Here is a 57,727-nt window from a genome sequence, read left to right as displayed (position 1 = left end):
GATTAGCGAGTGGGCGTGACCCCCCCGCGCCTCCTCCGAGGAGACGGGGACGTTTTCCCCGAAAGGACAAACGATCCCCCTGCGGTGGGGGATGTGGCGGAATTTCGGGCTCTTGTTTGGCCACATTGTTGCACTTGCTCCTGCAGAGAGCGGCAGTGGGTGTCCAGTCTGCAGCTGGATGGTCGTCTGCAGCTCGTCGTGAGCAGCTCGTCAAACGGGTGGTGCACGCCACCAGAGTAGTCTAGTAACACTGGTCTCCCCCTTTGTTTGCCTCGTCCGTGTGAGTGGGGGGCATTTGTGGAGACTTCTCCTCGCGAGCTGACGTCACTAGGCTCCGCCTTTACCCCCCGAGCATTTCTCCCCCGTCTGAATACCCCTTTAGGGACGAAAAGAGCCTTCGGGTATTTCAAAGGACGTTTGCGATATACGCCAAGGTAGCAGGAGCGGCCCTGAACAAGGGGAAGTGCAAAGCGCTTCTCTTCGGTTCTTTTCCGACGGACGCCATTGGGAGCATCGAGGCCGTTTCCGCAGTGAAGGTGCTGGGACTGTACTTCTCGGGCGTGGAGTAGCCCCGCAAACCTGGCAAAAAGCTATCGAGAGGGCAAACCAAGCCGTAGCGCGCCTCCAACAGTACGACCTCACATTGCACGAAAAGTCATTGACGGTTAAAACCATGGTATACGCGTACGCCAACTACGTGGGCACAGTGGCCGCCATCCGAAAGAGGACAGCTGCGAAGTTGAACAGCATCGTAAACACTTTTCTCTGGGACGGTAAACCCGGCCCGGTCAGAAGAACATTGTTACAACTTCCCGTGACCAGTGGAGGCCTCGGACTCCCCCACGCTGCGACAACCTGTAAAATTTTGGTTCTAAAAAACGGTACGACTCCTTAACCAAGCCACAGAGTACGTCGGGAGGAGCCTCATGAGGTACTGGTGCAGTACCTGCACAGACATCCTAGATACTGGCAGGCTTCCAGGACCAGTCGCGGAAACACCTTCCGCGCTCTACAAAGCTGCGTCAAATGCCATGAGGATGGTCGCTAAAGAGGCTCCCTCTTGTGACGTGGACAAGGACGCACCGGCACGCATCGTCGAGGCGATCGCAATCAGCCAGCTGTCCGACGAAGAAAAAACAAAAGCGGATGCCGCGAAGATTAGGAAGAAGAAGCTGGCCCGGCACCTCCCGAAAGAACTCCACGACTTCGAGTGGACAAGGGTGTAGAGAGTTTTGCCGACGAGGCAACGCCTACACCAACTAGGCATCGTGCCCAGCGCCCGCTGCCCGAACTGCCGCAGGGAAGAAACGCTACAGCACGCTCTCTTTGAGTGCGGCGCGGCGAAACCAGTGTGGCGCCATAATTCCTGGCCGCCCCTGTCAGAAGAACAATGTTACAACTTCCCGTGACCAGTGGAGGCCTCGGACGATGTCTAGCGGCCAGGCATTATGGAATAAGAGCCCCACTAGCACACGAACAAAACAGGGGCGCATTTGCCAAACTAGTGGTGGCAGTTACAATGTTCGTGATCTGGAAAAGAAGGAGCCTGGCTGAGGCGCGGAGTGCCCCAGTAAGGGCGACCTACCCCACTATGCGACAAATAAGACTGCTCCTGTGGCGGCACTTGTCGGAAGAGCTTGAAGCCGGCGGGGAAGAGAAATTCCTCCGCCGGTAGCACACACGTTTTTTTTTTTAATTCGGGACGGACAGTTGGCCCTTCCCATCACCCCACACTGATCTCCGATGGGTTCTGTTCTGGTTAAGGTGACTAGGTGTTAAGGTTTTTTTTTCTCTCACCTTTTGAGTTTTGATGTATACCGAACAAGTATATGTTGTATGTATGTATAACCAGCACGCACCGTGATGTATAACGTTATCTTTAAATTCTGTTTGTTTTAACCAGTTCTGTAACGCTATGCCATTGCGCGAGAGCTCATCGCGCCCGGCCGATAGGTCCCCGTGTGTCAGTCACATATACACCCATTGTCAAGCTTGTCATCTAGACCCATTGTATAATGGTGTACAACGAGTATACGCCATGCTGGCAAATCTGTAACTACACCTAACCGTATTTTATAGTTCCAGTTGCCGTCAATTGTTATTGGAAAAATAAACTATCCCTTTGTGTAGCCGAGAGAGCAGTTTCTCTTCAGTTGCCTGAGTCCTTCCTGGGGTCCCGTCACGTTGACGTGGACTCCCGGGATTCAAGTGAAAGAAAAGAGCCCCGCGCCTTGGCGTTGTCGCCCTCGCGCGCGACACTGAGGTCCCTGGTCTCGGGCCTTCCAGCCCGGAGACTCTTGCCCGTGCCAGGAGGTGCGATGACCCCGGATCACACCTGCCGTCCCGGAGCCCCCCGTCGCGACCCCCGCCGCCACCAGACACCCGGAGGTTCCAGCCCCTGCTGAGCCGCCCGTTCACGAGTGTGCAGCCTGTGCTGCACGTGACCAGTTTTCAACGAGTTACGCCCCCCGGCTCGGCGTCCCTACCGTCGACGAGCACGAGGCGACGCCCACCAGAATGGCCGCACAGAGTAATCTCCCGGTGAGGGAAAATTGTTTTCTGTTCAATGCCCCAGACGGGGATGTACACCCGTCGGCGGCTCGCGCGTCCCGAGTATAAGTCGGGACGCGCGAGCGACGACCGCAGTCAGATAAAACTGCATCGCCGCGCTATCTAACGTAAAAAGTGCTTGTGCGCGGCCTTTCAATCTCGCAGCCACATCTTTTTACTCGCTTGCAGCGTACCAGCGATTACTTGTAGCGTTTTGCGCTAGGCGTCGCTTTCTTTCTTCAATCCGTGACGCGCTCAGTTCGACGGGGGCACGGTGGCGGTGAAGTGTACGCGGCTCGCTATGCCCTGATTAAAGAGATAGCATATCTTGTCTCAGTGGCCAGCCGGTGCCACACACATCATTACTTCTCTTCTCTGCACGTTGAAGCGTACCATGTGATACTGAAACACAAACGAGGGCACCGAAAAAGGAAAGGCGTTGAGCCGAAAAAGTGCTGCTTCAGTTGATTAACATAACAAGAGGCAGGCAGATCACATCGCACATGCACAAAATAGGCAAATGGACTAGAAAAAAAAACGAAAAAAAACGCGCTCGCTGTAATCGGAGAGGTCATGGATTGGCCTTAAAGAACAAAAATGGGAAAGCAACTGGACGTGCGAAAAACAGCAACGACGAAACCTATGGCCTATGCCGTATTGAGTTGTCATTAAAAAAAGTGAAACCGTTGCATCACGTGGTCACACTCGACACTGATCGGCAATTTTTCGGACAGGATACCAAACGATGCATATCTTCGGAACTATTTGCTGTGATCACGCTTAAGAGCTTGCGATATCCTCTGTAGAAAGCATGTCAATCACAACGCGTTCCGCGTCGCTGCAGAAAGTTACAAAAACACGTGGCAACAGTGATGAGCTCAAAAAAGCTGCGACAGCTCAAAAGAACATAGCGTGTTCATCAATGAATAGAAGTTCACTGCTTCTCTGTACTCTAAGTGTGAGCTCTTCGAACTACGATAAAACGATAAGGACGCTTGAGCTTCGCGTCCAAGAGTAGAACACGATAACCTGATCGGGCCTAGTGGGCATCGCCTTCTCCATATTTAGCCTCAACGTGCCGTGAGGAAAAGAAAACCTGTGCGCGTAACTTTGAACACCCTTTCGCCCCGCAGAACGCGCTGATTTTTCGCGCACTACGAACGACGCTTACGTAGTCACCGACACCGGAATATCTGCGAAAGGAGCTTTTAACACCAGCGCGTTAAACGAAAAGTTCGGCTTCTCTGCGTTGTCTGTTAAGTGAGCCGCGTACACTTCACCGCCCCCGTGCCCCCGTCAAACTGAGCGCGTCACGGATTGAAGAAAGAAAGCGACGCCTAGCGCAAAACGCCACACGTAATCGCTGGTCCGCTGCAAGCGAGTAAAAATATATGGCTGCCAGATTGAAAGGCCGCGCACAAGCACTTTCCACGTTAGATGGCGCGGCGATGCAGTTTTATCTGATTGCGGTCGTCGGTCGCGCGTCCCGACTTATTTTGCAGACGGGTGTAGTACCTATCGATGACCTGATAGACGCTATCCAAGTTACCGCGGGTGAGGATATTGTGCTGGTTCTCCAACACATGGGGGGCTCAAAGTTCCCCATGTGTACGAGGAACGCGGCTCAGGCCAAGAAGCTCATGGTTGCCGAGGGTTTTGGAGACCTCGCGTCGTGGAACGCTGTACGGACGTGCCTCACATGGGCTCCGTACTTTTTCGCCCGTTTCACCGCAACTCTTCGCCCTTTCTTCGCGAAGCTTCTCCAGCGCATCCGTGAAGGTGAGCCGATCCGTTTGACACCTTCGGAGCCCAATTACGTCCATTTTCGACCACTTTGAACCGTTTTTGTGCTCTGCCACGCCGCCGATGCGCTGAGGCTATCGTGCGACGCTCGACTACGCGCCCCTGCGCAACGCGCAGCTGCGTTCCAAGCCACACCGGCGGCTGACGCCGCTCGCGTTTCGTCGCCTCCGCCGAAACTGCTCGCAATTCTCCAAGCCGCCGACATGGCGTACCAAGTCGAAGGCGAATTCATCACCCCTGCTGAGTTTGAAGATGACTCACGCTGGATCCGTGCCGTGAAAGCACACCGTGCAGCCGCGGCCCACCAGCCCATCACCTCGACGCCGCCTGCCTCGACCCTATCGAACACGCCTGCTCTACCGCCGAACACCACCCCCACTACTACCACGCTTCGTCGTCACGCTCCTCTCCCTCGACTCCCAGCGGAGGACTTCAAGATCGTCTTCAGACCGGGAGGGGGGCTTGACCTCCGCACTACAACTAACGGTGCCCTGCTCCAAACACTCTGCACTCTTGCCACCATCGACTACGCCACCGCCCGAGCCGCTGACCGTGTACGAATCAATCCGTACAACAACTCACTTACTGTCAGCACCCCATCTGAGTCACACGCACGCATCTACCTCCGTGTATCGGAACTCCGCCTGGGTTCCATCTCTTACCCCCTACGTGCCTACATGGCGGCACCAGACAACGCCCTCCGCGGCATCATCTACAACGCCGTGGACTCCCAAACCCAGGAAGAGATCATCCAAGATCTCCAGTCCATGAATGTCAACACCCCCTACGCTATCGCCGATGCGCGCCAGATGGGGCGCTCCAAATCCATCCTCATCACCTTCGTTGGCACTACCACCCTCCCCTCCTCGATCGTCTTCAATTGCGGAGTCTACCGCTGCCACCCGTTCCGCCCGAAAGCCGAGGCCTGCACGAACTGCTGGACTCCTGGCCACCGCGCGGACGTCTGCACCAAGCCCAAGTCCGCCCTCTGCTGCCGCTGCGGCCAAGCCCACAGTACAGTTGAGCCCCCGACCTGCGTCCCATGCTGCATCCTTTGCAAGGAAGCCCACCTCACAGGCTCGCGCCCGTGCAAGCTCCGGTTCGACCGGACCGGCCCGTCACCCTCGACCCACTCTAAGCCCCAGCCTCCCCCACCAGCGCCACCCACCGGGCCCATCCTCAAGAGCTCCCGGCCTTCCCGCCCCCGCCGCCGATCTACATCCCGTGGTGCCCGTTCTACCAGCCGCCACCGCTCCGTCTCTTTCCCGCCCCTGCCCAGGGAAGCGTCCACCACCCCCACCATCGCTACCAACACCACAGCCAAACCACCGGTAAGCTCGATAACGCAGCCTCACACGTCGGACTCCAAAATCGCGGCTCTCGAGGCCACTATTGCTGCCCAGCAGCTCCAAATTCAAGAGCTGTCGCTCCAGCTGCAGGCCGCGCTGGCACGTCTGTCCTCTCCCGCTCCTCCTCCTCCTTCCCCAGCCGCCGCAGCTACACGAACGCTATCTCCGCCGGCGCCAGCTGAGGAGTCCATGAACACGGCACCCTCGGCTGCGTCCTCGCGCGCGTCCTCCCCCACCCGTCGTCCACCGCACAAACGCCGATCACCCTCCTCCGACGCCATCGCGCCACACGAGCGTGACGTCGTTCGCGAAACAGCCTCCTTCTTGGAGGCATTCGAACAGCGCTTCATGGCCCGCTTCGCACGACTTGAGGAACGCGTCGTCGCTATCGACACGCGCGTGGCCGCCATCGAATCCCACCTTAGCGCCTTAGACACCAGAGTTGCTGCCTTAGAAGCCCGCCAGAGCGCGACTGAGGCCACCCTCGCGCACCTTTCGCTCCCCGCCCCACTCACCCCGGCACCTACTCCAACTCCGCCCGGTGTCCCTGCCATTCATCATGGCCAGGCACTACCCGAACCTTAATCTCTGGCAGTGGAACTGTCGGAGGTTCCGCGGCAAGCGGAGCACCCTGCAGCTCCACCTCCAGAATATCCCCCCCGACACTATTCCCTCTATCCTAGCACTCCAGGAACCCCTAGCTCCCGTAAAACTGCGCGATTACACCTCCTTTCATCCGTCTTCTGAGGCCCACCCAAACGTTGCGACGTTGGTGCACCGCAACCTTACTGCCGTGCTGCACCAGCTGAACGTTTCGGACTGTGCCCATCTGCTCCTCGAAATCCTTCCCCGCCGTCGCACTGAGGCAAGCCTCTTTGTTCTCAATGTGTACAGCCCTCCAAAAGCCGCTTCAGCCCCCCTACTCCTCGTCCTACGCAAAGCGCTTTCCTGCGCTGGCCGCAACGCCCTAGTCATTCTAGGCGACTTCAACGCACCCCATACCAGCTGGGGCTACCCCCAGAACACCCGCAAAGGCCACTCACTCTGGAATTTCATCCAAAACGAGTGTATTTCAGTCCTTAATGACTTCGCTCGCCCTACCAGAATCGGATCTAGTGTCCAGCGAGACACCAATCCGGACCTTGCCCTCGCCAAAAATGTAGCCGATCCATTCTGGACTAATACGGGTGTCTCCCTCGGTAGCGACCACTACGTTCTCTGCACCACTTTCCCACTCCCCTCCCTTGCTCGCACCTCTACTCGTCTTACCCAGATAGTGGACTGGGACCGCTTCCGCTCCATTCGTCTAATTCCTCTTCTTCTGCTATCACCGACCTCTCTGCCTGGACTGAGACCCTTTTGGCGGACGTCCGCACTGCCACATCCACAATCCCTGCAGCACCCCACTCCTCTACGGCAGACAGCCGTCTGCTGCACCTCTGGGAGGCCTATCACGCTGTCCACCGCCGGTGGCAGACCCAGAAGCACAATCGCCGTCTGCGCCTCCGTTTGGCTCGGCTCGCGTCGGAAATGGAGGAGCACTGCTCCTCTCTTCTACGACAACAGTGGGGTCAGACCTGTGACCGTATGGCCGGCAACCTGGGCCTCCGCGACACGTGGTCGCTTCTCAGGGTGCTGTTAGACCCCACACACACCAAAGCTTCCCAGCGCAAGGATATCTCCCATCTCCTTCACTCTTCCCCACTCACCGATACTGAGTTCCTGGCGGCTCTCCGGGACCGCTACCTCTGTACCGACCCCCCTATTCCTCTTCCCGCTTACACTGGCTCCCCCAACCCCGACCTTGATGCGGACATCTCCTTGGGAGAGGTTCGTGCTGCGCTATTCACGCTCCGCACGACCTCGGCCCCCGGAGCGGACCGCATCACCAACAAGGCACTCCGCAACCTGGATACCCCCTCCCTTGAAGCCCTTACTGACCTTCTCAACACACATTGGCAGGCTGGTACTCTTCCCTCGTCCTGGACCCATGCACGTGTCTCTTTCATCCCCAAACCTGGCAAACCTATTTCCCTCGAGCACCTCCGTCCCATCTCTCTCACCTCTTGCCTCGGCAAGCTGTTCGAGCACGTAATCCTGGCCCGCCTCCAAACCTATTTGGATGACCATGACCTATATCCGGACTCCATGTTCGGCTTTCGTCCGCAGTTGTCGACCCAGGACGTCATGCTCCAGCTCTCCGAGGACGTCCTACACCCCTCCCACCACAAACGCACTCGAGCTATCCTGGCGCTGGACCTCACCAAAGCATTCGACAATGTACACCACAGTGCCATTCTGGACGCTCTCTCTTCCCTTGACGTCGGACCCCGTGTACATGCTTACATCACCGCTTTCCTCGCCCACCGCACAGCCGAAATCTCATACGGCCCACTTTCTTCTCCTTCCTTCTCCCTTGGCAACAAGGGTACTCCCCAAGGCTCTGTCCTGTCACCTATTCTTTTCAACATTACCCTCTTCCCACTCGCACGTGCCCTAAGCACTTATAGCACTCTGAAACGCGGTTCCGAAAACACAGCGCGGTTTATTAATGTATCTCCGCCATTGTTCCAACTACTTCTTCTTTTTTCTCAGCCGACTACCCACTACTAGTTTATGTCCCAAGTGCGTCGTGCCAGAAGAAGAAGAAAAGTATGCCACAGATAGGCCCCCCCTGCAGACAAGTGGCCGTGGGCACTTGAAGAAAAAAAAATGATCAGACGGAACTTGTCAGAATGGGTGCCGGCTTGATCCTTTCAATGCTGACTGTGTCTTCATGCCCATTACGCAGGATTGTAAAATGATGTTCAGAACGCTTGATGACTGGGAAAGGACCGTCATAGCGAGGCTGAAGAGCACGGCGAGACGCATCGACACGAACAAAAACGTGTGAAGATGTCTGTAGGTTTGCCGGCAGAAAAACGTCGTTCTTAGTGTGAGCTGAAGTTGGTGATGGGCGCAAGTTTTGCATGAAGACCCGCAGACGCTGGACGAAAGAAGATGGATCCGAAACACTCTGCGTAGTAACGGGGCTGACGAGGTCACCAGGCAAACGGAGTGTGCAGCCATAAACCATCTCGGCTACAGAGCAGGCAAGTTCTGGCCGAAGTGTTGAACGCAGGCCGAGAAGCACGATGGGGAGGTGTGGGCAGCGTTTATGACTGCCGGAGCCACGTCCATCATGTCATCGGCCATTTCTGCCAGCTCCGACAGCGTCTTATCCTGAGCTGGGACAAGAGCCATTCGCACGGTAGGTGGAAGACGCTGTAGAACAACTCACGTAGTATGGATGTTTCCAAGCCGTCCGACTGGTCCCCAAGTAGATGCTGCAGGTGACGTAGAAACTGTGTAGGACGGCGGTCCCCGAGCTCTTCGTTGCACAGAAGTTGCTGAATGCGCCGATGCTTAGGCGGAACGAGTCGGTGAAGAAGAGCCTGTTTGACTGTCGTATATGGAGTGTCACCAGGCGGGCCCACGAGGATGTCGCGTATTTCGGCCATTGCCTGTGGCGGCAACGCTTCAACGAGCATCTCATGCTTGCGAACTTCTGACGTGATGCGATGAATGCGGAACTTGTTCTCGACTTGAATGAACCATAAGGAGGGATCGGCAAGCCACAGCTGTGGTAGCGTTATAGTAGTAGTACCTCCAACAACACCGGAAGAGGGTACATGGCCAGGTGCAGTGGCAGCGGTACCAGGGCTGAGGCCGTCGAGATGCTCACGCTGCTCCATGGAAGGTCGCGTTCGTAGTCCGGGTCACCAATAAATATAGCACTCTGAAACGCGGTTCCGAAAACACAGCGCGGTTTATTAATGTATCTCCGCCATTGTTCCAACTACTTCTTCTTTTTTCTCAGCCGACTACCCACTACTAGTTTATGTCCCAAGTGCGTCGTGCCAGAAGAAGAAGAAAAGTATGCCACACACTATTCCAGCTCTGTCACATGCTTTCTATGCCGATGACATCACCCTTTGGGTGACCACCGGCAATATTGGCGACATAGAGGCCACCCTCCAGGCGGGTGTGGACGCGGTGACGCCTCACGCCCGAGCTATCGGGTTGAGCTGCTCCCCGACCAAATCGGGGCTTTTGGTCCTTCTGCCTCGGGGGATGGCCCCCCTGTCGCCTTTTCCACTCACCGTCTCCGTTGACGGCACACCCCTTCCTCTCGTCTCTACCCTACGGATCCTCGGCCTCTTTCTTCAGTCCAATGGCAAGCACACTACCCTCATCACTCAACTCAGCAACACGGTACACCAGACCATGCGCCTCATACGCCGCATTGCCAACCGTCACCACGGCATGCGCGAGCACGACCTCCGCCGCTTAGTCCAGGCCTTTGTTCTCAGCCGCTTCGTCTATTCTCTTCCATATCTCTTTCTTTCTCGCACCGAGGAAGACAAAGTTAACAGCCTTATTCGCCAGGCGTATAAGTCGGCCCTGTCCCTTCCCACATCTACCTCAACGGCTCGGCTACTGTCGATGGGCGTCCACAACTCCCTCACGGAGCTGACGGAGGCCCATCGCACGGCCCAGCTCCTTCGTCTCTCCCGCACCCGGCCTGGTCGCGCACTTCTTTCCACCCTTAAACTCTCCCCTCTTATGCCTCTTCCCACCTCCCTGCCCATCCCTTCCCACATCTCCTCCCTCCTAACCGTTGATCCCCTCCCTAAGAATATGCATCCTGAGCACCACCCTTCCCGTAGAGCCGCGCGAGCCTCCGCGCTCTGGCGTAGGTTCGGACGGCAACCTGCCGTGGCTTATGTGGATGCCGCCCCGTACCGCCACTACACAGCCCACGCTCTTGCAGTCACCGACAACTCCCTCCGACCCACTATTACGGCCTCCGTCTGCACTTCCACCTCTGTCGAGGCCGAAGAGGCAGCTATCGCCCTTGCCATCACACAAACCTCCGCGGAATACATTTTCTGTGACTCTAAGCCTGCGGTATACAACTACGCAGTTGGACGGGTGGCACCCCCGGCCGCCGGTATCTTGCGTTCTGGCACCACTCCCTCTCGCCCCATTTATATCATCTGGGTACCTGCTCACGCGGGTCATCCTGGCAACGAGGCGGCCAATTCCATCGCTCGCGATTCGACTGACCGAGCAAGCCCGCCCCCGCCGGGAATGGACACGCGCGACGCGCTCCTCACGTACCACGACATAACGCTGCACTACCGCCTCTCTCGCCTCACTTTGCCCCCACCGCACAAATCCCTTTCCCAGCATCACCAACACCTGTGGCGCCAACTGCAGGCCCACACCTTCCTTACTCCCGCACGTCTTGCCCTCTTCCACCCCGGGACGTACTCGCCGGCCTGCCGCTTATGTGGCAGCTCCAACGCCAATTATGATCATATCTTTTTCTCATGTCCGGCACACTTGCCCCCTGCCTCTTGGCACTTAAGAAGTCCGCAGCAGTGGGAGGCTGCTTTGTCCAGCACCAGGCCGGATCTCCAACTTCGGCTGGTGACTTGGGCGGAGGACGTCGCGGCTAGGCACGGCCTGGACGCCACAACCGGCAGCCTGAAGGCCGCCCACAACGCTGCTTTTTAATTTTTTAAATGTATTTTTTGTACCTTTTGGCCTTCTCAAAAATAAAGTTTTTCACCACCACCACCGAGGGTTTTCGTGTGTATCACGAGCAAGTCGCTGTGGAAGCCGTAGGACCACCGGTCAGCTTCGTTAATAACGAAGGTGATAATAATAACCTTCGTTAATTAACGAAGTTCTGACCAACGCCCTGGCCGAATACGGCAGGGTGAAAAGTGTAACGTTCGCCACCGTGGCTAATCGCCAAAAAAAGCTAAACGCGGTCCGCGTGGCACGGACGGAAATGAGTAAGCCGGTACCCAACTTTGCCACAATCTCGGGCCACGGCGTTATGTTCGAATACCGCGGCATGCGCCGAGTGTGTGCGCGATGCGGAGGCACCGGACATATGGCCACCGCCTGTTCGGCCTTGTATTGCAAGAGGTGCGGCACTTTTGGCCACGACACGGAGGGTTGCGAAGCGCAATGCAAGCGGTGTGGCGGCCGTCACGGGACCCGCGAGTGTTTCCGCCGAAAATCGTACGTCGCGGTGGCACGGGGACTCACGACTACTAGCGAATCCACTTCGGTCCGCGACTAGCTTGCCGACCGTCCCGCAGCACCTCAGGCTACGCCATCAACGTCAGGCATGCAGGTTCTGAGGCCACGAAACGCACAGCACCCCAAGAAAACGCCCGACTACTTGGATGGAGACTTCACTAAAGGAAGTGACGCTACCAGCGCCGTGGCGCCAACCACTGTGTCACAGACGGACACGCAAGACAGCGGTGCCGAGTCACCAAGTGCGTCCACCGAAGATGAGAATTCCGGGAGCAGCGAATCTGCTCATAGCCCTGTCATATTGTCGCCGGACTCGTCGCCTGCATCCTACTCTAGCGTGGAGGAGCAGGAGGTCCCCGCAGGCGTTGGCCCACGAGAAGGCGAGACGACCCATCCCAGCGAGGGAGAAACTGGGGCGAACGACAACCTGACAGGCCGTACTTACGCGCCCGACCGCAACGACAACCGCCCGATAGTTAGCAGCGGCAGTTATATCGTATCGGAGGACAAGCACCACGACGAGGCTAGAGGCAGGGCTACCAGCACGGATGTCAGGCTACGCCGCTCCAAAGCTAATGAAACGAGCAGCGATAGCGATGCAGCGCTGCGCGCGCAAACAAAAAAGGCCCGCAAATGCTCATTAGGCGAAGGGGCCCCGTCGCCCGGCGAAAATAAACAAACGTAGCACTGACGTAGTGATTACCCTCAGCTTCGTGCTCTTACCCCCCCCCCTCTCCACTTGCTTATTTTAACATCCTCGCGCACCGCACATCTGCGATGCTCGCCACTATCGTCCCACCCTCTCCCTTTCTAAGAATAGCTGGGTCCGGCGCGACTGTCTAGCCGCTTCCCAAGGGATTCCCCTCGCCATGCCATAAACACCTCCCCCCCCTTCTTCTTTTTGTCACCGCCAACTAAACATATGGTATCGTCGGTTTTGAACTTCGTCACCTGGAATGTGCGCGGCTTCCGAGAAGGGTCAAAACAACAGGACATCTTATGGTTTGCCAAAGATCAAGGCATAGACCTGTTGTTTATCCAAGAAACGAATTTCAGGACCCCTCTGGACGTAGCCACTTTCAGGCGCCAATTCAGGACCGACGCTTTTCTTTTCTCTTACGCCCACGCGCGCGTGCGGCGTCGGAGTAATTTTTGTTACTGGCCGTTTCCGCGAAAAAGCTCATTGTACTTTTGGGGCGAACGGCCGTGTAATAATGGTGGACGTCCACATCGACACAAAGAAGTTACGGTTCGTTAACATATACGCCCCAGTGAGGCGCGCTGACACAAACGGCTTCTTCCAAGACATCCACGCCTTATTGCTCGAGCCGTTGCCCCACGTCATCCTCGGCGACTTCAACTGTGTCGTGAATTCACACAGAGACGTGAGGGGCCCGGGCCAAGGCGGATCCACGTACCACGCGAAACAGCTGGTGAAGCTCCTGCGCCAACTGCGACTCACCGACGCTATTCTGGCCCTACCACTTCACATACAATGAAAAACAGATCATTCACCGCTGATCGCGTCCGTCAGCGGGCGCCCCGAACCCCGCTCGTGCAACGGAAACTGGAGACTCGACCAGGCCCTCCTAAACGACGAGGCCAGCGTCGAGAGGCTAACAGAAAAGATCCGATTGTCGGCGGAAAAAGCATCTCCGAGCCCGCACGAGTGGGACAACCTAAAGGCAACCTGGAAAAAGCTCTTGCAGGAGGAAGGCAAAGCCAGGTAAAGGCGACTCACAGCGGAAATTACTGAGACACCCCGCAGGATGCAAATCATTCAAAGGGCGGGTACACTGACCTCCTGCACGAGCGACTATCTGGACACGCTACGAAAAAAGCACTACCTCCTGCTAAAAAAGAAGGCGCGTAGACCTGCCAAGTCGATTGACCCCGGAACGCAACTTACAGAAGAGAAGTTGAATGTCACAGGCGGGAATGGGTAACGGAAGATAATGGAAATAGCACGCCCGGACGGCACAATTGCCAAAGACCCAGACGAAATCGCTGTCATTCTGCGCGAATACATCCGGCACCAATTCCAACCAGCAGACACAGCCGATCCAGACACCGATGTAGAGGCCGTCAAGGCGTTGTGCCAAAGCCTCCGGAGAGCCGACGAGGAGGAAGTCGCGAACCTATGCGGCGACGTCACAGTTGAGGAGCTGCATCTGGCTATCAGTAACATGAGTCAAAATACGGCCCCGGGGTGCGACGGCTTAACAACGGCCTTTTATGCGACCTTTTTCGACGTTATAGGGGGACACTCCTCCAACTTATGAACCAAGTGCTACGAGAGCGCACGAAGCCACGCTCCTTCAAGGAAGGGCGGATAGTGCTCCTGCTCAAGGAGGGAGCACCGCAGAGCGACCCTGCGTCGTGGCGCCCAATTACTCTATTGAACACTGATTATAAAAGCATGGCCAAAATCATCAATTTACGAGTTAAACTGAGCCTACCGACGAGTATAGCCCCCTATCAGTCGTGCGTCGTCCCAGGCAGATCCATTTTCACAAATCTCACAGTAACCCGAGACGCCTTCGAGTACGCATCCAAAAAAGAGCTCAGCGGAGCGTTTCTCTCCTTCGACCAATTGAAGGCGTTCGACAGGGTAAATCATCCCTATTTACTCAGCGTCTTGACAGAATTTGGCTTCCCGGCGGAATTCGTGCATCTAATAGGCCTTCTTTATAACGACCTCACGTGTAGCGTAGTGGTCAACGGCACAGCGACAGCACCATTCAAGTACGGGCAAGGGATCCGCCAAGGATGCCCACTCGGGCCGACCCTTTTCATAATGTCTATTGAGCCGTTGATCACGAGCTTGGCAAACCACGAGAACATCAGGGGCCTTCCACCGGCAGGGCGTGAGGAAGTTAAAGTCCTGGCCTATGCAGACGACCTTTCTTTGTTCGTCCGGGATGCACGAAGCCTGCAGGCATTTGAGACCACCTTCTTGGAGTACGCAAGGGTCTCCGGGGCAGCGATCAACAAGATAAAGAGCAAGGCGTTACTCGTCGGCTCATGCCCCTGACACACGGGCGAAAGTAAAGTGCTTTGAAGTAAACCACTTTTGTCGCCCAAAGGGACCATATGCAGAAAGGAGTTGCGCCGATGACACACGGCACCGGACTAATGCTTTAGGTGGTTCCTCAGAAGAACGCTGAAAATAAATGGCGCTTCTTGTGCGAGCGATGTATTTAAAAAAAAAAACCTGCGCATGTATATCACTTTTAGCGTTCCCAGAACTCGAAAACGTTCGTTTTTAATGTTTGACGGCTTATATTGCTCACGTTCGTATATTTTCTTTTCTTTTTTTTTTGCATTTTAGCAGCGACCTCGATTGGTTTTACAACTATGAACAGTCGGTGTTCTGGTACCCACGTTCTTGCCGTCCTTTCTCGCGTTTGTGTCAGTGCCGGCGTACCGCGTTTTATTCATAGCGTTATTCACACAACTGTGATCACGTGATGGATTAGCGGAGTAATTAGCGGAAGCGATTAAGGAAGAGTTGCGGTAACCCTGACGCTTGTTGCTCTCGGATTTCTTGATGGTTAGATTACCGCAGCGCAGGCGAAAGTCAAACGACTACTCGCCAGAGTCTTTACAAAAGAGCGCAGAGACGCGCCTTCACATTACAAGAGCGAACAAATGCACACAACAGAGGCGACCGAAGCCAGCGCACACCCGACGCGCTTCTAAGCGTTCTTGTGGGACGCGGACCGCGTATGGCAAACACGCCGATGAGCGTCCCTTGCAGCGCACTCGCAGGTAGCGTGCGTGTTCCTCGATAAGCGAGTTGACCTTGCAGATCGGGTTTTGTAGGCACGGTGATAACAACACACACTGAAGACACCAACGTGGCGGCGCCAGTGACGTGATGCGGGCGTGCGAGAGTATAGCTACTGTAAACATTTACTGTTTAACAAATCGTTTCACTACTGAAAATGAAAACATTTTCTCTAGGGGAAGAAATCACGGGGTAACCTAGCGTTGTGACACGCTTTCTTCTATTGATCAGCTCTGCACACTGTGTGCGAGAGTACTCCCTTACTGCCCGAAAAGTAGATGCGGGATCTGCTTTTCGGAAAAGAACCTTTGCCGGAAAGGAGTTACTCCTTTGTCGTGTGTCACTGCGCCTGAACGCCTTTCCGGAAGACGTCCCCTTGTCTAAAGGACTTTAGAGTACCCGTGTGTCAGGGGTATCATTCCCGCCTGCTTCCGTGGGTGAAATTCAGAGAGTGGACACGGTGAAGGTGCTCGGCGTGTACTTCTCCACGGAAGGCGTAGCAGCAGCTACGTGGCAAAAGGCGGTTCTGAGGGCCACTCAGGCCGCCGAGCGCGCCCAGCAGTTAGACTTGACTTTGCGCGAGAAGGCCTTGGCATCCAAGGCCACGGTGTGCGCTTTCGCCAACTACGCCAGCAGAATCGGAGTCATACCGAGCAGAACGGTCTCCCAGATCAATAAACTCCTGAATGCACTCCTGTGGGACGGGAAACCGGCGCCGCTGAAGAGGAAACTGCTGCAGCTCCCCGAGACTAGCGGGGGCCTCGGCCTCCCGCACGTACTCACAACCAGCCGCATACTAGCCTTGAAGACGGCCAGATTGCTTTACCAATCTAAAGATTACATAGGAAGGAGCCTCCTGATGTACTGGGCGAGCACCAATACCAAGTTTTAGACGCCGAGCGATACACTGGGCCACACGCGGAAACCCCTTCCCCGTTTTACAAAGCGGCGGCCATAGGCGTATCTACCGGGGAGGCAAGGGGGGCGCTAGCCCCCCACTGAGAAATGCTGGGGGGGGGGCTAGCGACAATAACCACTTTCGATAGTGGTTATTGTCGGCTGCAGACTGGGAAACTAACAAGTCAGGCAAAGTTTTACTTGAACGCAGCAATAACGTCATTTTGTAGTGAAATTTGTCCCACGATTCTGCTGTGACGACTGTCCTCCGTGTGTCATGACCACGCACTGTAGGCTACCTGCGGTGCGGGCTGCATATTCCTCGCTTGTGCGTCTTGCAGTCGAGCATTGCAGAGGAGGCTATCGCTCAGCAGGAGCTCTCTAACATTACAGCAATCTGTCATGTTTTTATTTTGTCCTGCCTGGCCTGAAATTTAAAGGGGCCCTGCAACACCTTTCTTAGTTATATTGGAATAGTCTCATTATTGACGTATGACTCTTCACGAGTCATATGCCGCAAAAATTTTTCGAATCCGTCAAGTCTAAGTGGTGTTACCAAATTATAGAGATCACGTTCCGCAGCTTTCTCCCTCAACTCAACGCCGCGAGCGCGCGGAAAGCTAGGCAGCGAATCGAGGGAGGCAGCGCAGAGGAGCGAGGCTCCGCCCAAGAGCGCCGGCGGAGTTTTTTTCTTCATTTTTTTCTCTCTGACGTCTGGGCGCAACCACGTGGTCTGTGCCGCCACTTCCGGTCGGCTTTCGTCGTTCTCGTCGAGCGGAGCCGATATCGCGCGTGCTTGAAAACTGCGCGTCGGTTTGGTAATGTTGGGTGTGCACCTCGAACGCCGTAGTGTTTTCATCGCTCTGCCAACCATGGAAGCAAACCTGCGCGCTCGTTTGGAACGAATGACAGCTGAGATCGGTTTCGGCCCATACTCCGATACACCGCCTCTTAAGACGGCACTGGCAGACGACCCCGAAGCGCCGCCATTACCGGACGCCAGCATTGTCAGAGCCGTATATTCCTTCGGAGAGTTCGGCGGAGGGGCGGAGCCAACAACCGTCCAAATTTAGCGGCGGCGCTGTCCGCCATTTTGTGCCGCGGCACTGTAAGCTCGCGTTGGCGTGCGCCCGCAACGCTCCGTCTCTGGCGAACCCTTTCTTCAGCGAGTTAAGGGGCTGATATACTCCAGCGTAACGTCGACGCGCGCGCACGCTCGGCACAGTGACGCTACGCTAACAAACGTGCAGCACTCTATAGGCCAACGCGCGATGCGACTGACGCGCCCAGCGTCCGTCAACGCGCCCTGGCTGCAGCCGGCGCGAGATGCGACATGCTGCATTCCACGCCGGCGACGTTGTCCAAACTGAACTGCGTTCTGTCTCTACGTGAAGAAGGGACGCTGAGTGCGCTCAATTGCGCATGCGTCAAGGCGACGTAGTGCGTCGCGCAAGTGGGAGTATAGAGTGCTCTGTTTTCGCGTCAACTAACGTGACGAACCTAGCGTCGCCATCTCCCGCCGCCGCGGGCTGACGCGAACGCACGTCGGAGTATAACAGAGCCTTTAGAGCAGCCTCCTGCGCTGCAAGCCCCCATTGCGACGTCCGTGCAGGTCCACGATGTTCCACGCAGCCGACACGTGCACGAACAGCAGCAAAGACACACCAGGTCGGTCACAGAGGAAGCATAAATGCCGACAGCGACGTCACGGGTACAGCATCACGAGAAACCTCGGCACGAAATGGCGTCGGCGGCGCGGAAGCGCGCTGTTGCCAGACTGTAGTGCAGCAGTTGCCAGACTGGCGGCGAGATCAAAAGAGCGCCGAACTCTCCCAAAGGGAATATACGGCTCTGAGCATTGTTATCGGAGACACGCTGCGCCCGTGCCTCGGTCGGTCGTGAGAACGTGCCGACGATGCAGTTCTCAGCTGACGAGGCAACACTCGAACGGCTGCCACTCTCAACGGAACCGGCGATGGTCAAAAGCACAGAAATATTCACGTTTTCGGCACTGCGCATGGCGAAGAAAACGGAACCACGCAACTACGAGCAGACGAGCTGTCGGTGAGACCGGAACTGCTAATATTAAAGTTTGTTCGCTGTTTTTAACGCGATAACAGAATATAAACATACATATTATCTACTTATTGAACTCAAAATTAAGAACGAAAGTAATAATGAGGGTGTTATCGTGATTATAACATCAGCCAATGGTGGAACTGCCGACAATCGCGTCATATTTTGCGGACTAATACATCATTTGTCGAGAGAAGAGGGAGCGATTTTCAGCTGACTTTGAGAATTTATTGTAAATTCCAGGCCGTGCGCATCGCTGTAATATTTGGCTCGCGTGTTCTCGGGAGCCTCGACTACCGATCGGCAGCGCTTTTTGAGCATGCTCGAAAAGTGTTGCAGGGCCCCTTTAAGTAATACGCGTCGCAAATATGGGCGGGAACCAATAAACGCTTTATAGACCGATCAAACGCTCTCCTTTTTCAGAAAATTGAGTTCTTTGAAAACGAATAACATCGCCACTGCTCCATATTCAAGCTGTTGTGAGTTGTGCATGCAGAGGTGTCCATTATTTTAGTTGCGCCTAGCCAGGACAGATAAAACAGATCCCCCTTTAGTCTCCGATTAGCCGGCTTCACTTGGCTTATCATATGCTAGCCTGCAGCGATCGTAGCGGCTTGTAGCGAGGCAGTGGACTCGAGTAAATTGAGAAGCCCAGCTTTTTAGTTTGTCCCGTTAGTTGATATACCTGACCAGGGAGATGATCAGCGTCGACGGTTTTCTGGACTAAGAAGGCTGCCTACCTGCAAAGGATTGTGTCTGTTCCTAATAATGTTTATTTCTCTCTCTACCTCTTTGTCAGCAACGATGAGTTCACAAAGGGTTGTACACGCGCAGAAACAGCTCAGCATCGTTATACTACAACTAAGTATCTATCAAGTATCAAAGTATCTATCATACACATATGAATCCATCTCGCCCACTGCTATAAGCAGCCGCTGCAATGTGATTGGCGGGCAGCCTTCTTAAATTACGTTCAGAAAGAGACAATGTCGGGCTATTCCGAAAAAAAAACTGAGTTATTGTTCAGCAAAGTAATACGCTGCTTACTGTGCACACTTCATTTTAACGCCACGAGTTTTCGCAGACTTGTGACGTCGCGTAGGAATTGGAGGTGTTTTTATGGCATATTAAAAACTTTTGACGAATAGAGAAGAACCAATGACAAACAATACGCCGTTTTGAAAATAGTTCATTATTATTATTTTTTACGCACTCATGCGTACGTGGTAATTACTCGGTGGATCACTTACGCGTCATTTGTTGCGCCGTTTTACGAGCGGGCGTTGTGAGCATAACCCAGAAAATGTCGACCAATCATCAACATCTAACGACCTCTACAGAAGGAAACAATGCGGGGTAGTTTAACGTTTTAATCGCCCACATTTTTTAAAGGAACATTTCAGCTTACACAGTTTACGTAGGCTATTTAGTTGGAGGAACCGGAGGGGAGGAGTAAAAGGCCACTTCACCGCTTTTCCGTCCATCTCCCACCGAAGCTGGGAAAAGTAGGAGGGCAAGGAACGACACATAGTACGTAAATTCCTAATCATTTATAATCTTATAACTATGCACAACCAGCTCAATGTGGTTTGCTTAAGTATTATTCGACTGAACTTAGTCTTCTTCTAAAGAAATACTTTATATTAGAGGGCTCTAACTGTAAAGAAACTCGGCACTCGGCTTATCCTGAAGACTTCCGCGAAGTACGTTGCTTTGTCAGCCACATATTTTGTTTAAAAGCTTCCAGGACGCTTGAGCTTCGCCTTCAAGAGTAGAACGCGATAGCGTTCTCGGGGCTCGTGCGCATCGCCTTCTTAATTGCTAGCATGGGTTCGGCTCTTGGTGTATGCCTCAACCATGACTTGGGGAAACGAACGAGTGTGCGCGTAACATTGGCCGTTTCAAAGTATCTTATATGCCTACTGCAAGTAGAGTTGTTGAAGTGCCCACTACGCCATAATTATTCATTTTGCTAATCAGTGAAGGGCCTACTACGCGTCCGTAAACCAACACGCGAACTTACGCAGCTGTTCACTTTGTTGTTATTTTTGCTGCTGGTGATGATTATTACAAATGTCTGAGCACTTTGTGATGAGTGGGCCTTTAAATCACCCACTCGTTGAGCGATTCACATGTTTTGACGCCCGGCGCGATTCTACGCTTCTGCCACGCAATATTGCATACTTAGACACACCTTCCACTACGTGACGTCCACATAGCGTTTTTTTTTACGGATCAGTTTCAAGAAAAAGCGTGGCTCTGCGGTAAAACACCTGCATGCCACGCAGACGGCGTGGGTTCGATTCTCACATGGACCCAAACATTTTAGATGCGAAAGCATCTTATGCTCGGGGCGCTGTCCGTTCTGCGGCGTTCTTACCCATACTGCGCTTGCGAGAGTCCGACTGTACATGAATGTATTAATGTTGCAAGAAAACGTACATTTACAGTTATGTACTAGCAGAAATATTGGCTGAGACAACGGCAGACCGGAGCCTGTTCCTTCAGCACTTCGTCATTTTGCCTCTTCCAGAGAGGGTCCTCTCCTACCATACACTACCAGGCGTGAGCGCTGCCTCCGCTTCGTTTCTCCTCTCCCGTTTCTCTCTCTCCGCCACAGCTGTGCGCTCATATATAATGAGGTACGCGCTCTCTCCCGTTGCACTCTCCTTCGCAACGGCGCTATGGACGCTCGCGAAGCTGAACGTAAACGGCAACGCCGGCAAGCGAATCTCGAACCTGCGAGGCTGCGAAAGCGCGCGTTCGCTGTGCTTCCGTCATTCTCTCTCTGTACAACGGTGTGCGAAACGCCATGAACAATGTCAGAGCTAGTTGCAGCGGCAGCGCCACCGCCGCGGAGCAGAGGAAGGCTCGGGAAGCCGAACGTAAACGTCATCGTCGGCAAGCGGTAATTCAAACGCGTCGACAACCACCGTCTCATAAGTCGCATAAGAGAAACGGAAACTCGATGCGCACCTTCCGCGATGCTTTCGCATCCCACCCTGGTTGCCCGTAGGGGGAGGTGATATGTATTTTTTTATTTATTTTATTTGCGTCTTTCTCGATTTTTTGTTCAAGGACAAGATGATTTTTCGCTCGCAACCAACGACGCCGACACCGGAATTTCTGCGAAACGAGCTCTTTAACGCTTTCGCGTTAATAAGTGAGAATTAAAGGTACTAGTCTCATGACAGGTTCTTCATACTCATCGTATCTACAACGCCAAACTAAGACTGGGAAGTTTGCTGCTCAGATGATCAGGTTAAATTTGGGTGTACTGTATAAACTTCACGGTATTATTTCAAAAATGTTATTAAACACTCCTGTGTCGTCGCGGTATAGTGCGGCCCAGCCTGCACAATCTGTTTGTGCAGATTCTTCATTTATTTAAAACAAACGGTTTTGAATCTGATCAGATGTGTAGATATATATATATATATATATATATATATATATATATATACGGCAGACAGAGCGTGCGACGCCAGCCCCGCCCACTCGCGAAAGAGTTGGTACGCCACTGGCGGCGGCCGCCACTAAGTAGGTTATCGACAGAGGCACCGGCGTGCGACATCGACGGCGACCCACCTGTCCGCATCGTGGAAACGATGACGGCAAACCAGCTATCTACCGACGAAGTTCACCGACTAGACTCTTTGAAACTCGGCCAAAATAAGGTAAACCGCCACCTTCCACGCGAAACGTACGACTAAGTGGAAGAGGAAATGGCATGTCCTCGCCCCCAGGAACGCCTCCACGAGTTAGGGATCACATCCAACCCCCGATGCCCAAATTGCCGTGCGGATGAAACACAGGCACACGCGCTGTTTGAGTGCGTAGCCGCCAAGCCCGTCTGGCGCCTCGTCAACAGGTAATTCAAGATAAAGGCCCCGCCCGCACAGCACCGGAACAAAGGCGCCTTTGCCAGATTAGTTACCGTATGCACGATGCTCGTGATCTGGAAAAGGAGATGCCTCGCCGCGGCAAGGAGTGCCCCAGTCCGAGCAGCGCACCCTGCCATGAGGAAAATTAGGTTACTGTTTTGGCAGTACCTCACAGAGCAACTCGAGGCGAGTGGGGAGGAGAGCTTTGGGCGCCGTTGGCACACAAGGTTTTTCCTTGTAAGAAATGAGCAGTTAGCCCTGCCAATCATCGCGTATTAACCCCCCCCCCCCGCCCTCCGGGGCGGAGGGGGCGCTTGTGTCCTTAAATACACACAAGTCGACACTGGCGCCCAACCACTACTGCGGCAACGTCCATATCGCGTGTCTCCCGCAGAACGTCGGGTCATTAATGAGCAAGTCGACGATATGCTTCGACGCGACGTTATTCGGCCCTCGGACAGCCCATGGGCGTCTCCCGTTGTTCTCGTTGCGAAGAAGGACGGTTCCGTGCGGTTCTGTGTGGACTACCGACGGCTCAACAAGATCACTCGCAAGGATGTTTATCCGCTGCCGCGAATGGACGACGCGATTAACAGCCTGCAAGGAGCCGAATTCTTTTCATCTCTTGATCTGCGCTCGGGGTACTGGCAAGTGCCCATGGCGGATGACGCTCGACCGAAGACAGCCTTTGTCACGCCCGACGGCTTGTACGAGTTCAACGTCATGCCGTTTGGTCTGTGTAATGCGCCCGCGACCTTCGAGCGCATGATGGACACCGTTCTGCGCAACTTGAAATGGCACACGTGCTTGTGTTACCTGGACGACGTCGTGGTTTTCGCTCCGGATTTCTCCACGCATCTCCAACGTCTGCGGCATGTTTTGACGCGTTTGCGCAACGCCGGCCTCCAACTGAATCTGAAGAAGTGCCGATTTGCAGCACGGCAGCTGACAATCGTCGGCTACGTCGTGTCCAAGGACGGAATCCTTCCCGATCCGACCAAGCTTCGGGCCGTGGCCGAATTTCCCAAACCTACGTCCGTCAAAGAACTGCGCAGTTTCGTAGGACTGTGTTCGTACTTTCGACGCTTCATACGAAACTTTGCCACCATCATATCACCGCTGACGAAGCTCCTTGGAGGTAACGACCCCTAAAGTCGTGGTCGTCCGAGTGTGACGACGCGTTCGCAAAGCTCCGTCGTTTGTTGACGTCTCCTCCCATACTACGCCACTACCATCCTACGGCCCCAACGGAGGTGCACACGGATGCCAGCGGTGTAGGCCTCGGCGCTGTCCTTGCGCAGCGCAAGCCAGGGTTCCCCGAATATGTCGTGGCATACGCAAGCCGTACGCTTACCAGAGCCGAGACCAATTACACGGTCACGGAAAAAGAGTGCCTGGCGATCATCTGGGCCCTTACAAAGTTTAGACCTTATTTGTATGGCCACCCATTTGATGTCGTCACCGACCATCATGCACTATGCTGGCTGTCGTCACTGAAGGATCCCTCAGGCCGTCTCGCCCGCTGGGCACTTCGCCTGCAAGACTACGACATCCGAGTGCTGTACCGCAACGGACGCCAGCATGCTGACGCCGACGCCCTGTCGCGCTCTCCCTTGCCTGACGACAATGCCCCTTGCTCAGTATCTCACATAGCTGTTGCTTCAATCGACGTTCACACCATCGCTACCGAACAGCGCAAGGATAAATGGATCACCTCGCTGATCGACTTGCTCACTGATCCGTCCGCAACACCATCCACTCGCGCGTTGCGTCGTCAAGCCCACCATTTCGCCGTGCGCTACGACTTACTGCACCGACGCAATTACGACGCCGACGGCCGCCAGTGGCTACTAGCGTTCTGAAATATGCGAGGCCTTCCACTCTGACCCACAATGCGCGCACTCTGGGGTATCCAAAACTTACCACCGCATTCGGCAACGATACTTCTGGCGAGGGATGTACAGCTACGTGCAGAAGTTCGTTCGCTCCTGCCTCGATTGCCAACGCCGAAAACCTGCAACGCACGTGTCGCCACTAGGTCTACAACCATTACCGTGCCCTAACCGTCCGTTTGGGCGCGTGGGCATCGATTTGTACGGACCACTTCCTCTGACTTCGGCTGGTAACCGCTGGGCCATCGTCGCTGTTGACCATCTAACGCGATACGCCGAAACCGCCGCCCTCCCAGCGGCTACAGCGCGCAATGTTGCCTCCTTCCTACTACACCGATTCATACTGCGTCACGGACCACCCCAAGAGCTTCTCAGCGATCGAGGCCGTGTCTTCTTGTCGGAAGTCGTGGAAGCCATTCTCAAAGAGTGCCATGCTGTTCACCGCAAAACTACTGCTTACCACCCGCAGACGAATGGCCTAACCGAACGCTTTAACCGCACGCTCGGCGACATGCTCTCGATGTACGTCGCCGCCGATCACACCAATTGGGATGCCACTCTTCCCTTCGTCACCTACGCCTATAACACCGCCCCTCAGAGCACTACTGGTTTTTCACCCTTCTTACTGTACGGAAGGCACCCGTCGCACACCATGGACACGATACTTCCATAAAAGTCGGATCGCTCTGAATGTGCGCCTATTTCTGCCACAGCCAGACTTGCTGAGGAGTGTCGTGAGCTCTCCAAGACCTTCACTACGTATAACCAAGAGCGGCAGAAGAGCATTCGCGGTGACAACACCACTTCAGCGCCCACGTTCCTCCCTGGAGCGCTCGTTTGGCTCTCTGTACCTACCACTGCAACTGGCCTCTCTTCCAAACTACTGCCCAAATACGAAGGCCCCTACCGTGTCGTCGAATGCACATCCCCGGTCAACTACCTCATCGAACCCATAGAACCGTCTTCGGACATGCGCCGTCGAGGGCGCGACATTGTCAACGTGGAGCGCCTGAAGCCCTACCACGACCCCCTCATAGTGACTAGTTGCTAGGTCGCCAGGTGGCTCCCTTTTCCTACCCGGGGGTAATTGTAGCGAAGCGTTCGAACTTCGTAATGGGTCGTGCTCTCGAGCACCTTTTAGTGGGTCGCCCTCTTCGGCTCGAAGAGAACGCAGCTCGCGCTGAGAGTCGGCCCCGTCTTGACTGTCGCTGTATCGTCGAGTATCGTCGCCGCTAATAAACCTCTTTATACACTGAATGTACCTTGCAACATGCTTATGTACTTCCACTACTCTGGAGCGATGTATCTGAGCATTACGAGAGCACTTGTGCGCAACCCTTCCCTCCCATGAGTTATTTTGACGCTAGAAGCGCTCATTGCATTCACTGTGTAATTTTAAGTACCTATCCCCTGAGCTCCAGGGCAAATCTCACACTGCTTTGTGCGAATCATTTATTGTAAATAATGTATGTTGTCATGACGTGAAGTTGGCCTCATACATGTATCCTACAACCACGTTTCGTACAACCTCTTATTTTTATTTTTTTCATGCCTGCCAGGAACCAATTGGTGCCCTGAGTGTGATCAACGACTGTGCGTGTATAGAAATGTAAAAATGTAACGCGCTCCAAGAGGAGATGATGTATATTGTGTGACCAGTGCCTTGGGTATTGTTTGTGATTTGTTACTGGGAAAATAAACCTTCCCTTTGTGTAGCCATGTGGGGCCCTCCGGACCGGGACCAGCGATGCCGGACCTGCGGTTACCAGCGGGAGACCCTGCCGCACGTGCTGGGCCACCGTATGACAAGCAGTGCCTTATACACGGCCCGGCACAACTCCGCGGTCGCCCGCATCCGCACCGCAGCGTCGAGGACCTTCAGCATCGCCTTTGAGAACCGGCTATCGGCGATACCGGCCTGCGGCCCGACCTTGTCCTCGTTTGTGGTGAGGAGGCCATCGTGCTGGACGCGGCGTGTCCTTTTGAAAACACGCGCGAGGCGTTCACGAACACGAGAAACGACAAGGTCTCCCGCTACGAGCCCGTCGCCGCCTATCTCCGCCGACGCTACCAGCTGGTCTCGGTGGCAGCCGTCATCGTCGGTGCGTTGCGCGCCTGGAACCCCGACAACGACCGCGTCCTGCGCAGACTCTGCTCCCTACCCTACCTGCGGCTGTTCAAAAAGATCTGTGTCAGCGAGGTGCTGGCAGCGTCGCGGAACATTTATCACGTTCACGTGCGCGGCGGCCGTCAGTAGTCGCTTGCATCTATGTGCTGTGCTTCCCCCAGTGTGTTCACGTGCACCTATCATCTTTCCCCAGTGCATCTGTGTGCTCGGTGTTGTGTGGTGATCAAGTGCGTTCCCTGCTCGCACGTGCCTCCCCAGGACTGCTGTGTGTTCTCGCATGCCTCTACGCCGGGACTTCTTCCCGCCTTGGTCCAGGCCAGTTTGGTACGACCGGCTGTGCTTCTCTCCAGCCCCATTTTTCTCTGTACCAAACATTATTAAACCACAAAGTGTGTTCTTATTAGCTTAATATCTGATACGGGTCGTATTTGGACCCAACATATTAAACTTATTTTTGGAATGAGGCGGAGTGCTTGAAGCTTGCTTCACCTCTTCCACGGGTTGGCCCGGTATTGCACTATCTCCGGGATCGGCCCACTCACCCCCTCGGGGGTGAGAATATTGCTGTCTAAAATGAGTTGGAAGTGCGATTGTACTAATCGTAAAATTCACGCTGGTCTTCACCCGCTCGCCCACCCCGGCTGACGCGGTTTTTGCGTGCGCTCGCTCGCTCGCGCGCGCGGTGAATGTTTCGCTCTTCATGCAGCTCGTTGTTGGTGCGAAAGCTATTTCGTTATTGTATTTTGCAATAGGGAGGGGGATGAGACGAGAGGACAACAATTTTGGCACTCTCGACTTTTGAAAAGATCTGAAGATGTGCACAACGGAGAGAAATGAACGTTTCGATTTTCGATTTTTATTTCGCGTCTGTGTGCGTCCGTGTGGTCAGCGCTCACATTTCAAGCAACACGCATACAGCTGCACACGCAAGGATACCCTTTTCGTAGCCTTGCGCTTGATGAAACCAAAGCAAACGACGGATGAACAAATATATGAAGCCCCGGAACATGTGTTGTCATCACCAGCGCACTGGCCGAGAGCACAAATTGATCAGGTATCGAAACGTGCGGTGGGTGCCAGCAACGAATCGCCCCTGCCGCTGGTGATATCTGTGGCCCAAGTCGGCGGGGGGGAGAGGGACTGCAGTAGTGGCGAGATCGACGGCGGTGGTCCACGCAGCCTCGCAGACCTCCCAGGACTCCTGCGACGGCGGTGCTCGTAGTGAGCGTCCAAGGATCCGCGCCTGGTCTCGCAACAGGGCCGTGTTGTCTTGAGGGAACGGGATCCCCTATTCGTCCGCTGCATCGACGACGGAAGCAACGTCTGGCAATTCCGCTGATGACGCTGCACGTTACGACAAGAGCCGCTCGATGTCACTGCCGGCCATGGACAGGGAGATGGCGCACGCCGCAGGTGATGCGGTGAGGTTAGCGTTGGCAGGCGATTGCACCACTGGAGGCGGCGCGCCAGTGGGTGGAGCCGCGTCTGAAGACGGTACCAAGTTGCGACAAGGTGGTGTTGGGAGTGTCCGCTGCGGGGGTGCTGGCTCCGGTAGGGGAGGCACGGTGCTGGGACCCGGAGTGGGCCCCGAAGTGCCAGGGCGACGTGCAGCCACTCTGGCAGAGGCCTCCTGAATAAAATGCCATCTCTCGTGGTTTGTGAGACCCTGAGCCGACGGAAAGGATGCGGAGCATTGGCCGCACTGGTTTTGGGACTCCGGGGCGGGAGCCATGGGTACGCCGGCAACCAGGCAGAAGTGACATGACGGGCGTGCTGGAAGCGTTTCACCGCAGATGAGACAGCGATAGACGCGACGTCTGATGCGCAGGTCAAAATGCCGAGATGCGATGCGGCCCAGCTCCTTCACGGTGTTCTGAGTCCCCATCACGCCGCTGCAGGACCACCAGCCTCTGCGGTTCCTGAGACGCCCCGTGGGTTTTCGCCTTCCCTCCCGCATGGGCTCGGTCATCCACCACGCCATTTTGCAGGCCCGCGCCATCCTGTCCTCGATGCTGTCGCCATGGCACCGTCGTGACGCCATGCGCACTTTTTTGTACCCGGCCCTCAACTTTGCCATGCGGTGCGGTGTCCTCACCAAGACCGACTGGCGCCGGCTCGACGACGCTGTACACCCCTTGGTCAAGCGGACGCTGTACCTGCCGACCAACACATCGGGCCACTATGTCTATGGGAGCACCGCCGGCGGAGCTGCTGCCATCCACGTGGCCGCAGAGTTGAGCGAAATATGTCGCATCGACTCCGCCTTCAAACTCCTGACCACGGCAGACCGGGAGTGGCGTGACATGGCCCTCTCCGACGCCTACGCGGTGGACTCGGCGCACCTCGGCTGGGAGGCGACCCGGTCGGAGCTTGAGGCCTACCTGTCGGGCCGACGTTACTATCCTATAGACGCACCGCAACCGCGTCATGCGGTCTATCTGTGAGGTACTCGCCGCAGACCAGGACCGCGCCCTGCACGCTTAGCCGAACCAAGGGAAGGTTATGGCGTGCGTCTCGGCGGACCGCGCCAGTTCCCACTTCATGCGGAGCGGCGCCTACACCCAGTAAGCGGACTGGCGCTTCGTTCACTGGGCGCGCCTCAACCTTCTTGCCCTCAACGGCGCCGTCAGGTGGGGTCTCCCGGACCGGGACCAGCGATGCCGGACCTGCGGCTACCAGCGGGAGATCCTGCCGCACGTGCTGGGCCATTGCATGGCGAGGAGCGCCTTGCACACGGCCCGGCACAACGCCGTGGTTGACCGCATCCGAGCCGCAGCCGCCCGGAACTTCATCGCCTTTCTGAACTACCCCGTTGACGACACCGGTCTCCGGCCCGACCTCGTCCTTGTCTGCGGTGAGGATGACATCGCGCTGGACGTCACGTGTCCATTCAAGAACAAGCGCGAGCCCTTCTCCAATACGCAGAACGACAAGGTGTCCCGGCACGAGCCTGTTGCCGCTTACCTCCGTCGACGCAACCAGCGGGTCTCGGTGGCAGCTGTCATCGTCGGTGCATTGGGCGCGTGGGATCCTGACAACGACCGAGTCCTGCACCGCATCTGCTCCAGACTATACATCCGGCTCTTTAAGAAGCTGTGCGTCGCGGAACAATTATCATGTTCACCTGCGCGGTGGCCGTCACTGGTCATCCGGCGCTGCGTCTTGTGCCCTCGCCAGTGTGATCGTTTGTCACTGCGATCTTCCCTGCGTGCCTGTGTGGCCTGTCTCACGCGTTTCCCGCGCCACCCCGTGCGCTACCTGCCCCTGCGTGCCATCCCAGGACTCTGATGCGTGCTCGCGCATACATTTTCGTCGGGACTTGCTCCCGGTCTGGTCCAGGCCCGTTTAGTACACACGGCTGTGCTTATTCTAGCCCTTTTTCTCCTGAATGAATAAACATGAATAAACAAACTCTGTTCTTATCAGCTTAATATCTGATACGGGTCCTATTTGGGCCCAAGATATTAAACTTATTTTTGGAACGGGGCGGAGCGCTTGGAGCTTGCTTCACCTCCGCCACGGGTTAGCCCGGTATTGCACTCTCTCCGGGATCGGCCTACTCACCCCCGCGGGGGTGAGAAAATTACAGTATAAAATGAGGGGAAAGCGTGATTGTATTAATCGTGAAATATATGCTTTGGAAAAGTTTCCGCACGCTGGTGTTCACCCGCTCGCCCGCCCCGGCTGACGAGGTTTTTGCGTGCGCACGCTCGCGCGCGCGGTGAATGTATCGCTTTTCGTGCACTCGTGGTGCTTGCTCCAGCTCGTTGGTGTGAAAGCTATTTCGTTATTTTCTTAGTCTTTTTTGCTATAGGGAGGGGGCTGAGAGGAGAGGACAACAATTTTGGCACTGTCGGCTTTTGAAAAGCTTTGAGTATCTTGTGCACAATGCGACAAATCAACGTTTCGATTTCGACTTTTATTTTGCGTCTTTTTTCGTCCGTCTGTTCAGTTCTCACATTTCAAGCGACACACATACAGCTGCGCACGCACCAAAGTATACCGTTTTCGTCGCCTTGCGCTTGATGAAACTGTGATGATGTGGATTGTGTGGCCCGTGACGGGGCGAAGAGGGAACGACAGTTCTGCTCTGCGGTACGCCTTGGAGGAGAAGACGACGGAAAGGAAGCGTGAGCGGGGCGTGCGGCTCGAGCAGTTGGAGCGCGACACGGTTGGAACGGCAGCCGCTGGTCGGCGGTTCGGGTCGCGACATCGCCTAACAAGGCGTCCGGCAGCCTTGCGGACCTGGTGAGCCTGGCTTCCTGCTTCGGGCTGCGTCACTCAACCAGGCGTCCGGAAGCCATGTGGACCTGGTGAGCCTGTTCCCCGCTCTCTGCCCGGTGCTGACACGGAGACCGGCAGCCTAGTCTGTTCCTGGCCTGAGGTCCTGGGGCCCGGGTGGTGTCACGAGGTGGCCGCGGCTCATGTTGGCGACGGGCAGTTAACCTGCACTGCAGTGGCCTGGTGATCTACCGGCCTGCAGTGCCATCATCACCACCGCTACCACCTCGCCACGGTCAAGGCAGCGTGACTGTTGACTGCCCAAGGAGTACCGGTGACGACCGACCTCGCCGCAGCGGCTACAGGCATAACGGCGAGTAGGACAGTTTGTGTGCCGAGGCGCGTAGGACGTTTAGAATGTACATAAGGAATGCTGTAGTGTGTTGTGTGTAAATCGTCAGTTATCGGTTGTGTTAAAGTCTGCGTTGTGTGTACAGAATCACCTGACTGCCGGTTGAATTATTTCGGATCCTGGGCCCACATTACACCATCACAAACTTGGCGAGCCTGCCAGGATCCGCCAGTAACATCTCGAACGCGGAAATCGCCAGTCAGGTGTGTGCACGCAGCACAAGACGAGAGACATGGATCTGGATAAGTTAGCGGCTGTAGCAGCTCAGTTAGGCTTGTCTGGCGCGGAACTTCGCGAATGGATTGAGCGAGAGCAAGTTAGGCAGAGAGATGAGCGCGCAGCTGAGAGAGAAGAGGCCAAAGAAGCAGCAGAGAGGCAACGGTTAGCGGACGAGAGGCAACTGCAAATCCTGCAACTTAAGCTCAGGCTTCAGAAGGTGCGCAGAGTGAGCCATCTGCGGCGACAGCACTCGCACCGTCGGCAAACCCGTCATGCCTGAATCCGCAGAAGTTGCTACCGCTATTTGACGAGCGACGCGATGACCTGCATGCGTATTTACAGAGGTTTGAACGCGTGGCTATGGGGAAAGATTGGCCAAGAGAGAAAGGGGGTATGGCCGTAAGCATGTGCTTAACTGGCGAGGCACTCACTATCATTGGTCGTATGACTGCTGCGGAGGCACTAGACTACGACAGAGTGAAAAAAGCTCTGCTTCAGCGCTGCAGATTCACGGCACAGGGATATAAAGAAAAATTTCGGAAAGCCCGGCCTGAAGATGCCGAAACAGGGAAACAACTAGCAGCAAGGATCTCGAGCTATTTTGATAACTGGATTGGCAAATAACCCCGATGCTGTGTCACAGAGCAAGCACCAATCGATTTGCTTCATCTGCAACCGCGAAGGGCACAAGGCATGTGAGTGTCGAGAAACATTCACAAATTCCGAGAAATGCAAGTCATGCGGGCGCCATGGACACAGAACGTCTGATTGCAAGAACCAGGCTGCACAACAGGTGTCCTGCGTCATAGTAGAGAGTGAGGGAACGCGAGATTCTAGATCTCTCGCCGAGCCCACGAGGAAGACTTGCACTGCAATTGAATGCCGCAGGACGGAAAAGAAGCCGCCAAGGTCAGCAGCTGACTGCATGCCAGTTGTCCAAGGACGAGTACTGGGACAGGTAGCACACGTCCTTAGAGACACGGGCAGCAACACCACAATTGTACGATGCGATTTAGTTCCCCGTCGATGTCTAACTGGAAACACCAGGAAAATGGTGCTGTTGGATGGTAGTTGCAAGAAACTGGCCGAAGCGCGCATCGGGATTCATACGCCTTACTTCATAGGAGACGTAACGGCACTATGCATGAACAACCCTATATATGACCTCGTGCTGGGCAACATCCCAGGAGCCAGGGAGCCGCACGAGCCAGATCCTGACTGGGAATATCCGGACTGGTCAACCAAAGCGAACGCCGCAAGCCAGGCGCCCTCATCTAGAAAACAGGTCATCAAGAGTTTCAGCTGTTACGCGAACGAACAGAGACCTAAGCTCTCCAAGCAACTTTAGCAAGTGCTCTAAGCAACGTGGGGCCAAAGAAGACATCGTGGAGAAGAGTGCTGGTGGCCTGGCGAACAAGGGCGATGATGGCGAGAGGAAGTCGTCGATGCGCAGCACAACGACACAACGGCCGCAAGGCAGTGCTACGAGAGTGACGACGACGGCGACATGCAGCAAGACCACAAACAATTCAGCAACGGTAGGAGGAGGACAGAGGTGGCAGCCAGAAAAGCGACAGGAATGCAAGTATGGCGTGAAGTGTTTCAGAAGAAACGCACAGCACCTGAAGCAGTTTAGTCGCCCCAAGGTCACATTCTACGAACGTTCTTCAGGAGATGATGAGGCCAGAGACGAGAAAGAACCCAAAGACCGCGCCGATGGCAGAAACATCGCAAGAAGTAGCCATCATGGCAAACAACGAGCAATTGATTTTCCGGCGCTTCCGCTCGCAAAGAGTACCAAGCCTCTGGAAGACGAGAGCGACAATGTAGGCAACGGGAAGCGGGATCGGGATGACGAGCGAGTGTGCCGATACGGAAAGGCATGTTTCAACAGGAATGCCCAGCACTTGAGGAACTTCAAGCACCCACGCGCAACTAGTAAGAAGAAAAAGCAGACTAAAGTCGCATCTGAATTGCTCGAATCTTTCTCCAGTTGTGTATTTGTCATGTGTGTGTGTGTGTGTGTGTGTGTGTGTGTGTGTGTGTGTGTGTGTGTGTGTGTGTGTGTTTTCATTAACGTACTGTGTGGAGCACGAACCTTCGGACTTGTGTGAACTTGTTCCCGCTTTACAAACGCGCCTGCACTTTTGCCTACTCACCGCCTGACATGGAGTGGAATAGTTGCTCGCAACTATCTTAAGTGGGGGGTGGTGTGATGATGTGGATTGTGTGGCCCGTGACGGGGCGAAGAGGGAACGACAGTTCTGCTCTGCGGTACGTCTTGGAGGAGAAGACGACGAAAAGGAAGCGCGAGCGGGGCGTGCGGCTCGAGCAGTTGGAGCGCGACACGGTTGGAACGGCAGCCGCTGGTCGGCGGTTCGGGTCGCGACATCGCTTAACAAGGCGTCCGGCAGCCTTGCGGACCTGGTGAGCCTGGCTTCCTGCTTCGGGCTGCATCACTCAACCAGGCGTCCGGCAGCCATGTGGACCTGGTGAGCCTGTTCCCCGCTCTGTGCCCGGTGCTGACACGGAGACCGGCAGTCTAGTCTGTTCCTGGCCTGAGGTCCTGGGGCCCGAGTGGTGTCACGAGGTGGCCGCGGCTCATGTTGGCGACGGGCAGTTAACCTGCACTGCAGTGGCCTGGTGATCTACCGGCCTGCAGTGCCATCATCACCACCGCTACCACCTCGCCACGGTCAAGGCAGCGTGACTGTTGACTGCCCAAGGAGTACCGGTGACGACCGACCTCGCCGCAGCGGCAACAGGCATAACGGCGAGTAGGACAGTTTGTGTGCCGAGGCGCGTAGGACGTTTAGAATGTACATAAGGAATGCTGTAGTGTGTTGTGTGTAAATCGTCAGTTATCGGTTGTGTTAAAGTCTGTGTTGTGTGTACAGAATCACCTGACTGCCGGTTGAATTATTTCGGATCCTGGGCCCACATTACACCATCACAGAAACCAAACTACGGATGAAGAAATATGTGAAGCCCTAGAACATGTGCTGTCATCACCAGCGCAATGGCCGAGACCACAAATTGATCAGGTATCGAAACGCGCGGTGGGTGCCAGCAACGAATCGCCCCTGCCGCTGGTGCAATCTGTGGACCAAGTCGGCGGACACAAGAAAAGCACACGGACACGCACACCCGGCGCTGCACTTGAAACGAATTCTCGCTCGTCGGGGCACCACTGCATCGGTTGCGATGTGCCACTTTTGTTGTTTCTTAATTTTCGAGGGTATAGTGTACAAGTAAGACGTGGTCTCTTTTACCACGTCTTATACACCATTCCCTCCAAACATAAGAAACAACGGAAGACGCACCACGTACGCGGTGCAGTGGCGCCCCGACGAGCGAGAATTCGTTTCAAAAGGAGCGCTGGGTGTGCGTGTTCGTGTGCTTTTCTTGTATTCCTAGCAAGGCCCGGCACAAACAGCGAAACAGCGTCAAGAAGAAGATGAAGAAGAAGATGAAGCACAACAAGCGGCACGAGCAGGGACTCTTCAGCGATGCGTAGCTTGTTCGGTAAAAGCATCTGTCAAGTCAGGTAGGTGCAGGCGGCCACACGGTGCCGTTCATTTCATCAACCGCCTCTCGAAGCCCGCCCGTAACCACTTTATTCACACTTAACTCACCTGCATTCCTCCAGAAGCCCAGGCGATCGCTTATCCACTGATTTCCGCGACCTTTTCCCTGCTGCTTGTGCGGCCTCATGCCTCGCTCGGACGCGGGAGCGCCGTGCTTGGCTGGCCACGGAGCATTACAAGTAAACATGATGTTCGTGAAAAAGAAGCGCTGGCTCGTGTTCTGTGTTGCGCGTGGAATCACACTGCGACCGGCGTCGTGTGTGACGTCAGCGCTCGAGCGAGAGTACGTCCACATGCGTTTTTTTCGTGGCTTTGCAAAAGCAAGTTGGGGTTTTGGAATTCTTTTATGCAGGCAAGGAATTTTTGTGGCGCTTGGAGTAAAAGCAATGCAGTGGAGCACACGAAACCGTGCTCATTGCACACGCCTAGTTTGCAGTGCTCGGACGGGTGAATTGCTTTGCTGTTATTTACCTGGTGGTTTGCAGGACCTGTTAATGTGGTCTGAAATGTTCCACTCCAAATGAGGACCATTATTTCGTTATCGCTTGTCGGCCTTTTGGCTAAGATCAAATTGTGCCGAGCGAGCCGTTCTCTCGACCCGTTATCGAGTGTTGCCTGGGGCCCCTTTAGGCTGAAGCGGACTCCCGGGCCTCAACCGGAAAGAGAAGAAGACCCTCCTTGCCCTTGGTGCTGCCGCCTCCCACGCGCGGCACTGAGACCCCCCCCAGGCTCGGACCTTCCCGCCCGACGCCCATCTCGAGCCAGGAGGAGTGATGACCCTGGGCGCCGCCTGCTGTCCCGGAGGTTCTCATCGCTACCCCGGCTGTCGTCACCGACCTAGCGGTTCCTGCCTAGGCTGAGCCGCCCGTCTACGAGGGTGTAGCGAAAGCTGCAAGGAGCAGTCAGCAACGAGCCACGCCCACTGGCGCGCGGTGCCGCCTACCACAATGGCCGCAAATTTAGAACTCCCGGTGAGGGAAAACTGTTTTTTGTTCAGTGCGCCTGACGGTGATGTCTCGATAGGTGCATTGATTGACGCGAATGAGTTGACCGTGGGCGAGGATAGTGTGCTGGTGCCCCAACACATGGGAGGGTCGAAGTTCTTAGTCTGCGCGCGCGACGCGAGTCAGGCAACCAGACTGATGGTGGCGGAGGGATTCCGCGTAAACAGTGAGAGGGTGGCGATGGAAGCGGTGGGGCTCCCCATTACGTTCGTAAACGTTTATCGCTTCCCAGCATATATCCCTGACGAGATCCTCACCAACGCCCTCAGCCAGTATGGCAAGGTGAAGAACGTCACCTTCGCAACCGTGGCCTCCCGCCAGAATAAGCTGAACGGGATGCGTGTCGTGAAGCTCGAAATGTGCAAACCGGTCCCTAACTTCACGACCATCGCTGAACACAGGGTCATGTGCGAGTAACGCGGCATGCGCCGAGTATGCGCAAGGTGCGGGGACGTCGGGCACATGGCCACCGCCTGCTCGGCCGAGTACTGCAAGCGTTGCGGCATATTTGCCCATGACACGGTCGGTTGCGATGCTGAGTGCAAGCGGTGCGGAGGCAGGCACGCAACGAAGGAGTGCTTTCGCAAGCGCTCGTACGTACGTCGCGGCAGCACGCGGTTTCCCGCCCTCCAACAGCGACCAGGCAAGCAGAACCAGAACCGCCCCGCCCAACGCCCCGGCGTCGTCATCGAGCCTACAAGTATTGAAACCCAGAACCCAGCCCCCGTCGCTGAAGAAGGGGCCCGATTACTAGGACAACGAGGGGTCACGGAGAAGGAGGGTCCCAGCGACGCAGCATCTTCGCCCGCACTTCGAGACGAGTTACCAGAAAGCTCGGAAGAAGCGAACGACACTATCGCGGAAATGGACCTGACGGCGGGTAGTGATTCTGACCCCAGTTCTGCCGAGACCTCACGATTCTCGTGGCCCGAGTCGCGTGAGGTCTCGGGCCACGAGTCGCGGAGCGACTCGTGGCTCGCGGCAAACACCCAGCGGAGCGTTTGGGTGTTTAAAATGTACGACTGTGTCACTCTTTATAATTTGTGTAATTCACTTTCGTTCAAGTGTTTTTCTCTTGGAAGTATCTTGTGTGTCGTATTTCTTGTAACTATTATATCGATTGTTAACTGCGTTGCGTTATTACCCATGTGTACCTCCCCTACGCAATGCCTTACAGCGAAGTAGGTGAAGTGTAAATAAATAAATAATGGTGAAGCAAGTACAGATTGACGAAAGCCATTATTACAGCTGTGACAATTGGCACAGCTTATCACATTACTGCAGGTAAAATTCTTGTTTGCCCAGCTAATTTGCTAATAACACTTGCATTATTTATTTCTTGTCTGTGATCTTATCATGCAAACCTCTTATAGATAATCATGTGATAGCAGCAGGTAGTTTTGCATACTCTGAAGACAACGATCTCAGCACCGCAATTTTTGTTATTATGCATAATGGTGTGACAGGAAGTGTTTTATGCATATTATTTACAAGACTGTGATGCTATTGTCATAAGAGATCTTTCAGGCCTATGACAGCCATCTTTGTTTGGCTAACAAAGCTGTGATATTGATTCTCTATCAGACATTATTGTTGACATGTATCCTCTAAAATGCGAGTATTTTTGTATGTTGGTGACGAGACCAATTCCAAGTAGGAATTTGCATATGATTTGTACGTTTTCACATGGTAGAAATGCAGAACTGCATTTCATTCATTGCGATACTAGTGCAACATATTTCGTTTTGTGCTTTCAGATTAATACAATAGGTATTGTATTTTACGATTTCTTTTCAAGAAAACTATGATCATGACATACGAACGTTTGTTTTTATTTTGATGCTGTATTTGCAACCTTTCTGCACCTTGTCACATGTTTACAATATTCACCAGTTAATAATGCCTATCAACAAATTCATTTTTTTGAAAACTAAAGCGATGGTAGGAATGTTTCATATTAATGACACTGTGATGCCAATGTGGTAGCATAACACCGGTTCTGCCTGAAACAATAACAAGACAACATTTTTGCTACCTCTGTTTCATACTAATGACAGACATCATGTTGCGCTCCTGAATAATGGGGCCTGTGAAGGAAAATATCAAGTTGAGCTAGATTGAAGGACTGAGGGAGGACACTCAATAAACATGAGCAGAAAGTTCAAGAAATACACAGGACGTGTACTGGCTCTCAACAATATTTTATTTTTAAAAAAAGTATTCATATATATGTACTTAACAACACTGCATCTTGTAGACAAAGATGGGCAGACATCTTGACGAGCGCCACAAAGGTCGTAAGAAAAATTTGCGAAGCTTGGACTAGCGGTACAAGGCTAGCAAAGCAGCGAATGAAATGGCGCCGCAGTAACTGTGAGGGTGGCATACAAATCGCCGTGTTTCGTGGTGGCCCCAGTGCGTGCCTGTGTTTCCCAATGCCACTCCGTGGGTGTCAGTACCGCCTCTTCCCGCCGCCCATGACTGTATCCCGTGGGGCCATCCTCCTACCACCTTCTCTGGTTGCCGTGCGGAACTGAGTCTTGCCCTTGATGTACCGTCAGCAACGTCCCATAAAACCCACATGTTCTTATCAGCTTAATATCTAATACGGGTCCTATTTGGACCCAAGATATTAAACTTATTTTTCGAATGCAGCGGAGTGCTTGAAGCTTGCTTCACCTCCGCCACGGGTTGGCCCGGTATTGCACTATCTCCGGGATCGGCCCACTCACCCCCTCGCGGTGAGAAAATTAGTCTAAAACGAGGTGAAAGCGTGATTGTACTAATCGTGACATGTGTGCTTTGTCTGGAAATGTTTCCGCACGCTGGTGTTCACCCGCCCCGGCTGACGCGGTTTTTGAGTGCGCTCGCTCGCGCGCGCACTGAATGTTTTGTAGTGGCATCATCATCTCTCACGATCATCATCATCGTTTTACCACCTACGCGCCGCGCCTTTCGCGCAGCTCATGCTCATAGCTCGAGGCGCCAGCAGTAGACATCGTGCTCACGCTCCTCGCGGTTTCGACGCTGCAGCCGCCGCCGCTCCGCTTCGGCAATCGCCTTCCAAATAAAGTGGCGAGACAAGGACACGGCCACGTTGGCCGCCGTCTCGTTTCCCTCTCTCGCTACAGTTTCGCTCTTCGTGGACTCGTGGTGCTTGCTCCAGCTCGTTGTCGGTATGAAAGCTTTTTTTTGACGGTCCTGTTGGTGTTTTTTGAAACAGGGATGGGGTTGAGACGAGAGGACAATAATGTTGGCACTCACGGCTTTTGAAAAGCTTTGAAGATATTGTGCACAGTGCGACAAATGAACGCTTCGATTTTTATTTTGCATCTTCTTGCGTCCGTGTCTTCAATGCTAACATTTCAAGCAACACGCATACAGCTGCACACGCAAGTATATCCTTTTCGTCGCCTTGCGCTGGATGAACGACGGATGAACGAATATATGAAGCCCTAGAACATGTGCTGCCATCACCAGCGCAATGACCGAGAGCACAAATTGATCAGGTATCGACAAGGGAGGTGGGTGCCGCTTGTGGAATCTGTGGCCCAAGTCGGCGGACACAAGAAAAGCACACGAACACAGACGTGGTCAGAAAGAGACCGCGTCTTACTTATAACACTACTCCCTCCAAAATTAAGAAACAACAAAAGTCGCACCTCGCAACCGAAGCAGTGGTGCCCCAACGAGCGAGCATTCGTTTCAAGTGCAGCGCCGGGTGGGCGTGTTCGTGTGCTTTTCTTGTGTCCTCAGCAATGCCCGGCACAAACAGCGTCAAGAAGATGAAGCACAAGCGGCACGAGCAGTGACTCCATCAGCAGTGCGCAGCTTGTTCGGTAAAAGTATCTGTCAAGTCAGGCAGGTGCAGGCTGCCACACGGTGCCGTTCATTTCGTCAACCGGCTCTCGAAGCCCGCCCGTAACAACTCTATTCACAATTAACTCACCTGCATTCCACAAGAAGCCCAGGCGATCGCTTATCCACTGATTTCCGCGACCTTTTCCCCGCTGCTTGTGCGGCGTCATGCCTCGCTCGGATGCGCGAGCGCCGTGCCGGCGGCTCGTGCAAGCGACGATAGCACTCCTGCCCCTCGGAATCAGCAAAACTTCGATATCGCGGACAATTCAAGCTCGGAGGCGTCGCTTACGAGTTAGGCAGTGTGTACACGTTCACTTCGCACCGTGAAATGCCGTAAAAGGAGCTTCACGACCCCACTCGTGAACGATTTTGCTGTGGTGTTTGGCTAAGTGCCGTGCACACCTCTGAAATTTAAACGAATCCCGTAAGCACGGCACACCACGTTCCATTACCGTGCACCACGTCACCCCTGTTCACCCGCAGCACAAAACACGCTGGTGACATGGGGCGTTGGGCAGCCAGCTTAGCCCGGCAGAAGCCATTTTCATTGTGTGACGTAATGAATTTTTTTTCGGAGGAAAAAGGGGGGGGGGAGGTGCTGTTGTAGTTTACCTCAAATTTTGGTGCTTGGATGGCCACGGACCATTACCAGTAAACATGATGTTCGTGAAAAAGAAGTGCTGGCTCGTGTTCTGTGTTGTGTGTGGAATCACGCTGCGGCTGGCGTCGTGCGTGACGTCAGCGCTCGAGCGAGAGTACGTCCACATTCGTTTTCTTCGAGGCTTTGCAAAAGCAACTGGATGATTTTGGAATTCTTGTATGCAGGCAAGGAATTTTTGCGGCGATTGGAGTAAATGCAATGCAGTGGAGCACACCAAACCGTGCTCAATGCACACGCCCAGTTTGCAGCGGTGGGACGGGTGAATTGCTTTGCTGTTATTTACCTGGTGGTATGCCGTACCTGTTAATGTGGTCTGAAATGTTCCACTGCCTATAAGGACCATTATTTCGTTATCGCTTCTCGGCCTTTTGGGCAAGATCAAAGTGTGCCGAGCTAGCCGTGGTATAGTCCCGGTCTCTAAGCCATTTCCTGGGGTCTCGTCAAGTCGACGTGGGCCCCCGAGAAGGAACTCCTGAAGATCAGATCCTGTCGGTGCCGCTGCCGCCGCGCGTGGCACCACTGATCCCGGGACCGGGCCAGTCGTCCGGCACCCTCCCCCTCCAGGAGGACCGATGCACCGTATACATAGAGTGCCTCGATGCGCGCGCCCCCGCTTATAGTGGTGTCAGCTTTTGAAAGGGCAGGTGCCGCCTCCTCGGCCTTGGCGGCAGCGTGGTCGCCATTTTGAATCCCCCGCCCGGTCACTTGTGCGTGGCGCGCGTGCTCTTTTTAGGTCGGTGCTCGTTTCCCTCCAGTTTTATGCGCTCGCTACCGTCACCATGGCCGGGTGTTGCGTGCCGCAGTGCAGCAATCATTCCATAAACGCTGGGAGATGTATCGTTTTAGAAGATACGAGGTTTCTTTGGACAGTAAAAATCAAACGTGACAAGCGGCATCCGAAGAACACATTATGCACTTGCAGCGTAAGTTTCCGGCCGGTATTTCGAATGCACATGCAAGGATAACCTGCCGGTGTTAACCTTGCGTAATATATGGACACACTGATATCAGCTACATCGTTAAAATGCTTTGGTTCACGTGTGCATGAATCCTGCATTTTTCTTCCCAAACATTCTTTACTGCACTTGGTTGGTCCTGTATCTGCCTTTGATTTTTGCTTTCGCTATTTTTGTGATTTGAAATGTATCATGGAATATATTGTGCGTGTTTGTGTGCAGATCAGATCCTTCTTTTTTCCTAATAAGAATTATTTGTGAGAATTTACGTCCCAAGAACCCCGATATGATTATGAGAGGCGCCGTATATAGTAAAAGGCTCCCGAAATTTTGACCATCTGTTGTTCTTTAACGTGCACCTAAATCTAAGTACGCGGGCCTCTGTCACTTCACCTCCATCGAAATGGGGCCGCTGCGGCCGGGATTCGATCCCGCAACCTTCGGATCACCCGTCAAGTACCATAGGTAAAACCACAGCGGGTCCTTGTTTTTTATATTTCTTTCCGTGTTTCAAGTACGCCTCTGTGCTGGTCTGATGCCCATGTATGTATGTATGCAGTTAAATGTTTTTTACCCTTCCCTGTTTCTGTGTTTCAAGGTTAGATTTTCGTCCTGTCTTAAATAATTACGCAGTTCCTATTTTTTTAATCATTTACGATCACTGTGAATCGTCTAGTGGCAGTTGTGTTTTATTGTGTAATTTGCGTTTTATTGGTGTAATTGTTTCTGTCAGCGCAGCATTAATGCGCACAGATAAATGGCCTCTACTCTGGATATTAACGCACGCACGCGCACACACGCACACACACATACATTCAGTATTTTATTTCTTTGAGCAAGCATAATTTATTTATTTATTATGTAAGCCCTGAAGGCTCATACAGTAATGCGCATACAAACAGTTCTCGCGAAGCGTCTATACAAAGAAGACGCATGAAAACAACAAGACGGGGAAGCATTGTGTACAGTAGACACGCTATGTCAGTAAAAAAATACAAGAAACAAAGTCAAGTTGTACAATGAGTACGTCATGGAAAACCAGTTAATGAAATAAAATCTCACAGGCTCCCTTATGCGTTCGCTTAAGACGGCTCGAAAGTGGAAGCCATTTTCTTCTTCTCAGTTTTTTGCGCACAAAGCGCGGTTTTGCATTGCCTCCAAGATCGGAGGCACCTCACCTGGTTTTGCACTGCTTCCGTGATCTGCCCACTTTTGACCAAGCCACGATGTCTTGTGATAACGGCATGATATGACGTCACGCCAAAATTTGTGAAGCAGTGATGACGTCATATGGTGACGTCATCACGCGACGATGATTTTTTGCATCTCTTGTCCCCAACGTCGTGGTACGCTGACGCCGTAGACGCGGGACGCCGACGGTCAAATTTCGCGTTTGATGAGGCATTTAAGGCTTTCGCCTTAAAAAATACGTCCGCCACGGTGGTATAGACGGAGCTCGGCTGCTGACCCGAAATTCACGGGTTCGATCCCGGTCGCATTTAGGTGGAGGCGAGATGCTAGAGCCCCGTGTACTGTGCGATGTCAGTGCAGGTTAAAGAACACCAGATGGTCAAAAATCATGGAGCCCTCCACTACGGCATGCCTCATAATCATATCATGGTTCTGGCAAGCAATACCCCAGATATTATTATTAATAAAAGAGACAAATAAACGACGCCGTGCATCTGCCGCACAAAGTGTAAAACAGTATTGGAAACACTCAATATTATGTGCATGCAATTGGGCATGCGAGAAAACCTGCAGCTACAGAAAAAGAAACTCCAGGTACAAAAAGAAGGAAAAACGCCCTGATACTGCGCGCATGCAAAGTTTTACGGCATGCTACTCAACAACGTATTCATTGTTTTGATAAGGACTCGTGCCACTCGAGTGCCGATACAGTAGCGGCTACAGATTGTGAGCAAGAAATATCAGCAATAATAATGATAAAGAAGCCTTCGTTTCATTTTAGCACGATATTCGCACCATACTTCCCCTCGGGCCTCTATTCTGTCTACAAAATGTATGATGGCATTTATAACAAACGAGTAAATTGTTTGCAAACTTAGCAAAATGAGCCACCTTAATCGGGCTTAGGCAGCTTCGCAACACTAAATTGTGTGTGTTCAGATACATATACTGCTGCTGCTGGTGACATGTATACAAATACTTTAAACGATTATTTGTGTATTTGGAATGCAGAGCTTGCGAGAAAATTAAATAAGGCTTTAGAGTTTGTCGTTTCCGGCGTAAAGGATTCATTTTCAACATCACAGAGTCGACGTCTACCTCTAGCGCATAACACATGCACAGGCCGTCCGCTTACATGAATTACATGCTTCCTTAATAAACATTTAGGCAACAACAGCAATAAAAGCTGCCCAAGCTTCAAAAAAGAAAAGAAAAAGTGAAAGCTCACTAGCGTGCACTTATTTCCGGACGTATCGGCGCACCGCAAGCGCTTTGTGTAGCGCGTTTCGCATGCTGCCGAGCTGCGGCGGGATTCGCAATGGCGGCCGTCGTAGCAGACGACGCGCCTGTCCTCACCCTCAGCGGAGCGCGCGGGCATCAAGGCACCCTACGTATACATGGCCCACAGCGCCATGTATACGGCGCGGCACAACACTGTGGTGGCGCGCCTCCGCACCGCCGCATCGAGAACAGGTCCGTGGGTGGCACAAACCTGAGGCCCGACCTCACCCTGGTCAGCGGGGCGGAAGCCATCGTACTCGATGTGTGCATGTCCCTTCGAGAATACGCCCGACGCCCTCACCAACACGCGCAATGAGAAGGCGGCCAAGTGCGAGCCGGTGGCCGCGTACCTTCGACGGCGATACCAACGCGTCACTGTTGCTGCCGTCGTCGTGGGAGCTCTGGGCACCTGCAACCCCGCCAACGACGCCGTGCTTCGCCGACTGAGTGCCTGCCCGTACTTGCGCCTCTTCAAGCGCCTGTGCGTGAGTGAGGTGACTTCGGCCACTCGGGCGGTTTACCAGGAACATGTGCGTACTCGCCCGACGTAGCCTGAGCCGTGACCGCCCCCTCTCGGGCGTCGTGCACTGTGTCGCGCGAATTAGTCACAGCGGGCCCTTTGGCCCACCCCCTCTAGTCACACTTTGACTACAATGGGCTGGTCTTTCTGTCCCTGTGTAGACTCATCTTTATCATCAAAAATAAAGTTTCTTCTTCCAGAGGTTGGAGGCGGTCCCTTGCGGGTTTTGGCCAGCCCCGCAAGGTCCTGAATCTGGTCTACGGCCTTCCAGAGGACATCGGAGGAGCCAGTAGGGACCAGGCGCTCGAACCAGAAGATCCGACCCAATAGGAGGAAGGAGCGGACCGGGCTTGGAACCACTACTGGCAGAGCGGATCGGGCCCACCTCAGGGCAAGGAGACCACCGGGATAGGACTTGGTAAGCGTCTACTACCTTTCTTTGCCTGCCTCTCCCGGCCCGGTCGCCGATGCCCGCGGGCGACTACCACGGACCTCGGTCCTTGTGACCGCCACCGCCGCCACCCGGGCCTGCCTGGACCTGCTGCCACCTGGACCTCCTTTGCCCCGACCTGCTGCCCGGACCGCGGCTGGCCTCGGGATACCTACCCGGCGCACTCCTGCTGCTGCCGTGCCTAGGACTCCTGAACCGTCCCGCCAGAGGACATCGGTGCCCTCTTTACGTCCGGCTCCTCTACACCGACGTCCCCATCACCTCGCCGACCACGACGGGACGAGTCTACTGACACGGACTCCAGCAGCGGCTCCAGTCCCCCGGTCACGGTCCGATCGCACAACCCGACCTTGGCCCGCCAGGAAATCACCATCTATTTCCCAGTCCCTCGTCGTCCCAGGCCCTACTGGCCAAGCATCTGTATTGCAAGTCGGGTCTTCTACCCGCGTCGCGGTGCCATCTCCCAACAACACCGGGACATCGCCGACAAAGGTTTCACCCTCCCAGTTGTCGACAACCACCCCTGAAACCGCAACGCTCGGCGAGCCTGATCCAGACGAGATCGATGACGCCCTAGAGCCTCCCGCTGTTGAGGACCCGGTTATCGACATGCCTCCGGAACACTCAGACCTCCTCGGGGACCAGGCAAGATTCCTGCACCAGATGCTGCGCGAGCCTCCGTCTCAGGACTCCTGGGACCGGTGTGAGGCCGCATGGGCTCAGGCTGTCACTCCGACCTCCGAGGCTGTCCGGTCGCCCCCCCCCCAGACGACGGACCGTCCGTGCCGCCCCTTAAACCCGGCCAACGCAGCGGATATTCAGCGTCTCTACAGACGCAACCGCCGCCGTGCCGTGCGGTTGATCCTGGAGGGCCCATCAAGGCCTTGCACATCCCTCTCCAGAACCTCGAGGATCACTGGGGAACACCTTGGTCTGCTAGAACTGCAGATACGTCGCTCCTCTTCCGGCGACCCCCTCCACCAGCTCCAGATGACGTGTCGTCATTTACTCCCGACGAGTTGCTGCTTCGCCTCCGGAAGTCGGAGAACACCGCCCCGGGCACGGACCGCCTGACTTACCACCACTGTAAGGCGGCCGATCCAGAGGCGCGCTTTCTGACGGCGTTGTTCAACGCGTGAGTCCACCATCGACGCACACCCGATGCCTAGCGCACATCCCGGACAGCCCTGATTCACAAGGGAGATCCCACCATTCCTAGCAAGTGGCCACCCATTGCCTTGGGGAGCACCGCGTCGAAACTCTATGCCAAGTGCCTTGCCGCCCGCCTCCAGGCATGGGTCTTACAACACAAAGTGCTATCCCACTGTCAGAAGAGATTTCTCCCGTACGATGGTGTATTTGAGCTAAATTACGTCGTTCAGCACAGTCTAGACGGCGCCAGGGCCGGTGGCCCCGACCTCTGTGCGGCTCTGTGCGGCTGTGGGGCCGGTGACGCCTTCACGGACCGCATCATCGACCTCTATGCCGACAACCGCACGTGCCTGGTAGCAGCTGGGGGCATCTCGCAGCCAGTTTCCATCTCGGCTGGGCTTCGCCAGGGATGCCCCCTTAGCGGCCTACTCCTCAACATGGTTATTGACCCCATCGTCCGCGACGTCCATTAACTCCATCGTCCGGACGTCGGCCACAACATTTTGGCCTACGCGGACGATTTGACCTCCTTGGCGACGTCACCTGACCTTCTTCAAAGCTGCATCGACAGGATCGAGGCCATGGCCACGAGTCTCGGCCTGTCGCTCAACCCCGCGAAGTGTGCGCCCCTGCATCTTAGCGGCGCGACTCCTGTCGGGATGCTGCCGACGTCGTTCTCGGGGACCACCATATCGGCTCTACTCGACCTCCAGGCACAGCGGTTCCTGGGTCGTCCGGTGGGCTCCGCCATTGCCCAGGCCCGCAAAATCTTCGCATCAGTGCTGGCGCCGTGGCAGCGTCTTGACGCAGTCAGGACCTTCGTCTACCCGGCGCTCAACTCCGATACGCTGCGGGGTTCTCTCCAAGACGGACTGGCGCCGCCTCGACGACGCCATTAGTCCGCTCGTAAAGAGGATGCTTACTTGCCGGGCAAAGCGTCAAACCACTATATCTACGGCAGCGCTGGCGGCGGAGCTGCTGGCATCCCTGTGGCGGCAGAGCTTAGTGACGTCTGTCGCGTGGATTCCGCGTACAAGCTGCTCACTGGGTCCGACCGGGGCCTCCGGGACATGGCCCTCCTCGATGTCTATTCGGTGGCCACTGCGACACTCGGATGGTAGGCGACCCGCTCCGAGTTCGAGGCCTACCTCTCGGGAAGCATCGAGGACGCGTTCCGGTCCCCTGCCAGCCAACTATGCTCGGTCTGGACCGAGGCGCCTAAAGCGTCTGTTCGCCTCCAGGTCTCCTGGTCCCTAGTCCCGGAGGACGTGCGCATCACCTAACTGCGTTGATACCACGATCACCTCAATCCACCGCTGCAGAGTGATGCGGTCCCTTCGTGAGGTCCTGGCTGCCGATCGAGACCTAGCCCTACATGACCAGACGAACCAAGGGAATGTCCTGGCCTGCGTGGCGGTAGACCGGGCGAGTTGCCACTTAATGCGAACGGGGGCCTACACCCATTTCTCCGACTGGCGATTTATCCACCGGACCCGACACAACCTCCACCCCCTGAACGGCGCCCGGATGAGGGGACAGGCGGAGCGCGACCAGCGGTTCCGCGTTTGTGGCTACTCTCGCGAGATGCCGCCACACGTGGTGTGCCACTGCATGGCTCATAGCACCACGTATACGGCGCGACACAACGGCGTGGTGGAGCGCCTCCGCACTGCTGCATCGCCCCGCTTCACCGTGACCTTCGCCAACCGCTCCGCCGGCGAAACCAACTTGCGACCCGACCTCGTCTTTGTGAGCGGAGAGGAAGCCATCGTTCTCGACTTGGCCTGCCCGTTCGAGAACACGCCCGACTCCCTCACCAACACGCGCAACGAAAAGGTGGCAAAATACGAGCCTGTGGCCGCCTACCTTCGGCGTCGCTACCAGAGCGTCATCGTGGCCGCGATCGTCGTGGGAGCCCTCGGCACATGGTATCCTGCCAACGACACCGTGCTTCGGCGACTGTGTGCGCGCCGGTATTTACGCCTGTTCGGGCGCCTATGTGTTAGTGAAGTGATAGCGGCCACGCGGGCGATTTATCATGAGCATGTGCGCGCTGGCCGGACATAACCTGTGCTGTGCCGGCTCATTCTTTGGCATAGTGTGTTGTGCCGTGTGCCGTGCGACTTAGCCACAGCGGGGACTTCGGCCCACACCCTCCAGTCACACTCCGGCCCCTTCGGGATGACCTCTATGTCTCCGTGTTGACTTGTCCGAAACATTCATAAATTTGGTCTACCTTGAGGTCGGAAGCGGTGCCTTGTGGGTCATGGCCACCCCACAAGGCTTCGTATCGGGTCTTCGGCCGCACCAATAAAATTCATTCCCATTATTGCGATAAGAATAAAACCAAAAATAAAGGCATGGGAAAACCCTGTTCCTGCCGGAGCATACCAGGTATAAAGTCAATAAATATAAATGAAAAGGGGTTTTAATATAACCGAAAGCGCAAATTTAGTGGAAAAGCCTATTAGATAAAAGAAAAATGGTGCGCAACGGTAACGCTTTTGGGTCCCAAGGTGTTGGGACGACGAGCACAGAAACAGGGCATTTTTTTTTAATGAAGATGAAATAAGGCAAGACGCAGGGCGAAACGTGCCCAATGAACGTGGAAAAAAAGAAAGAAAAAAAAGAATGAAACCACACACAGATGACACATGGCCAAGCGGCCCACGTAGCCCAGGCTAACCAAGGCGGATCCGGAACAGTGCGTGAGCGCCGAGAGAGAACCACAGCAGAAAGTCTGTGGTCTGCTTCTGCAGAGCGCAGAGTCGACGTAGGGCAAGATGGGACCACTGGCAAGGAGACCAACAGAACAGGTCGCCTGTAGGCAGCAGAAGGTAGTGTCCAGGAACCTATAGAGGAGCAGTCCTAGTGGCACAGCGGTCCGGTAGAGCAGGTACACGGAAGAGGGTTAGTCCGGATCTCGGCGTCAGAAGGCGTGACGGCGTCTGGAAAGCGGTGCGATATCCGCAGGAGGCCGTGAAGCAGAAGCAGACGAATCTGCAGAGGCATTCTCAGGGAGAGTCATCGGAGCCGTCGTGTGGGCAGAACAGCAGGAATGGCCACACCGGTCTGCTCACTTAAAACGCGGATATGGAGCGTTGCGAGGGTAGGCTCGACGAGACCTAAGGGCCCCACCGGAATGGCCCCTGTGCTAGCCCCACCTCACAAGACTACAAGGTATGTAAATGTGGTGGTAAGATCAACAGGCGCAGACCTAAGGGACATGCGGGATCGCTTCGCTGAGAGCCCGCTCCGCGCCGATTAACAGCGCCCGGTTTCGTGGGCAGCGCAGGATGACTGCGTATATTGCGGCCCGGTACGCGTCCTGAGGCTCAATGCGGTCTGTGTAAGGCGCCGTGATAGGACACGCGTGTAGAACGTGCGACATGTCCAAGCAGTATGAACCGCAAGGACATCTGGGTTCCCGCATGATGTTGAAGCGGTAAAAATAATGGGGGAACCCCCCGTGGCCCGTAAGAAGCGTGACCAGCGCTGAGGGTGGCGGAAAATAAGATGGCAAGTCGCTGACGTCCTGAATCCATCGGAATAGTTCCGTGCGCGTGCTGGTGTCGCGCCATCGTGTCGTCCATTGGACGAGTATTTCGCGCCTAAGCTGATGACGTACTGCCCTGAAGGGGAGCGGCAACGAGCGGTCATGGCCGTGAATTGCAGCACGCTGCGCCAGAAAATCCGCCACCTCGTTGCCAAACACTCCCGCATGGCCAGGCACGTGAAACACGTGGAAAAGCACGGATCGCGATAAGCGGCGAAGTAGAGCGCGTATATCGAGCACGTGTGGCTCGGCATTACGTTGTGACGCCAGGGCCTGGAGGAGTGAAAGGCAGTCCGTGTAAAATACTACGGGCAACGTATAATAACGGCAGAGAGCGCGTGCAGTACAGCTTCCCGGAATGCAACAACTTCCACGGTGTACGCGGACGTTGCGCGGGTGATCTTGAAGCGTCCGACGCCCAGGACACGAGTGGGATTGGCGAGCACGACGAACGCTGCGCCAGCCGATAACTGCGACAGCGACTGCTGCGACAGCCGACTGCGACAGCCGACTGCTGTGCCACTAGGACTGTTCGTGTACAGGTGTCCTGGACACTACCATCTGCTGCCTACAGGCGACCTGCTCTGTTCGCCTCCTTGCCAGTGGTCCCGTCTTGCCCTACGCCTACTCTGCGCTCTGCAGAAGCAGACCACAGACTTTCTGCTGTGGTTCCTTCTTGGCGCTCACGCACTGTTCCGGATCCGCCTAGGTTAGCCTGAGCTACGTGGGCCGCTTGGCCGTGTGTCATCTGTGTGTGGTTTCATTCCTTTTTTTTCACGTTCATTGGGCACGTTTCGCCCTGCGTCTCGCCTCATTTCATCTTCATAAAAAAAAAATGCCCGGTTTCTCTGCTCGTCGTCCCAACACCTTGGGAACCACAAGCGTTACCGTTGCCCACTACTTTCTTTTATCTGATTGGCTTTCTACTAAATTTGCGCTTTGGTTTGTATTAAAACCCCTTTTCATTTACTGGGGCACCACGTGGTCCGTCCGCACTGCTGGCACCTCACTGCTGCTCCGCCGAGTTCCCGCTCCGGCTGCCGTGGACGCCGCGGCGTTCGCGGTCGACGAGGTGTTCCAATTACGCAAATCAGAGAACAGCGCACCGGGACCCGACCGCCTCACGTATCATCATTGGATGTCTGTCGACCTGGAGGCCCGCTCCCTTTCTGGGTTGTGTCTTCACCACCGGCGAACACCCGAGTCCTGACGTGCCTCCCGGACAGTCCTCATTTATAAGAAGGGCGACGCGGACGTTCCAAGCAACTGGCGACCTATAGCCTTGGGGAGTCGGCAGCTAAACTGTATGCCAGATGCCTATATTCTGTATCACAAGCTGTTGGCAGTGCAGTCAAAGGTAGAGCTCTCTCGTCCAATCAGGGCTCTAGGGGCCCAGGAAATAGTCCCTGAAATATTTTAGCTACACCCGCACAAATTGAAAATATTGTTAGGATTCACTTTTTGAAAGCGTGCCGAGTGTTTTTATCATTAGTAGAATTAAAAGAGAAAGCCCGCATGGACGCATCTCTGCGGCGGCTTGTTGTGAGGTGGTGATGCGCCGCCTTTCGAAATCATGGTGTCGCCCGAGTTGGTTGTGTCTGTGCCTGTGCAAGGTGCCTCTCAAACTGTGTGACCAGCGAGCCATCCTTCGAATGTGCGCGGTTTTCTCAAGCTGGCGGAGCAGATAGCTTTAAATGGTTGTCAAGGGCTTCGCGTCGAGTGCGGGGACAGTGCAAGTGTGGATGCACTTATCAAGAGTACCGCGAAACTGACCCAGGTGAGCGAGCGAACGTTGTATCGGTGGAAAAGGGAGATGGAAGACGCCGGCGAAGTCCTACCACCGAAGAAGCGTTCTTGTGGGAAAGGCCGTGATCGAGAAAAAAACTCTGGACGATTTTGACATCAGCGTCTTGCGAATAGTGGTGCACGGCTTTTTTAGGACGAAATTCCAACTATCGCCAATGTGGTGCAGCGTTTCAAAGAAGACGAGACGCTACCGACCATGTCCATGACGACGACGCATACGATGATGAAAAAGTTGGCTTCAGGTACAAGAAACGCTCTCGGAACGCCCTTCTCAAAGAAGCGACGCACAATGTCCAGAGTCGCCGCCCGTACCTGCGCCAAATAGCGGAGCTGCGACGCCAAGGTAGGGCAATTTTTTTCATCGACGAAACGTAGGTCAACGCTGGTCATACGCGTAGTCGGGTGTGGATAGACGGCATTCTCCAGTCTACGTACGAAGCCCGTCGATCTGGTTTCTCCACTGGTCTTCGAAACCCCAGTGGCAAAGGAGGTAGATTGATTGTCACACTGCGGTAGCGAACATGGTTTCGTTGAAGGCGCAGCGGAAGTCTTCCAAGCTAAAAAAACTCAGATGAGTACCACAAGGAAATGAACGGGGACCACTACGAAAAGTGGTTCTCCCAGAAGCTGCTTCCACTACGACAACCTGGCAGTGTTATAGTCATGGATAACGCACCTTATCATTCTGTTAAGCAGGAAGAAGTGCCGCGTATGAGTAGCCTATAAAGAGGACATACAGGCCTGGCTTTCCCAAAAAGGTGTTCCGTGGAGCAGCGACATGGTGAAGGCGGAGCTCATAAAGCTTGTCGGCAACGTACACGCAAGCGGAGACCGATACCGTGTGGACTGCATCGCTGAGGCTGCTGGTCACCTCATTGTGCGCCTACCTCCCTACTACTGCCAGCTTAACCCAATAGAGCTTGTTTGGAGTCACATGAAGCGCTTCGTAGCAGCGGCAAACAAGATGTTTAAGCTTCAAGACGTTCACACTCTACTATGGCAAGGAATTAAGCAAGTAACCGCTGAGAAGTGGAAGAGATATGCGGAGCATGTTATCGCTCAGGAAGATGTAATGAGAAAACTGGACCACTTCATCGATGATGTTGTTGACACTAATGCAGCTGTCGTAATCACCCTAGAGGGCGAAGCAAGGAGTACTTCAGATTTAAGTTGTGATGAGGACCATGACCTGTGACCTCATGTAACAAGCTCACGTCTGTCATTACATGTGTGCGTAGAGGTTAGTATCATTGAGTGCTATCGTAGTGAGAGTAGCCAAAATCAAAACACAGAACTGTCTGCTAATATGACAAGGAATCAAGCAAGTCACAGTGAGAAGTGAAAATAAAGCTTCAGATTGATTGATTCAATCATTCGTTCGTTAAGTGATTCAGTGACTGAAGTAAATATTCTTATACACGGTGCGTAAACAATCAAAAAAAACTAACGACCCAAGAACTTATACGAACCGGGTGACAATAAATAGAGAAGGTCTGGCCAGTTTCATTGCAACGCTGGTCGTCCCGTCCGTAAATAACCAAAACAGATCAAAAAGGTACCAGGCGCCATCTGCTACAAACATTAAGGAACACACTTATGAAGTGCGCTCTGTCATGATTGGCTGACAGCGCCCGTAGCTTCCACAGCGCTGCCAACAGCCTGTGAAGCGGAGTATAGCCGCCCGTCTCCAAGCGTGGATCGTCCAACACGCGGTACTGTCCCGATGCCAGAAGGGCTTTCTACCCTTCTGGCATCGTAGTAAAGAAGACGTAGTGAAGAAGAAAGAACGCCACACAGGCGAACGCGCACGAGAGTCTCGCTCGTCAACGTCGTCTTCTTCTACTGCATACCAGAACGCGCGCTTCTCACGAACTAGAGGTCGCTACTACCAACAAACGGACCCACGGCACAAGGAGCTTCGCCCCTAAAACACTCAAGCGCTGTGCCTGCGAACGCTTTCCTTGCATTTAGCGCATCAAACAACAGGCACACACCCCATCAGCGCCAAGCAACAAGGCTCACACGCACCAACGCTTTCAAGCGAAATCTCCATCGCGTTTCACGGACGACGTTCGGGACAAACACTCTTCCGCCGCGCGACTATGTGATGCTTACGCAGCCTTATGCTGATAAAACACTGAGCAAGGATCCTAGTGCCGTGTCTGTGTATTTCCAACACGAAACTAAGGCGAACACCAATACTCAGTCAGTAGAGTTCATGAAGCTTTGCGACCTAAATGTGAGCCTGCTGATCTACGAGAACCACGATTCGCGCGTCTCAACTGCTTCAACAGTCAGCTACATGGTGACTACACCGCAATTAAGAGTTTGGAAGAATACGGTAAACGCACATAGCGCATCTCCAGTCTTCGAAGAGCGAGCAAATCACGTGCAAAAGCGTGAAAATGTGCGGGAGAAAAACACGCTTACCACGTCCGAACTGATTCAAGAACAAACAACAACTGGCGACCACATGACGTTCAACCGCGCGCGAATCTATGGGGAACGCGCTCTGCGCTCCTTAGCTCTTCGGAGTGCGGGCATGGCGCAATCACACAACATACAGCCGCCCGCGCATCCACGAGAAAGACGCTGGACGCGTCCGAACTCTTCGCCCAAGTGCATAGGAAACGCGCTCAGCGCGTCTTAGCTATGCGAAGAGCGACGAGGAACTACCTGAGCCTTCACGGCGCGCAGCAAACGCAACCGCGCGTCTTCTGTATTCTTCGAATACGAGCAGGCGACAACGTCACGTTCAATAATCCACCGATTTCCCGGATACGCGCTTGGCTTGTCTGGGCGGCCAGTTCGTACCACATTTGACCACACACACAATCAACCGGCCGAGAACCTACCGGAAATGCGTCAGTCGCGTCTACGCACGGCGAAGAGCGAACGAGCGAACGTGAACTGGCGAGCAGCCCACCCGACGCAGCCGAGCCAGTGGTTGCGAAAGTTTGGAAGCGATCGCAGCACCGTCTGCATTCTGCAGGTTATGCCACCTATAAAGGAAAATCTATATAAATTTCAGGAGTAACGAAGATAACAGTGCCCTCAAATAGGCTTACTGCAAACAACCGCTTTGCCTGTTGTCCGTTGCGAGAGACAGCGCTCCGCATTTTGGGAAGGGTACAGGTCGGGCGCTAAAACGATATGCGTGAAATTTCGCTGGGATTCATTCCGTTCGATAATACGCCGCAATCATCCATATCTCACGGCCTACTGTTCTCACTGATAACGCGGCAGATATTCTGATTACGGCCCGACTCTGTAAAACCAAGAGGTGCGTTTCTTGGGCCGGGGAGTGGGAGATAGGGCGATGCGATCTGTTTTCTTTCTGAATTTTTTCCTTGAAACTGTCTACCTCATAGGGAGCCTGTTTGAGGGCGCTGGTTTCCGACGCACGCAACAGTCTAGTCACGTGTCACTTCTCATATTTCGCGGGCTTTCTTGATCAACCGCAAAACATGAGCGCACAATTAGCACGTTGTTGAAAGTAGCGCAGTTAGGTGCCATTTGAACATGCCTACATACGGCTCATTGAAAATTTCGCAATTAGGTGAGTACTTGTCGAGTTACAAATATAATTATGACTAATTATTTAAACGTCATTAACGAAAAAAACAGCCGTGGCTACTCCAGTGTACTAGGAAGAATATGCAGTACGTTTGCTTCGCGTAACGCCGTTCCTCTTTATTTAAATCGTGCGGCGTGATAGCTAGGTCACCCTGTATATAAAGCTGCTAATTAGGACAAAGAAAAGAAAAAAAAGCCACCGCGGTGGCACAGTGGCTATGCTGCTCTGCTGCTGACACGAAACGTGCGCATCTTATTCCAAGGCCGCAATGGCCGCATTTCTATGGAGGTGAAATCGTAGCAGTCCGTGTACAGTGCGATATCAGTGCACATTAAAGAAGACCAGATGGCTGAAATTACCTGAAGCCCCCCAGTACAGATTCACTTATTACCATATTTGTGACTTGGAATGTAATATCACTTATTTAATTTGTAAGTCCGCGTGTTTTTCTAGCAGCAGAACTTTTTCTAGACTTAGTTTCCGTGTTATTGTTAACAAATATAATGCACCAACACAGACACCTGCTACAAAATATGTGTAAGAATTTGGTGTTGCAGCCAGGGGAGCCGAAAATATGTATCTCTTTTGGCATTACCTGAATTTGGTACATTCGTCAAATGTACGGTGTAGGTTACTTCCTGTTAGAAGTGGCTGTCCAATTGTGTTATGTAATTTATGCACGCTTCAGTAGTCGCTGATATGTCACTGAATACGTGCTCTGGAACACCATCTTCTTTAAGCAATGCAAAAAACTGTTTTTTTTTCATACAGAACTCCACCGGAAAGGTTTTCCAAACGAAATATGTTTAGGGATGCTGTGAATTGACAAGCATTGGGTGCTTCACTCCAACCATGCTTTTGGCGAGCGGTGGCAAAGAAGTTCTCCAATGGGCCTTATTGTAAACGACTACGAAGAACTGCGCGAAAAACTGGGACAAGTTAGACACGCACAAACGCCTCCACTGCTTCGTGCGCCTCCCTTAGTGAAAGGTTATCTGTTGGCCACTCTTAGTGAAATGTTATTAAGCTGAAGCAGGAAGGAAAGGGTGTTGGCAAGAGGGTGGCTAGTGATAAAGATATGCCCAGTACCTGCATTCCGTATCCCCATGGCATCTCGAACTGTATGAAAAAGGTCGGAAACGGATTTGGTGTATAGGTGGTCTTCTCATCTAAGAATAAGTTGGGTCGCGTTTGCATAGAGTGGATAAGAAAGTTGAATGTAAAGGAAAAAAGTGGAGTGAATGTGAAGTTCACCACCGGGAGGTTGAATGTGGAAAGGGTGCTGTGTATCTCATTCCCTTGTTTTACGGAATGTGCTATATCGGCCAAACCGAGAGGTGTTTGAATAATAGTTTAACGCATCACAGGGCATCAATGAAAGTGCGTCGAATTTGTGCTTGCATTGTAAAGGTTGCCAATGTCATCCGTTGCTTTGTCAAACATAGGTGCTGTCCCGGCATGAAGATAGGACAGCGCGAACAGTAGTTGAGGCGTTTTTTATTCACAAGTATGGCAATATGTGCGTTGCCAGGCCATCGGTTGCGTTGCGCAAACTAGAGATAGATTGTCTAACCGCCAACAAATAATCCTGCTTCACCTTGCTTATCACATGGTAGCCTGTAGCGATCGCAGCGGCTTGAATCAAGGCAGCTAGTGGACTGGAGCACATTGAGAAGGCCAGCTTTCAAGTTTGCCCCCAGGACAAACTCCCTCACCATCTCGCTCACCGGGGAGATGATCAGCGTCCACGGTTTTTTGGACTAAGAAGGTTGCGCACCTGCAAATGATTCTGTGTGTTCCTAATGTTTATTTTTCTTTCTACCTCTCTTTCAGCAACGATGAGCACCGAGAGAGTTGTATACGCGCGAAAACAGTTCAACATCGTTATACTACAAATGAAAGTGTCTATTGTAAACATATGAATCCATCTCACCCGCTGCTATAAGTAGCGGCTGCCAATGTGATTGAAGGGCAGCCTTCTTGAATTACGTTCAGGACACACTGTCTAGCTATTCCAAAAAATATTGTTCTGCACAGTAATGCGCCACTTAATGTGCACACTTCATTTTTACGCCGCGAGTTTTCGCCGACTTGTGAGGTCGCGTAACAAGGAGGCGATTTTATGGCACACCGAAAATTTTTGACGAATAGCAAAGAACCAATGACCAACATAGCCCGTATTGAAAATCGTTTAATATTATTATTTTTAGGTAGTCAGACGTAAATGGATCATTGAGGCATCATTTGTTGCGTCGTGTTACGAGCAGGTGCTGTGAGCATGACCCAAAAAATTTCCACCATTCAACCATTCATTAACTAACGACCTATACGGAAGTAAATAATGCGGGTTAGTTTAACGTTATAATCGCGCATATTTTTCCAACTAAATCTTCCAGCGCTCACCACAGCACCCGCGTTAGCGCCGTTCAACCCGTGACGCCACCCGTGCGCAACGCTGCTGCTTCGCATCCCATCAGGGTTCCCTTCGGGGAGATGGTGTTAATTTTTTATGTGGGCCAGGCTATTTGGAGATGTTTAGTTTCCAAGGACAAGTACTAAGCTTGTTTCGCTGCTTGTATATGGGGCCACTTGATTGTTCTGAAACGGGCGCGCTAAAAGTGAATGGACCAGTCGCTTACATAGTTGACATGTCGGTATTTTGTGGATTCGCGTTCGTTAATATGTTATACCCCACATGTCATTCTTTAATCGCTGTAATAAATGTAATATGATAAATGTACACCTGTAACTTATCATCGCAAGAGCGTTCACAATGCTCCAAAGCGGGGAAACGTTCTTGAAAG

The 57,727-nt window shown here is 53.9% G+C and overlaps 2 protein-coding genes, 2 non-coding genes and 1 pseudogene across 4 annotated transcripts; all 5 read left to right on the top strand.

Moving 5' to 3' along the window:
- The first annotated feature begins 26,826 nt into the window (after nt 1-26,826).
- Nucleotides 26,827-27,011, top strand: LOC119375708 (U2 spliceosomal RNA). The gene has a single exon (XR_005180446.1). It is a non-coding gene; the product is annotated as a U2 spliceosomal RNA (small nuclear RNA).
- A 1,412-nt stretch (nt 27,012-28,423) lies between these two features.
- LOC119375444 (uncharacterized) lies at nt 28,424-34,837 on the top strand. Its single transcript, XM_037645622.1, has 3 exons — nt 28,424-28,908; nt 29,099-29,563; nt 34,738-34,837. The coding sequence occupies exons 1-3, from the start codon at nt 28,424-28,426 to the stop codon at nt 34,835-34,837; spliced, it is 1,050 nt and encodes a 349-aa protein (XP_037501550.1).
- Nucleotides 29,840-30,033, top strand: LOC119375704 (U2 spliceosomal RNA). Its single transcript, XR_005180444.1, has one exon. It is a non-coding gene; the product is annotated as a U2 spliceosomal RNA (small nuclear RNA).
- A 3,639-nt stretch (nt 34,838-38,476) lies between the features above and the next one.
- LOC119375711 (U2 spliceosomal RNA) lies at nt 38,477-38,644 on the top strand (annotated as a pseudogene).
- Nucleotides 38,645-47,310: 8,666 nt separating this feature from the next.
- Nucleotides 47,311-48,051, top strand: LOC119375443 (uncharacterized). Its single transcript, XM_037645621.1, has one exon. It carries the CDS (start codon nt 47,311-47,313, stop codon nt 48,049-48,051), a length of 741 nt encoding a protein of 246 aa, XP_037501549.1.
- Nucleotides 48,052-57,727: the final 9,676 nt, after the last annotated feature.

This window comes from Rhipicephalus sanguineus, chromosome 11, assembly GCF_013339695.2.
Source record: "Rhipicephalus sanguineus isolate Rsan-2018 chromosome 11, BIME_Rsan_1.4, whole genome shotgun sequence".
Classification (NCBI taxonomy): Eukaryota; Metazoa; Arthropoda; class Arachnida; order Ixodida; family Ixodidae; genus Rhipicephalus; species Rhipicephalus sanguineus.
The sequence above is the reverse complement of the archived record's forward strand: the minus strand, read 5'-3'. Positions and strand labels throughout refer to the sequence as shown.

Coding starts and splice junctions, on each gene's coding strand:
- LOC119375443 (XM_037645621.1), top strand. CDS start 47,311: ATGCGGTCCCTTCGTGAGGTCCTGGCTGCCGATCGAGACCTAGCCCTA.
- LOC119375444 (XM_037645622.1), top strand. CDS start 28,424: ATGGGCTCGGTCATCCACCACGCCATTTTGCAGGCCCGCGCCATCCTG. Junction 28,909..29,098: donor CCGCGTCATGCGGTCTATCT/GTGAGGTACTCG, acceptor CGGCGCCGTCAG/GTGGGGTCTCCCGGACCGGG. Junction 29,564..34,737: donor ATCCGGCTCTTTAAGAAGCT/GTGCGTCGCGGA, acceptor TTGTATTCCTAG/CAAGGCCCGGCACAAACAGC.